The sequence below is a fragment of the Podarcis liolepis genome (genome assembly GCF_965112155.1).
Source record: "Podarcis liolepis genome assembly, chromosome: 13".
NCBI lineage: Eukaryota > Metazoa > Chordata > Lepidosauria > Squamata > Lacertidae > Podarcis > Podarcis liolepis.
Genome location: NC_139573.1, coordinates 16395254 through 16453254, shown reverse-complemented (window position 1 = coordinate 16453254; position 58001 = coordinate 16395254). Strand labels below are relative to the sequence as shown.

At 46.4% G+C, this 58001-nt stretch overlaps 4 protein-coding genes across 7 annotated transcripts; 3 read left to right on the top strand and 1 right to left on the bottom strand.

Annotated features, from left to right (window-relative positions):
* Positions 1–619: 619 nt before the first annotated feature.
* On the top strand, positions 620–6555 carry LOC310691309 (uncharacterized protein). 4 transcript variants are annotated; one of them, XM_083471044.1, is made up of 3 exons: positions 620–890; positions 2117–2234; positions 3569–6555. In XM_083471044.1, exons 2-3 carry the CDS (start codon positions 2153–2155, stop codon positions 4603–4605), a joined length of 1119 nt encoding a protein of 372 aa, XP_083327170.1. In that variant the 5' UTR covers positions 620–890; positions 2117–2152; the 3' UTR covers positions 4606–6555. The 4 variants fall into 4 exon arrangements, with proteins under 4 accessions (XP_083327170.1, XP_083327171.1, XP_083327173.1 ...); XM_083471045.1 differs by having other exon boundaries at positions 771–890; positions 2114–2234; XM_083471047.1 differs by having other exon boundaries at positions 872–1434.
* Positions 6556–8358: 1803 nt separating this feature from the next.
* Positions 8359–16551, top strand: LOC310691308 (uncharacterized protein). Its single transcript, XM_083471043.1, has 2 exons — positions 8359–8727; positions 10448–16551. The coding sequence occupies exons 1-2, from the start codon at positions 8673–8675 to the stop codon at positions 11632–11634; spliced, it is 1242 nt and encodes a 413-aa protein (XP_083327169.1). The 5' UTR covers positions 8359–8672; the 3' UTR covers positions 11635–16551.
* Positions 16552–18424: 1873 nt separating this feature from the next.
* Positions 18425–29519, top strand: KAT8 (lysine acetyltransferase 8). Its single transcript, XM_083473399.1, has 11 exons — positions 18425–18864; positions 20063–20137; positions 20938–21113; positions 21321–21374; positions 21476–21640; positions 22285–22374; positions 23295–23435; positions 24042–24135; positions 24728–24878; positions 25086–25240; positions 28059–29519. Exons 1-11 carry the CDS (start codon positions 18585–18587, stop codon positions 28121–28123), a joined length of 1446 nt encoding a protein of 481 aa, XP_083329525.1. The 5' UTR covers positions 18425–18584; the 3' UTR covers positions 28124–29519.
* Positions 29520–31286: 1767 nt separating this feature from the next.
* On the bottom strand, positions 31287–44805 carry PRSS8 (serine protease 8). The gene is made up of 6 exons (XM_083471574.1): positions 44474–44805; positions 38139–38192; positions 37137–37305; positions 35529–35803; positions 34634–34800; positions 31287–33411 (listed from the first exon to the last, which is right to left on the bottom strand). The coding sequence occupies exons 1-6, from the start codon at positions 44517–44519 to the stop codon at positions 33022–33024; spliced, it is 1101 nt and encodes a 366-aa protein (XP_083327700.1). The 5' UTR covers positions 44520–44805; the 3' UTR covers positions 31287–33021.
* Between the last annotated feature and the right edge of the window lie 13196 nt (positions 44806–58001).

Sequence of the window (58001 nt, the reverse complement as noted above, 5' to 3'; positions counted from 1 at the left end):
CGCCAACCTTCTGATCGGCACGCTCAAGAGGCTCAGTGGTTTAGACCACAGCGCCACCCACGCTGTTTGACAGTGGAACAGACTCCCACAAGAGGTTGCGGGCTCTCCTTCATTGGAGCTTTATAAGCAGACGTTGGATGGCCATCTGTCACAGATGCTTGGGTTGAGATTTGTACATTTTGCACCAGGTGACCCTCAGGGTCCCTTCCAACTCTACAAATTCTATGGCTGCTACTTCCAGGTCCCTATCCAAGAAATGCAGCGAAGTATGTGTTCTTACTCCTAACACAAACTGGGCTCAGGCCCAGTGGCGTAGCGTGGGGGGTGCAGGGGGGGGCCGGCCACACCGGCCACAACATCTGGGGATTAGGGTTAGGGGGCGCAAATCCACGGGTTAGGGGGCGCAAATTACTTGCCTTGCCCCGGGTGCTGACAACCCACGCTACGCCACTGCTCAGGCCCACCCTATACAGTTCTGATCTCCTGGAAAAAACAAGTCGGCTGAATTAGAGACATTGTGGGGGTTAGGGATGCGGATGACTGTCATGGAAGAAGAGCTTAGAAACCCAGGAACCCCTTTGTTGTCTATTCCCTTCCCAGGACGGCGAGGAGGAATCTTTCTGGGCAAACGATGCGGGCTGCAACCTTCTGGAGGTGGAGGCGGCTTTGTCTCGGGGACGCGCGTGTCGCAGCCCTCGAGTGGCCTCTGTCCTTTTAACCACCGCAAATCCGACGCCTCCTCCCGGCACTGCGGCGAGGGAAGGGGAGGGCTGGGCGGCGCCCTCTCGCGCAAGGGGAACGCCTGATGCCAGGATGGGATTTCCTGGGGACGGCCTTCGACGGGGCACAGCGCCTCTTGCGCCCGCAGTCTGGGCTTTCCCGGGAGTCTGGTGAGCGATTGCGAGCCTTCCTTTGGAGGAGGGGGCTGGTCTCTCGGGGGTGGGAAGTGGGGAGGATCGGGTTGCTTTTCCGGGTTGGGTGGGGGGAGTTGCGACGGAGAAACAATAGGAAGGGGGCAGGAATCGCGCTCTGCAGTCGCCTGGAGCGCTGCAAAAAAGGGGGGATGGGGGAGGTTGTTGCTTGATCCTCCCCCCTCCGTGGTCTTCTCAGCCTGCACCGCGATCTCTTTGGGGGCCATTGCACGGAAACGCGCCCCAGGACTTTGTTTTCCTTTCCCACGCACTCCCTCCTTTTCCAACCCTCCCCATCTCAGTAATCCATGCATGCAGCGCTGTGGGGCTGGAAAGAGGGGCGGGCAGGGGTTTCGTGCCACCCCCCTTCTCAAGCTGGGGTGGCAGCCGCTTTAGGAAGGCGAGAAGAGTCGTTGCACTGCGTCTCTAGGAACCGATCCTCCTCCTGCAGGTGGCTGTCCTTGATCCCGTCTCCGGCGATCTGTGGCTTCCCTTCTCCCTCTATAGGGGGTGGGCGTGCATTGTAAGTATCGGTTTCATATTTTGCTCACCCATCGAGCTGGTTTGTTTGGATTCCCCCCCCCCCCCACCACCATCTGGTCTGCTTTTTCCTTTCACAGTGACTCATTCTCTTTGAACTGCCGTCGCTGGCGGAAGCCGCAATTTTACATGGCGGGGTCAACCAGCAGTAGGGAAGTTTTGCAGCTGGCTGCGTTGTGGCTTGCGACCAGGGCAAGTGATTCAGAGGACACGCTTGCCCTAAGCGGGGTGCAGAACAAAACAAATGACTAGCCACGGACATGCGAATAGGCCTTCTGCATTCGTTCCATATTTAAATTGCTGTTACGACCTCCTGCCCTATCAACCTAGTTTATCTCAGAGGGTTCTATATTTTTATTTTATTTACTCTAGCTTTCTGATCGTTTTGGTTGCCTTTTTCCACACCGTTTCCAGCTTTACATGCACGTTGCCAACCACCCTGTGCTAGCCTAGCTTTATTTACTGCGACTAATACCTATGCAATTATCTTAATGACTGGTGTTATGTTTACTGTAACTGTAGAAAGTTCCACAGGCTATATGTTCTGAGGAACTACACATTCATGATTGATTGAGTGTGTAGCAATAATTGTTTTCCCCTACATCGAAACATATTTAGAACAGAGAGTGGACATGAAATCTTGATTCTGCATCTCTCACTAGCAGGTTTTCAGCTCAGCAAAGTGTGTTTTGGTCTTCTGGATGGCCCAGGTTGATGGAAATTATGTTCCAGAATTTCAGAGGTCTGAGGATGGGGAGAGCCCAAGGGGAACAATCTTTTCAGGTGAGAAATTGGGCACAATCACACTGTATTATTTATTGATGAAAAATTATAAAGCTCATTTCCCCACTCATTCACTTCAGATTGACAGATTCACTTCATTTCTCTTAAAATAAGTTAATAGAATCATTGCCACAAGGGAATATTCACTTATTCAGATTTTTGGAACACACTTTGTATTGTAGTCCTATTACAGAAATGTTAGTCTACTATACACCTCAGGCACACACGATCATTCTTTTTGTGTTGTTGTTGTTGTTACTAATTCTCATTTTTTATTATTAGATTTTACACTTGTCCTTCACCCATATATATATATATATATATATATATATATATATATCCCTGGTGTCAAAGGCCAAAGTAAATAAGTGCATGTTCAGCATATGACTGTATATACTGTACCCAAAAGTGAATCCCTCCTTTCATTTGGCTGAATAAATACTTGCACAGGTATGTGTGTCTGTACTTTGTGCTCCAAACCACCTCCCAAAACATATTTTGTGATCTGGATGCTCATACTCTGAAATCAATGAATTATGCAAACTATGCATAAATACTAAGTTTTACATAATTTCTTCTGTTTCTGGGGTGGAAGCTTTGCAAAAAGTTGGAATTTTAGATTGAGAAGTGAAGAAACACTGGGGGAAAATTAAATGAGGAAATGGAGATTCTTCTTATCTCCTTTTCAAAACTATGAGCAGTAGAAACTTAGTTTTTGCTGGTTGTTGCCAAATTCAGTGCTAGACAGCAAATGCAAAGGTTTCAGCTGAAGCCCATAACTTGTTTTTAATATCAGTCTTCAGCCCTGGAACATGTGTGGTATTATTAGACGACCTTTGAGTATATGTATGTTCATGTTCCATTGAATATTATGTTTACTTACATGTTATTCTTACCCCTATCCTCACTACAGTGAGGCGGGTTAAGCTGAGAGAGAGCAATTTGATCAGCCACCCAGTGAGCTTTGCAGCTGAGTGTAAATTTGACCCTTGATCTCCCCGCTCATAGTCCATCCCTCTAATAATTATGCAACAGTTGTATACAACTGGGAATAGGGATATCAGGAGTGGCTTCCGTGGTAGCAGCCCTAGCATCTCCCCTTACCACCCACCCACCTACAGTTCTTAAACAGGGCGTCAATCTTACGCTCAATTTCCTGGTTTCTGCTGATTGGCTGTTTGTCTCATGACAGAACCCTGAACAGAGTGAACAACTGGTCTGACGTAGCCTGGGAATTCCTAATCTCTGGTGGCAACTTGTCCTCAATACGGGCAGGGAGCCAAGCTTTTTAAAGTACATATGGGGCTGAGATGCTTACAATATTCTCCACACAGGTGACGGGATGGTGAACGAAGAAGTGGCATTTCTTCCTAATGCGGCAGCTGCGGAAAATGCCCCCCGAACCCTTCAGAACATCTGCCGGGTAAACCCCCCGCCGCTCCGGCGTCGCCGCAGGAGATCGAACGCGCCGGCCATGGGGGGTTACATCAATGTCCTGGGCATCTTAGAGGCCCCGCCGAGCACGCCCCGGCGTGCGCCCGAGAAGCCGTTCCACTGCACTGATTGCGGGAAGAGCTTCTCTCAGAGCTCCAACCTGATTGAGCACCAGAGGATCCACACGGGGGAGCGCCCCTTCACGTGCAGCGAGTGCGAGAAGAGCTTCAGCCGCAGCAGCACCCTGGTGGAGCACCAGCGCACCCACACCGGCGAGAAGCCTTACACGTGCCTGGAGTGCTGGCGGGGCTTCAGCCGCAGCTCCACCCTGGTGGAGCACCAGCGCACCCACACCGGCGAGACGCCCTTCCCCTGCCGGGAGTGCGGGAAGGCCTTCAGCCGCACCTCCAACCTCATGAAGCACCTGCGCACCCACTCGGGCGAGAAGCCCTACACCTGCGCCCTGTGCGGCAAGTGCTTCTCCCTCAGCTCCAACCTGCTGAAGCACGAGCGCACCCACTCCGGGGAGAAGCCCTTCCCCTGCTCCCTGTGCGGGAAGCGCTTCAAGAAGAAGACCCACCTGGTGTCCCACCACCGGGTGCACACCGGCGAGCGGCCCTACCGCTGCGAGGAGTGCGGCAAGTGCTTCTCCCAGAGCTCCATCTTGATTGAGCACCAGCGCATCCACACCGGCGAGAAGCCCTACAAGTGCGCGGACTGCGGGAAGGGCTTCTGCGTCAGCTCCAACCTCATCAAGCACCAGAGGATCCACACGGGCGAGAAGCCCTACACCTGCTCGGTCTGCGGCAAGGCCTTCCGCTACAAGCCGCAGTTCACCCGTCACCAGAAACAGGTGCACCCTGTGGAGGAGGAGCCAGTGGCCGCTCTCGCCTTGCACCCCTGGGTGGAGACACCCCCTCTGCTGCAAAATATCTGAGAAAGCAGAGAGCAGGGCTGCCCTACGGTTTCTTTATGATAGTAGCCCCTTTCACTCGCTTCCTCTCTCTCCCTCTAGGCCCCTGTAGAGCTGTGTCCCTGGCCTCTTTGACTAGCTTTAGCTCCTTGGAACAAAAGAGCTTCTGATCGGACCGTCTACTTCATTCCTGCATTGCAAGGGCTTCGACTGGATGATGAGGTCCCTCCAAGCTCTATACTTCTATGATTCGACTCTGCACCCATCAGATCTCTTCTCCTTGCTTCCCTGATCGTGACTGGCAGAGCTCATCAAGGCCATTAATGTGCTTCGCCATAGGTTGGGCAAAGGCTGAGCATTCAAATTAAGAGTCTGAGCACGCAGTGGTTGGCGCTCCAGTGCTTTCTCCCAAGTCCGGTGTTCGCTGTCATGGTTCTCCTGCCCAGCATACATAGCCATGTTGCAGGTGTGTGAGCAGTTGCACGCCTCTGGAGAGTAGCACTTGCCTCCAGGTCACTAGGCAAAAAAAGCATTAATCATATGGAAGAGAGCTGGTTCTTTTTCTCCTGGAACTGACAGCAGAAAGTGGTCTGGCAAGCTAATAATCTCTGTGTGCTAACCTGCCAATCTGTCCTACTAGTTGCCTAATCCCTGCTTCTATGCTCTTCTCTGTCACTCACTTCAGCCCTCTGCCTCCTTACTCTTTATTACTCCTGCAGAGTATGTAGAAGTCTGTTTCACAGCCTGGCCCTGCTTCTCGAGACTTCTAGCTCGGCTTGCTGCAAAAGTAAAACTGGCAAAGGGCTTCTATACGCTTTGCCTTCAAGCCAATCAGTTTCAGCTCCCTGTGACAGGACAAAGGAGTGCTACTCCTTTGTGTGCTGAAGCGCACATCATCCCGCCTTTGGAGCGAGGGGGGGAGATCTTTGGACCTCCAGGGCTGTTGCTGAACTACAACTCCCATCAGCCCCAGCAAACGTGGCCAACAGCCAGAGGTGCTGGGTGGGCCAAAGCTTCCACACACCTGCATGAGAGCAAGGGTGTGGAACCTGCTTCCCCCCCCCCCCAGTGTTGCTGGGCCACAGCTTCCATCATCCCCAGTCATTGGTCATGCTGGCTGAGGCTGTTGGAGTTCAACATCTGGAAGGCTGCAAGGTCCTCAACGCTTCTTTAGAGGGAGCAGGGACATTTGAGTTGGGATTTCTTAAGACTTTTCCTGGAGAGGCTCCAAGATGAATGTGACCTCCCTTTTGCTTTCTCCACCGGTCCCCTCTCTGCAGCTTGCACTAGCGTCCAGTGTGGGCACTGTGGGGAGTCGGGTCATTCCCCATCCATGATGCCAAGGACACTACCGGCAACAATGTGCACACAGCCACATTTCAGATAGCACTTCAGGTGTCCCCGTGAGCTAGGAATGGAATTGCATGTTCCCAGTGACAAGCAGATTTTTTTGGGGGGATGCAATATCCCCCTAATAAAAAGCACTTCCCCAAGGAGTGAGGAGTTTGGAGCCCTCACACCAAAGGAGAAACTCAACACACATTTGTTGTGCTGGTGAGCATCCAGACTATCCGGACAGTCCCCAAAGCTTGACTTAAGCTTCTCTCCTTGTCAGTGGCAAGGACATTTTATTAAGAGCATTAAAAAAAAGGATGTATTGCTACCTAAGGTCGTCAAGCAATTCTGAAAGAGTTGTAGTGTGAGTCTGTAGCAGCCCTGGTCTCCTTTGGGAGGAAGGGCAGTCTATAAAGAAAAAAAGAGGGAAAGATAATAAAGTTCTCAAGTACACTCATACCACAATAAATCAATTGGTTTTTAAGGTGCAACAGGCTCTTTGGTTTTATTTTTTGACTGCCTTTGAGACGGTGTTTTTATTCCATGTATCAACTGCCCTTGAGAAAATCAATTGTGAAGAAATTGTGTATACCTAAACCCCCTTCGTTGTAAGTTACCAAAATAAATGTTTTTCACCCAGTTGCTTATCTTGACCATCCTTTTGTCTAACTCTTTTGTGTAGGTGGAAGAGAGGAACATCCAAAACATGTGGAGAATCATACAATCATACAAAGCTGTCATGTGTTCTCCCTTGTAAGACCTACAGTCACTGAGGACTCTTCCATGAAGCAGTGCCATTATTTATATACACCACTTGATCCAAAATAGTTTTCTAAGTGGTATGGAAGTATATTTATTTAAGGCATTTATATAATGCTTAATTTGCATTTCTAAGCAGCACACATAAAAATAAATCACACATGGTAAAACAATTAAAAGTCATCATAAAAGTAAAGCTAATGACTACCTTAAAATATAGAGTCTAACAACCAATTATGCAAGCATTAAAATAAAAACATAGTTTAATGTTTAATATAGTAATGCTGTTAAAATAACACAGCAATTAAAACAGGTGACTCAAGTGTTCAATGGGATTGCTGTGTAAATGGCAGTGCCATCTTGAAAAGCAGGACATTTTTAAAAATTTAACACATTTATATCCCACCTTTCTCCCAAGTCAGGATTCAAGGTGACTTGCAACATGTAAAAACATACAGATCAAAATAAAGAAACTAGTGCAAAACAATAATTAAAATGCATCAGGACGCATTCTGATTATTTGGTTCATTAAATTTGTATACTGCCCTTCATCCAAAGACTGGCTTGACAGGTGATGTTCACGCACCTGCTGGCAAGCTCAAGAGACAAGGCCTTTTGGTGGTGGTTGACAGCTGTGGAACTTACTTTCAAATGACTTGCACCTTGTTCAGGCACTTAAGCAAAACGGAAATACCTTTTTCTTCACCCCTACCTTCAATGAAGGCTTTGAATGGCTTAACCAGAGCAGCTTCCCTTAGCAGCATATTCCTTTCAGAAGTGCCTGCATTACTATTGTTAATGTGCATCACTTTGGGAGGGCACAGCTAAACTTTTTTTTAAAGCTAAACTATGCAGCTTATAAAAATACTTTTAATTAGACAAACAAACCAAATATAGATGGTGCCTCTTGCGTTTCAGCTGGAATTGCACCAGCAAAAAAAAAAAAAAAAGCCCTCTGCTTCACAAGAAGCTGGTACTATTATTATTTATTCATTAAATTTATATATTGCCCTTCAGAGATCACGGTGACACAAATTTTATTTATTTATTTAGTAAACTGCCCCTTCATCCGAATATCATATATCTCTGCTATTTTCTCTGATGGGGGGGGCAGGCTCACAGATAAAATAGGAATAGCTAAAAACGGGGGTGGGCGGGGAAGGAACAATAACCACAAAACAGTTAAATGTTAATAGAATTGAAAGTAGGTAGACTGATAGATTAAAATGTACAGGTAACGTTTTTTGATTATTTTTATTAATTTTCAATTACAGTCCAATAATAGTGTCATTATAACAATGTCAAATTATAATACAGTTGCTAATACCAATCATTCAAATACCAAATTAAATAATTTAGGTGCCCTTCCCCCACCTGCCAGAACTGATGGTTTGGTGATTTTCTTTATTTCTGCGTTCCAAAATTCCTGGTTTCAAGTACATTCCGGTCAAAATAATAATATCCTTTTGCAACAGCTGCAATATTAATAACTTCTGTTCGTTTTGGCACATTAAATGATTTATCGTACAGACAACTATGGGGGGGTGAAAGCCTCTCCAACCCCAACCTAGTGGATTTCCCTTTTTAATACGAAAGAGGAGGGCTTGTTCATTCTGTTAGCTACGTGGATATAGCAAACAGCGTCTTCCTTTGTTTCCTTTGGCCGTCTAAAACAAGGGACCCCTTTCCCGGATCTGCGCCCCCGACAAAAGCAAGTTCGGGCTCCAGGAGGCTCTAGGCCTCGCGCGTTCCCTCCGGTATCCCGGCAACCGCCTCCAGGATCCCCCCTCCCTCCCCTCTGGTCCAGGTTCCCCCTGCATCACGTGGACGCCAGTGAGGATGTGACGTCATCTCTGGGCTCCCTCCTCCTCCGCTGGCGTTACCGACTCGCCAGCCTGCAGGTTGTGGCAACTGCTGCCCGCGGGTGGTGGGTTTTTTTTGCAACGGACCTGGCTTCCGTCTGCAGTGGGGAGTTCGTGAGAAAAGCATCCCCGAAGATGGAAGGGGAGAGCTCGCAAGGTGCGGAAGGGAGGGAGGAATCCCCCGACCAAGGTAAGTAAGGGAGGGCAAATCTCCGTTAGGGAGCAGCGTTGGAAAAAGAAAAGGGGTGCAGTGGGGTGCAGCCAGAACCTCAATGTTAGGTTGCAATTTAAAAAAATAAAATCCCCCGAGTGAAGGGTTCGCGATCGCGTTCTGCCCCACCGAACAAACGAAAAAAGGAGCAAGCAAGCCAATTCCTTTTTTTGTTAAAGGCAGCTAGTGTCAAAATTCTGGAAGCACAGGCTTTCTGGGTTGCACAGCTATAGGTGTTCAGGGCAGAAACATTATGAACGTGCATGAATGCATAGATTTTAGTGGGTATCTTACATACCCAGGTTAATGGAGATGCATGGGATAAAAAGAATATTCAACTTAATCTTTTTTGTGTGAGCGGTTATACTAATAAGTTAGGCAGCTTTAGAGATGCACAGGACTCCCCCCCCCCAAAAAAAGACACCGTTTTCTGCACTTTGAAAACTTGATGCATTATCACAATGTATGGTGTGATAAATAGGATTGAAAATCATTATACCTGTATTTTTTGAGATCAACAAAGCACCCATTCTGGAACTTAGATCAAAAAATTTCCTGGAAATCTGGAATGAGATACGGGTTTGTTTTGGTGTGCAGCCGGAAACCTGATAATTTGAAGTTGGAAAAATGGGTGAGTGGGAGGCCAGTACAGTGGTGCCTCGCAAGACGAAATTAATCCGTTCCGCGAGTCTTAATCCGTTGCGAAGCAACCCTATTAGCGGATTAGCGCTATTAGCGGTTTAGCGGCTATTAAAGGCTTAGCGGCTAAAAGGCTATTAGCGGCTTAGAAAAAGGGGGGGGGGAGCGAAAAAATCGCAAGACTCGCAAGACTTTTTCGTTTTGCGAAGCAAGCCCATAGGGAAATTCGTTTTGCGAAGCGCATCGAAAAACGGAAAACCCTTTCGTCTAGTGGGTTTTTCGTCTTGCGAGGCACCACTGTATGTGTTAAAGCACTTAAATGACAGGGATGGTATGGGGATCTGACAGGGAATTTGTGTGGTTGGAAAATACTGCTTTTAAAACACCCTGGAATGGGAACAATACGTTGGTGGGGAAACCTTGGTTATATTCTGTGGAGCTGGGTATTCTAGAACAATAAAACATTTTTAAGGGGTGTTTTAAAAATAGGATGCTTGGCAACTATCACACCCTTTGTCATTTTCATTCCCATTCCCATTGAGGGATTCAAAGTTCCTATATCCTTACTACCGTTTTGGAGATGCAGTTAACTACTTTGGCAAGACAAGCAGTGTGTTCCCCACTCTTTATCAGAGGGTGCTCTGTCCTGCCTGTCTGTTTCAAGCTTGTGGAGGTTTTCCTTTCCTATCCCCTTGAAACTTTCCCTTGCTTTGCTATGTACTGTATTATTAAAATTTTCTCAAGATTGAGACTGGCATTTAATTTAGTGATTTGATCCAGGTTCATACTTTAGCAACCCAGGCAATCGGGGTGGAGGTAAAGTATGATAAAGAACATAGACATATGGCCCTGAATGTTCTCTCATCCTAGGAAAAGCTCCCTGAGCACTGTAAGCTGGCATGTCAGTGGCTGAATCTCAGCACCCTAAGATAGCTTTCCATAGTAATGTGTCAGTGGCTTCTTTGTTCTCAAAAGGGATATTGCAGTGAATATTCTTCACTACCTAGCTAGTCAGTTCCCTTCACAGGTTCTACTTCTTCTGCTTTGTTCCTCTCAGCAGATGCTGGATTTGAAAGCCAGATGGAGGCAGAAGATCTCAGAATAGAAGTCCCTGAAGGAAGAGGAGAGGTGCAGGCGCTGGAAATGACTTTGAGCACTGAGCAGAGAGGAGAAGCACCAAAGAGCAGCAGAGGTGCTGGAAGACACCTGATGGACCGAGATGGTGAGGACACAACAGAGGACGAGCCACATCCTCCAAACAATTCCCAGAGTCCCAGTGACTGCAACAGTCAGCCAAAGGTAGAGGAACAGAGATGGAGGAGCCAGGTGAGAAAGCGCCGGGCAAAGGAGACTTCCTATGATCCTCCAGGTTTTATCAACCTTTTGGGTATCCTGGAACCTCCTCCTCCCCCTGCCCCCCGCAAGCCGGTGGTGAAGCCCTACCACTGCACCGAGTGCGGGAAGAGCTTCTCGCAGAGCTCTGTGCTCATCGAACACCAGAGAATCCATACCGGGGAGCGCCCCTTTGTGTGCAACGTGTGCGGGAAACGCTTCTCCCAAAGCTCCACCCTGATGGGGCACCAGAGGATCCACACCGGCGAGAAGCCCTTTGCCTGCCCCGAGTGTGGGCGGGGCTTCAGCCGGAGCTCCGCCCTGACGGAACACCAGCGCACCCACACCGGCGAGACGCCCTTCCCCTGCCGGGAGTGCGGGAAGGCCTTCAGCCGCACCTCCAACCTGGTGAAGCACCTGCGCACCCACTCCGGGGAGAAGCCCTACACCTGCACCCTCTGCGGGAAGCGCTTCTCCCTGAGCTCCAACCTGCTGAAGCACGAGCGCACCCACTCCGGGGAGAAGCCCTTCCCCTGCCCGCTCTGCGGGAAGTGCTTCAAGAAGAAGACCCACCTGGTTTCCCACAATCGGGTGCACACCGGCGAGCGGCCCTACCGCTGCGAAGAGTGCGGCAAGTGCTTCTCCCAGAGCTCCTCCCTCATCGAGCACCAGCGCATCCACACCGGGGAGAAACCCTACAAGTGTGCCCAGTGCGGCCGAGGGTTCTACGTCAACTCCAAGCTGGTCAAACACCAGAGGATCCACACGGGCGAGAAACCCTACGCCTGCTCGGCTTGCGGGAAGACCTTCCGGTACAAGCAGCAGTTCCCGCGCCACGTGGCCCACGTCCACCCTGGGGAGGAACAGGTGTCTGTGCTCACCTTGGGCCCCAGTGTTAACGTGCTGCTCTCATAGAGCTGGAGCAGGCCGCTGCCCTTTGGGGCTTCAGGTCCTCTGGCTTCCAATGAAAGGCATCATGCAGTGCCAGATTTGGTAACTCTGTAGCCTGTCTGGTTTAGCCTCTCATTGCTAAGGTGTGAAGCGGTTCCTGGGACCTCCATGGGTCATTCTAGTGGCATAAAGACAGTCAGTGGCTCACAAGACTCGTTCCATCCTCCTGTAGAGGAGCTGTTTCCTGAAATGACGAGGGTTAGCATTCATGGCTTGTCATTGGGAAAGGGGCTGGGGAAATCAAGGCCGCTTTGCTTCAGGGGGGTCCCAGACTAGTGTAAATATGCAGTAGCACCAAGGACAGCGGCAACCTGAGATCTTGTTTCAGAGGGAAATGTTGACCACTGCAGTGATTCCGTTACTGCCCATGCATTGTTTTATGAGGGGTATGGAACTCAAAACGGTTCACTACTGATAACTGTGCCTTTCCGTTCCGTGAGGGTATTCCTGGTATCCTCCAGCAGCTCCCTTGCAGCATTTGTCCTTTCCGTCTTGTTTTGAGGACAGGCAAACGGATTTCGCGAGGGCCTCTTTTTCTCCTTTTCCTTCTTAGTTTGCAGTATTGCCGAATAAGTTAGGCAAGTGTGTATTTGCTAGGCCTTGTTTCATTTCTCAAGGAAAGGCAAAATCATAGTGTGCAGTTCTTTACCATATTATCTAAGAGACAGCCAGTTAATCTTTTGAGGATGTTTTTTCCACCAGTGTTGTGAAGGTCATTCTGAGAATGCATTTCTGTTATCAAATGGAGGAGAACAGCAAACAAGCTCTGAGGTAAAAAATTCTACTGGTTTTAATGGGGATCGGCCCCCCTGTTTGGTATTCAAGGCAATCCCTACAGAGCCAGCATGTGAAATACTGTGGGTATCCATCTTGGTTGAGAGAAAATGCATTTTGACTGTTGTTGGGTCTTTAGGATAACCATGGTAGCCTCAAATGTTGTCCAGTTCTCACTGCAGAGTCCAACTGAATAAGCCATTCTTCTAGATCAACAACACAAACAACGTAACAGGCTGCATGTAACTATATAAGAATAATGGCACATGTAGAAAATAAGCTCAGGGGTTGCATAACTAGTTAGCATGCCAGAAAGCTCAACTGGCCCGGACACGGAAAGGATTGAGAGATTGATAGCTCTTTCTCAATTCTGTGGGTGGTGGTGCATGGCCGTTCTTAGTCGGTGGAGCGATTTGTCTGGTTAATTCCAATAACGAACGAGACTCTGGCATGCTAACTAGTTATTCGACCCCGAGCTTATTTTCTGCATGTCTGATACCTGCATACAAGGAACGCTAGATTCTTAAAAGCATCTTCACATGGAACACTACAAGATTGATATAATAATTCCACACCGTGGATATTGCTAATGTAAGAACGGAATACTGTAGATTGTATTTCCTGGTCTATCTGCTGGACTTTAATTTCTCATAATACGTTTTGTTTATATGATAAGTTGGTCTATAGAACCATATATTTTGATATATGTTGAATCGCATTTGAAAAAGAATTTATATAGTTACATACAGCCTGTTATGTTGTTTGTGTTGTTATCAGTTTTGTATTTACATGACAAAGGGTTTGGTAGTGTTTTGATTCTTCTCGATCAGGCTGGGGGACCTTTTTCCAGTCCCAGGGCCTCGTTCCCTCATGGACAACCTTTGGGCTGCAGCATGGAAGGGAGGGCTTCAACAGATGTGACTACATTCCAGCCAAGCAAAAGTCACCAAGAAATGGTACACGCACAAACTTACTTCTCAGTCCAGGCAAGTAAGAGACATTATAACAGTTAAAGAGCACATTCCAGTCTGACCAACATGGTCTGGGGAGTCTCAAGGGTCAAACAGAGATAACTAGAGGGCCACATTTAGGGTCAAAAAAACAGCAAAGTGTGGTTCCTTTGTCCTCCTGGCAGACACAAAACTGCTAGACAGTTACCTTGGAGGGGGGAAACTGGGTATGATCCTGCCTAAGCCAAACACATCAAGTTCCACCTATTTCAACAGAGAGCAGTTCATTGTTTCTCCCGCTATACTCAGACTTTTAAGTTGTTAACTTTGGCTGGATTGTGAGAATTAGGAACATGGGAAGCAGCCTTATACCGAGTCAGAACATTGGCCCCTCTAGCTCAGTTTTGCCTCCACTGACTGGCAGTAGTTCTCTAGGTCAGTGGTTTTCAACCAGTGTGTCATGGCACCCTGGGATTCCTTGAATGATGGTCAGGGGTGTTGTGGGCAACACTGGCCTCTGTCCCTCTTCCCTCTCTCCCTCTGATGCCCTCTCGCATCTCTGCCTCCGAAAGACTTGTACAGCTATTCGTTGCAGCAGCCCTGGATACAAGCACCCTAGGCGAATGGTGCCTTTGGAGCTGGCCAGAGGGTGCTTCCAAAGCCCCTGTGAGGCAGTGTGAGGAGGCATCTCTCTTTGGGACCAGCGGCTCAGAGACCAGGGGCAGCAGCTGTGGCTGCCTAGATGATTCCCAAGGAGAGGAGAGAGGAAGCTGAGGGAACACACCACAAGGGAGGGTGCTCGAAAAGGGGTGAGAGGCTGCCCGCTCTGAAGACAAGGGGTGACATAACTGGGCTCCTGAGCCCCACAGGGGTGCCACAGAAAGACTGTAGTTGGTCAAGGGAGCCGTGGACCCAAAAAGGTTGAAAGCTTCTGCTCTAGGTTTTCAGAGATGCCCGGGAATGAACCTGGGGCCTCCTTTATGCAAAACAAAGTTCTGCTGAACTAAAGCTCTTCCTCCCTTCTCCAAAAAGACTCATTTGAGCAAGAAGTCATTTAATTGAGGAGTTTGTCCTTTCCAGCAGAGAATTTCCTTGAATCACAAAGATCTTCACAAGGTCAGAATTTCATGAGGACTAGGATGGAAAAGCAAAGCTGTTCTACAGTTGAATGAATAGCAGGCATGCAAACCCTAAGCCACTTACCTGGAGGTCAGTTCCACTGGATTCCAGCAGGCAAAGCAGCTGTGGTGAAATCACCACAGGGTGAGTATTAAATGCTCAGACGTACCTCAGACAGCCAGTGAAAGCAGACTTCACTGTGTTGGGTAAGACATTCGAAAGATGGAGTGAGCTAAGTGAGTAGCAAACAATCATGGCCATCTGCAGGGAGGGCAAGGACAGTAGCCATTCCCCCAGATGAGACGTACTCTCCAAATTCCCAGCTTGCATTTAAAAAAAAAACAGAAGCACTTGAGGAACCCAAGACTTGAGGAACGTCAACACTAGGCATGGTCTTCGGTGGTGAGTTGTGGTTTTGTTTTTGAGAAAGTAGATTGCCCCTGCCTTTCTGTGTTTTTAGCCAATGAATGAGGTCATAGTTGTGATAGACATTTGGGAAAGCAGATCTGGCCAATTAGACATAAAGGAGGCTAGAGTGAAACACCCATTGTTGAGGCCAGCCTTTCTTAAATAGTGTTCAGCAAAACCCTGAGGTTCCAACAAAGCACTCTAAGGAAAATGTTGTAATGATGGGCCTGCATCCCCGCTGCAGCCATGGAGATTAAGTGCAACAGTCTTGGGAACTACTGTTATTTTTATTATGGTTGTTATTTATTAAATTTGTATACCACCCTATACCCGCAGGTCTCAGGGCGGTTCCCTTCCCTTTCTTTCATTCCCTCGCAATTTCCAGGGGTTACATTTCAGTAGCGCCCAGCAGCACAGGCAGGGCTGCAGGGCTTTCCTGCCTTCCTAATGGCATGCAGCAGAGCCAGTCTGCCACTCCTCACTGCCTTGCCTCCTTCTAGGTAACCAGGATTAACCAGAATTGGGAAAATGTCCAGGAAAATCCAGACATAACGACATTGTCATTTTTGCCGATTTCCCTTAAAAACAGCTCAATAACGTCTTTTTTTGCGATTTTGCCCAAAAAGCTCAACAACTGTGCCAAAAAAGCTCAGCTTTTGTGTCTGGATTTTCACTTTTGGAAATATGGCAACCCTAGGTAAGCATCAAACTATCCTTCCAGCACTGACCCTCCAGCGGTATAGCTTGGGGGGGAGGCATGGCTCTGGGCGCAAAATTATGAGAGGACACAAGAAGGCACCCCCAGGACAGCTGAATTCCTCTGCTTCATGTAATTTATTCTGTAGTCAATTTTGAGGGATTGACTCTGCTCATCTCCTTATTTTTCTGTGCAAATCCAAACTGGTTCAGCAGATCTGTGAGTAAATGTTATAGTCAGCAATTGAAGCAATAAAGAAATTGACACAGGAAGCTGCATTACACTGAGTCAGACCATTGGTCCATCTAGCTCAATATTGTCTACAGTGACTGGTAGACATCCTAAGATGTCAGACAGGGATTTCAAGGATTTCAGACAAGGCACATTCCCAGTACTACCTAGAGATGTCCGGGATTGAACCAGGGACCTTCTGCATGCAAAGCAATTGCTCTAGCCACGCCCCTTCCCCCAAATGGCATGATGCTCAGTTGCCCAGATTGTGAAGCTAACAAATCAAAAAGAAGATAGACAAGGCAATTCCTACAAGAGATCTGAGAAAGATTTGCAAATGCAAATGTAGCCAAACTTGACATAACAGCACCTGGTCAATATGGAATCAGATTCCAAACATTTTACTCCAAAATAATCAAAGTATGTTTTTAATAACACCAACTCAAGCCTTATTTTAATTTCTGCTGGCTCTGTTAATAGGGAGCAATAGAGGTACCTACTTTCCCATTTAAGTGTGTTAGGTGAAAATAATAACAACTTAAGTTACTTAGTGTTATCCTCCACAAAAGAGTAAAAAGGCTGTGTGGAATATCTGCCTTGTGCGTTTTAATAGTTTTGTACTGACTGTGTTTCAGACTGTGACTGTTTTCTTTCTAACCCCCCCCCCTTTAATGGCTCATTAAAAACCATAATTTCACACAACCTTAATGTTCTGGCTTTGTCTGCAGCGCAGGGTTTGTTCTATCCACAAATAACACTCTATTTAGTTATGAGGAGTCCAGTGTGGTGCATTCTGGAACAATGTCTTTGAGACATATTGTAGGAGGTCTTCGAGCAGCAATTCCCAACTGTTTACTGCGATTTTAAAAGGTTTTCTGTGAATTCAAAGCACACACGCATGCCTACTGTGGCTCTGCATAAAATATCATTTTGGATTTCTCTCCCAGTCCGCCTTTATTCAGGGCAGGTAATCCAGGTCTTTGTACATATCAGAATTGATTGGGCATTAAATCCCCATTCCATTATTTATTAGATATCTGTATCCCACTTTTTCTAGTTGAGACTGAGGTGGCTAATGCCAACATGATTTTTATTTTACAAAAGCACACTGAGCTATAAAGCATAGAAATGCAAGAGATAGAGCTGTTACACATCTTCAGAGTAAGGTGTGTGTTGCATCTCTGAATGAGATAACGCTCTGGACTTTGCTTGCTCCATTCAGTTTCAGCTGGGAGGAGCAAGGTTGGGTAATTTGCACTGGATGCGACTACCTCATACAAGCATACCCAGTGCAGAGGCTGTTCTCTTACCCATCCTCTGGGACGGCTGCCTGTTGCATCTCTGTGTGAGTCACTGCACTACACTTGCCTCCTTCATAACTCCTGAGCAGGGCCGGATTTAGGTTTGATGAGGCTCTAAGCTACTGAAGGGGTAATGGGGCCCTTTATATGTCCAGCTGTCCTTTGTCAACAACAAATTGTTGCTGTTTTTTGTGTTGAATATATGATATATGGTAATTTATGGACCTAATGGATATCTAAGGCCATTTGCGCATAACAAAATATGTATTTTATCAAAGTAATTTTTGAATTGAAATACAATTAAGAAATAGTATATTAACAGTGAAATACAATTAAGAACAAGTATATTAATAGTGAAATAATTATTAAGCTCTAACTTAAAATGATTTTTTATTCATAACCAACTTAATAATGCAAACACATTGGCATTTGGCAATAGCAAAAGTTCCTTTAGAAACACTATTTACAAAGACTGATAATTTAGTCTCTAGAAACTTGCTATAACATGAAATATATTAAAACTACTAATAATTATAAATAGCAGAATGTAGGCACCCTATCGTATATAGAAATGAGCACGAGTGATATTTTAAGGAGCAGGCTAGCAGACCATTACTTACATCATAGGAGCCTACACAACACAAAACACTTGCTGTATGTAGGTTTTATTTTGTGTTTTATCTTATATTTTGGAAATGTACATCCAGGGGTTTTTTTTCTTTAATTTTTTTTGGGGGGGGCAGCTATAGCTTGTTTAGCTTATGCGTAAATCAGCACTGCTCCTGAGCGTATTGACTTGGAGGCAAGTTCAGTGGGACTTACTCCTAGGTAAGCGTTCATAGGATTGCCGCCTTAGGGAAGCACATGGGGGGGGAGAGTTTTTCTGAGAGCGGCTTGTTTTTACTCCTGAGCGATCTAAAAGAACAATTTTTAAAAACCAGCTGAGATTTACAGCGCCCATTTCAGCCCAAAGTGACCCCCAACTTGGAAGCAGGAGTCTAGTCGGTGCCCGGTTTTATTTCGGGGAAGCAAGGCCACCTTCCCCAGCCTCCCCATCTCCAGGGCGCGCATTGTCGCCTAGAGAGCTCCAGGCGTAAAGCGCCTGGCGCGGTGCATGCTGGGAGAAGGCCGCGGCTTTACCTTAATAGTTCTGGAGCCCCTAACCTGACTTAGAACGGGCGCTCACGCGGGTTCTCCGTCTCCTAGCAACGTCCCGCCGCGCTGAGCGGCCTCTCGCGAGCGCCTTGCGTCACATGACCCAAGGCGTCATATTCGCGCGCCACCTCCGTACGACAGTGACCCCCTCTTTTTTGTTTCTTGTTTTAATCCGAAGAATTCACTTCCGGTTTGGGCCTTGGACGGTTGGCGGGACCGTTAGTCGCGGGGGGAAGGGCGCGTGGGTTGTGATCGCGAGTTCTCGCGGTGGCGGTTGTCATGGCAGCGGCTGCGGGGCCTGGAGGAGGCGAAGCGGCCTCGGCCTCCGCTGCCGACGAAGGCGGCGGCGGCGGCACGGACAGGGGGAGCCCCCCCGGCTCGGACCCACGACGCCTGGGGCCGGGGGGGCGAGAGGAAGAGGAGGCGCCGGGGCAAGGCAGCGCGGGGGGCCCGGCCAACCAGAGCCGCGCGCCCTCGTCGTCGCCGCCGCCCCGCGAAGCCGAGGTCACCGTGGAGATCGGGGAGACTTACCTGTGTCGGCGCGGGGACGGGACGTGGCGTAAGTACGTCTCCAGGACAACAGGAGCGGTTCCCTTATCTCTCCCCCCCCCCAAAAAAAAATCACCTCATGCTTGTCCCCAGGACAGTGGTGGATCCGTCCAGGTGCCGTTGGTCTCCCCGTCAGCCCCATCCAGCATGGCCAGTGGTCAGGGATGATGGGAGTTGTAGTCCAGCAGCATCTGGAGGGGGCCACAAGCTCCTCGCTTATGCTACATCACCGAGGCTTCCATGACCCTGCATTACTCCTTATGACAGCTGTTGTTTATTCAAAGCTTTTCTACTACCGGCATTGTTGTTGTTTAATTTTGATTGTTTTAAACGTTTCCAAGGGGGGAGGGAGCCTAATGAAACCCATGGCAAAGTAATATCGCACAGCAGCAAAATGGAACAAACTAGAATGTGTTGCTATAAAATGCTCAAAACGCTTCACCCAATCAAGCAAAAACATGAGGTCACTACTAAAAGGTTCTGTTCCTGGTGGACAAAGCCGTCACCTCAGAACAAGCAGCAGGATGTCAAAATGATGACCTGTGGCTGTGATCCTGTGCCCACTAACGTAAGAGTATACCTCATTAAATGCTATTGGACATCCCTTTGGGATGTACACAGGTTTAGCCAGTGCATACAGTATTCTAGTTCTTCCTGTGTTGTATCATCCCTTAAAGCAGCCTTTTCAGAGAGTACTGTAGAGATTTATGTGAAGACTTCTCTTTGCATACCTGCACTCCTGCAACATTGTGGCTCCCTAAATCAAAGGTATATAGGTTGGCTCCTCTTCTGGAGTGCCCAATCTGTATTTTCCCTCAGTGTTTTTGCCATGTTTGGATCTGAAAGATTCTTATTGAAATATTTCTTATTGAAATATTTATTTCTTACTGAAATAAAAATGGACTAAGGCACTTTGGCATACTTCCATTTTGTGCCTATTACTTGGAAACTTTTAAAATTCTGTGATATATTGAGCTCTATTGTCCAGTGCAGAATAGTATATTTGGGCTACTCAAATGGGCTCTTGCTTTGATAAAGCATGCACACATGCACCTTTGACCAACTGTTACAGATCCTTTCCGCTTTTGCAGCTTAGTTGGTTGTAAGGAGTTTGGCTGAGGTGTGTCAGAGTGAAACACTGTTATTAGATTCTTTTTTAGTCTTTCCTAATTTGAGATTAACCATATTGAGTGTTGACTTTCTTCCAGATTCTGCAGAAGTGATCCAGTCACGGATCAATGAGCAAGAAGCCAGGGAGGAGTTTTATGTGCACTATGTTGGGTGTAAGTATCTTTTTGAAGTTCTCTATGTCTGCTGATGTGTTGAGGAGGAAGTGTGAGATGCCTTTATGGTCCAGAGGTAGCCCACATGATGTCCCCCAAATGTTGCTGGACTCCCATGCTGGCTGGGGTTGATGGGAGTTGTAGTCCAGCGACATCTGGAGGACACAACACAGGCTACTCCTGGAATAAGAGCAGGTAATTCCTTCCAAACCCATTCCAGAGTCCCTGTTACGTTTTACACATGCAACAAGACTTCTCAAATGTTGAAACTTATACTGAAATTACATATTTTTCCAAGTATCTTACACTGAGCCAAAAAATTACCAGCAGCCTAGATGAATAGACAGATTTTTAAAAATACTTGTTTTGTGGAGGTTTCCTAAAAATAACATTATTATTATTATTATTATTAATTTGCCCAGGGAGGGAGTGAAGTTTCAAATAAGGAGGTTAGCCGTTGCACTCCTGTGTTTTATGCCCTTTCTGCAAGAGAAAAAGACATGAAAATTTTCTTGAATTTACATCCACTGTTGTCCTGAATTCATTGCAACTAGTGTTAAATGCCATATTCTTAGAGGTGATCTCTTCAGTCACCTGAACAAATAAAACACCTGAGAACTATTAGAGTGATACTGCTGTTAGTAGGAGGGAAAATGATCTCCAGTTGTTTAGATCAAGGAAGGATGGAATGGGAGATGTTTTAACCTTCAGCTGAATAACGTTTGAAGAAGCAGCTTCGAACTCTTTTTGTGATTGGTGGAAGATCCAAGGCTGATACATATTTCTTCTCCTAATTGCAGTCAACCGGCGTCTGGATGAGTGGGTGGACAAAAACCGCCTGGCCCTCACCAAGACAGTAAAAGATGCGGTACAGAAGAACACGGACCAGTACATGAATGAACTGTCTGAACAGCCAGAGCGCAAGATCACTCGGAACCAGAAGCGCAAACATGATGAAATCAACCATGTGCAAAAGGTGATGCCAGAGGATACACGGCTGGGGAGATTGAACTGTACTCTACTACAGAGTGTCGGTTCCAAGGCTGGAAAAACCCAGGGTGTCTGGTTGTACCTCTGGAGCTATTCCTAACATCAGTTTGGCACTAGGAGATAGCTTTTTTAGGGAGTCTTGTCCAATTAGGAATTGAACATTTGGCCACCTTGCTGTCTTTTTCCATTGCAGACGTATGCTGAGATGGATCCCACCACAGCAGCTTTGGAGAAGGAGCACGAAGCAGTGAGTATTCACTAGCACTTGACCTGTCTTGTTGCCAAAATTCAGTAGAGAAAAGAGCACAGCTGTGTTTTGTGGCTCCAGCTATATTTTTGTGTCCTCAGATCACCAAGGTGAAATACGTAGACAAAATCCATATTGGGAACTATGAGATTGACGCTTGGTATTTCTCGCCATTCCCAGAGGACTATGGGAAGCAGCCCAAGCTGTGGATCTGCGAGTACTGCCTCAAGTACATGAAATTTGAGAAGACTTACCGCTATCATCTGGTATGCAAAGGGAATGGGTGCTGTTGGGGGTGTGGGGATAGAGGTGTATGACTAGACCTGCCTTCTTAGTTAATGTTTTTATTGATGGACCACCCTGAAGATATCAAGAGCTTCAGAATTAATTTATTTAGAGTATTTCTATGCTTTTCAGGTGGACTTCACAAAGCAGTTTAAATAAAAATAGTAAAATAATAAAGATCCATAACATTTGAATAATAAAAATTTAAAAGACATGGGTGAAGGAAACCGTTTTTTAAAAAGCCCGTTTCTGCTGCTTTTTTCTTCCATCCGTAGAATATGGTTTGTCAGAAGCTGCTGCACTGGTAGTCGAGGAAGGGAGAGACCACAACGGGGAGCTGGATGTTGATAGCTTACCAAGCTGTTGGTTTTCCCCTCCCTTCAGAAGGATATTATTCAATTTCAATAATTCTAATACCTATTTATTCATGTGTTACAACTAGGAAAACTAAATGAGCAGTACCAATCTCAAATAAGAAAAGTAGAGGCTGTTGGCCAGATATCTGTTCCCCAGATAATTGGGGAAATTGTTGAAGCTGTATTGAGCAGCCCAAGCAGTGGAATTGCTCAGAAAAATGCAGATTCCTCTCTCTCTCTCTCTCTCTCTCTATCTCTCTCTCGTTCAGGGACAGTGTCAGTGGCGGCAGCCGCCAGGGAAGGAGATCTACCGCAAAAACAACATTTCAGTGTATGAGGTGGATGGCAAAGATCACAAGGTAGGGGTCCCAGCTTTTGTTTTTGTTTTCTGCTACATCAGAAACCTGTTAGTTGCTATCCAACCTATCTTCCAAATAATTTCAGAGCCATGCCTCTACAAATATGAGCCTAATCTCTCCCAACGGGCTATGAATAGTCATTAACATGTAAGCTCCTTCCAGAACTCCTCTTACTGTATCTTTGTGATTGTGGCAGCTTTTGGTTTCTTGATTTGGGAAGACTTACATGGGCAAGGTTGAAGCACTCGCATATAGAAAAGATTTCCTGAGATTTCCAGTAATGGGGCTTAGTGTCACTATCTATTCAGAAGGGAGTGATCCAATATAGAAACAGCTTTACCCAATCCTACTGGTCATGAGAAATTGAGGGCCATCACTGCCTACGTGATGAATGGGAATTTTAGGTTGCTTACACAGTGCTCAGTGATATCCTAATTACAGGCAAGATAATAGCTGAGAGCAAAGAGCACCAATATTGTGAGAGACCATTCACCGCAAGGCCTGTGAGGTATGCCAGAGAACTTTTAACATGGAAATGGCCCAGAAGATCAACTTTCTCATGTAGAGCCTTGCCTCTGATCCTTAGCTTGGTTGCTAGGCTTGAAAACATCTAAGAGTACAGACTTTTGCAAGTTCAGACATTGCAATATGTCCTCTTGATTTTTTTATTTTTTTATGTGTGTAACTTAATAAATTGGGGAGATTTGATCGCACTCTGTAACTTCGTTGAGGATTTTCTTAGAACAAAGTTGCAGGTTGAAATGAAATAATGTTTTCCGGGAAGATGAGGTATTTAAAGGTTTTGGGGGTATCCTCCATAGGGCACCTCTTTTCCTGGATTGGGAAATGAACATACACTCACCATGTTCTTCTTGCTGCTGTGCTCTATTTATTTACTGGTGTTTGCTTCTCTCCCCCAGATTTACTGCCAGAATTTGTGTCTCTTAGCCAAACTGTTCCTAGACCACAAGACTCTCTACTTTGATGTGGAGCCTTTTGTCTTCTACATTCTCACTGAGGTCGACAGGCAAGGCGCTCATATTGTCGGCTACTTCTCCAAGGTGCTGGCCTGGCATAGGATGAGTGTTGGGAGAGGGTTCTACCTGAACTTTAGAAGGGGCGTGAAAAGGAGGATGAGCAGTCATGATACTGCTGTTCTTAAAACTAGATTCTGAATCCAGTAAAAAATGAAAATTCTCATACGTCTGTTTATTTTGTATTACTTATTTTGCTTCTGCCATGGATGAGAGGAGGGCGATTGTGTGCTGGAAATCATCCTCATCCTCCTTTTGAGTTCTGAGATATCACCAAAGTTATCTGTTTGCTAACAGACTCAAGATAATTCACAGTATAATGCCTTACAGTTGAATAGATGTAATTCCAAAGAGATGATGGGTGGGGTGAAAGAGGAAAATGAGTGAATTTAAATACTATGGCCACTAGGGGCGGAGAGATGCTAAGTGACACTTGCTTCCTGCTAGCCCAATAGAATAGCTTTGCTGTATCACCTCTCTCACTAATGTAACCAGGTGAAATGGCTGCTGGTGAGAACAGATCTTGCTTTCAAAACAGTGAAAGCTGTGGTACTTAGGATGCATGAATCCTATGCCCAGTACAATATTCCCTGCTCCCTCGTTTCACTTCTTTGTTTGATTTTCTGCCACCAGGAGAAGGAGTCACCAGATGGCAACAATGTTGCCTGCATCCTCACCTTGCCCCCATACCAAAGAAGGGGCTATGGGAAGTTCCTCATTGCTTTCAGTAAGTTTGATTCTTTCAGTCATGTGCGATAACCACCAAAAGAAGTAGCTTCACAACCTCTTAATCTCTTCCAGTTGCTGGAAATGAGGATAGTGCCTTCACTTAACCAGAACAGACTAGAAGTAACTTGTGCAACATGCGCCCGTGTATTCCACTTCAGTTAATCTGCTATAATTTGGCTTCCTCTGATTCTGTACTATATCACCAGATGGAATAATGTTTTAAACCGTAATTGCTTTCAGAAAGTTATAACTGCCTTAGAATGTTTTTGTTTTTTGAATAGATAATACTTAATAGTTAATCTGAATTAGAACTTAGAATTTCCACCCTTAAAATTGCACTAACTAAAAGTGGGGAGGAATCTGCTCTTTTTAACATGTTGACACCTCCCACACTCTTGGTTAAGTTAAAGGGTTTTAGGGGTAACTGAGTATGTGCCCTAAGATCTTCTGGAGGGCTCAGTTGAGAGTGAGTCTTTACTGGATCCGAGCTTTACCCAGGAGGAGCAGCTGCAAACATATAGCTCTTGAGATGTCTGGATTCTGAGTTGTGACTGCTTCTTGACATTAATCCTAAAGCTCTTGTTCCTCAGGCTATGAGCTCTCCAAACTGGAAAGCACGGTGGGCTCCCCAGAGAAGCCCCTCTCAGATCTGGGCAAGTTGAGCTACCGTAGCTACTGGTCATGGGTCTTGCTAGAGATCCTCCGGGACTTCCGAGGCACCCTCTCCATCAAAGACCTCAGGTGAGAAAGAATCCATATTGCTAGTAAGATGTAACAGTGCCCCCTAATTCCTCATTGTTGCTGAGTAGCACATATGCTTCTGTGATATTCTATTCTGAGCAGTCCTGAGTGGTTTTCATATTACCTCCCAGTTAAAATTACCAGTCGCTGACCTTGCCTTGTTTTTCACTCCCCTACCCATTGCTTTCCCCCCACTCCCCGGTGCAGTCAGATGACAAGCATCACGCAAAATGACATCATCAGTACACTGCAGTCTCTGAACATGGTCAAGTACTGGAAGGGGCAGCATGTCATCTGCGTCACACCCAAGCTGGTCGAGGAGCATCTCAAAAGTGCCCAGTACAAGAAGCCTCCCATCACAGGTACCATGGGAAGGGCAGTAGTTGTATCCTAGACCTGGCGGTGATTTACAGGAGTCATTTAATCAAAAGCAAAGAATTGGCAGCCTAGTTCAAATCATTATGTGGCATATAAGACCTGCCCAAACCCCACTCTCTTGGATCTTACTGTTGTCTTTTGAGTTGTCAGGTCACAATGGCAGAATTGCCCTCTCAGGGTTTTAGAGTTGCTAGAGCTTTTGAATGACCTTGACAGATTAGAGAACTGGGCCAAAACAAACAAGATGAATTTTAACAGGGAGAAATGTAAAGTATTGCACTTGGGCAAAAAAAATGAGAGGCACAAATACAAGATGGGGGGACACCTGGCTTGAGAGCAGTACATGTGAAAAGGATCTAGGAGTCTTGGTTGACCACAAACTTGACATGAGCCAACAGTGTGACGCGGCAGCTAAAAAAGCCAATGCAATTCTGGGCTGCATCAATAGGAGTATAGCATCTAGATCAAGGGAAGTAATAGTGCCACTGTATTCTGCTCTGGTCAGACCTCACCTGGAGTACTGTGTCCAGTTCTGGGCACCACAGTTCAAGAAGGACACTGACAAACTGGAACGTGTCCAGAGGAGGGCAACCAAAATGGTCAAAGGCCTGGAAACGATGCCTTCTGAGGAATGGCTAAGGGAGCTGGGCATGTTTAGCCTGGAGAAGAGGAGGTTAAGGGGTGATATGATAGCCATGTTCAAATATATAAAAGGATGTCACATAGAGGAGGGAGAAAGGTTGTTTTCTGCTGCTCCAGAGAAGCAGACACGGAGCAATGGATCCAAACTACAAGAAAGAAGATTCCACCTAAACATTAGGAAGAACTTCCTGACAGTAAGAGCTGTTTGACAGTGGAATTTGCTGCCAAGGAGTGTGGTGGAGTCTCCTCCTTTGGAGGTCTTTAAGCAGAGGCTTGACAACCATATGTCAGGAGTGCTCTGATGGTGTTTCCTGCTTGGCAGGGGGTTGGACTCGATGGCCCTTGTGGTCTCTTCTAACTCTATGATTCTATGATTCCTTGTACACAGGCTGCAGTCCTCCAAACATCCTGGTTTTGCTGACTTCCTAACAGTCTTGCACAGTCCCGGCTCTTCTTTTTTGGCTCCTTTCTTCAGTTTCATGTTTTCCCCCTACACATTAAAGTTCTTCTCCTTTAGTACTTTGAGATAATCAGAGATGGGCTTGGTGCATACTTCAATCTCCTGCCATTTTCCTTATGCCTTATTCTTAATCTTGCCAAGTCTCACCTCATTTTAGTCTCCTTGTCTCTGAGTTCCTCATCCTTTTTGGCTTCCCTGTGACTTGGAACCTCCTCCCAGTTTTTGCCCTGCCCTGTATGAGGTTTTATTGCCATTCAAACTGACAACCTCATTTTCTCTCAGAAGTTGGACTGAAAACTGCTTACATAAGGAGCTAAACATTCCATTCTTTGTCACTCCACCACCTCAGCCAGTCTCGTCAGCTGCTTCACTTTAACAAGCACAATACAATACATATGAGAGTAGCTTATATTGCATGTCTGTTTGTAAGATCACCATATAAGTATGCAAATTTTGGGACAAAAATTGACAGCAAGATAATATCACCCCCCCATCTTGTTTCAAGTCTTCAAAATATGTGGATGCTGACTGGCTATTTCAGAAACCATAGAATGGAGATGTTTATGACAAAGAATTAACGTGTTTCTACTTGTCCCTTTCAGTTAATACTGTATTCTTTCCTGTTACAACTGAGCTGGGAAATAGCATGTCTAATTCCAGTCCTTTCTGCTGCTATAACATTTGCAATAAGATGTTCATATTCCTTGGAAGCTGAATCACCAGTGCAACTTAAATGCAGACAGGCTTAACTACTTTGCTTAATCAATTCTGAATGCAAACTTTATAGACTATTTGTCTCCCCTCTCCCCATGTACAGTTCTCTACCTTTAAATCTGTTCCCGGGATAATTGGGTAGTATCCAACTAAATAGATCCACTAGCGCAAGGGCTTCCCTCTCCCCATGCACCTTCCTGATTCTGTACTGGGGATTCACCCTAACCCTCTGGAGCAGACATGGGGAAGAGTGGAGAGAAGAGGGAGGGGAATATCCTTTGTGCAGCCAAAAGCTAGTTGGATACCACCCATATCCTGCTTTTGCTTTGTTCATTCCGTCATGGAGTGTGCCAGGCATTGCTGAGTGCAAACACAGAACCACCTTGTGAGAAGTCAGGAAGTCAGAACCACTTTCAGTGGTTTCAGGTTTTGATCCCTGCTGAAAGAAGCATTGTTTGCCCCGGTGTGGCTGCTGACGTACCAGTCAGTGCCAGTTATGTAAGAGGAGCTGCAGACAGAGTGCCAGTTTCTCCTTCTGAGCCTCTCTCTTTTTTCAAAGGAGCTGCTCGCTGTCAGTTGTTGCAGAGGAGCAGTCTGCAGGGTGGGGAATGAAGGCTGATTATCAGCCACTTTCAAGATAAGATGGAGTATCATTTGCTTCTCTGAAATGCAGTTGTTTCCAGGATGGGTAGAACAGCAAACAGGCTCTCATAGAAGCTAAAATGAATTTGTCTCAGTAATCAGTATTTGCCTTTGTTACAATCCCAAGGCATCATTTCATTCATATTGGCATTCTGCTGCTTGTTTTTCTGAAGAGCATTAAAAAACTCTACTGGAAACAGTAGCGTTTTGAACTGGGATAGCCTTTTTGAGAAGCTTGTGTCAGCATTCTTAGCTGACTAAAAGGCAGCACTGCTGCTTGTCTACCTGTCTCAAGTGCCTGCTGCACACCAATTGACTTTGCTTTTCCCTTCCTTCCCCTCCAGTGGATTCGCTCTGTCTGCGATGGGCACCTCCGAAACACAAGCAAGCCAAGATTTCCAAGAAGTGAAGGAGAAACTGATCTAAGCAACGGAAGCAGCTCGGCTTCAATACACATCCACCCTTCGTTTTAAGAGATTGTCTGAGGCATTCTTGTTGGTATTGCATTGATCAGACATGTCTTGGAACAGATGTTTTCAGGGTGGCAGGGAGAGAAGGGGTGTTAGCAGTGTGACGCCAACTTTACTGTGCTCCACTAGAGTGAAGACTTCCCACTTCCTCCCCCACCCTCACCTCACCTCCTGTCCCTTTCTGATTCTGCATGGCAAACTCCTTCCTTCTGGCGAAACCTGCTGTCTTGCTCTCGTAGGGTAGTAGAATTGGTGGCTTCTGTCTTAACCGGAAGAGGAAGGGGATACACACCTTCTCATCTCTTGTTTGTCACTGGCCCTGGAACCTTCGTTTCTGAGCTGCTCTAGCACAAAACCTTGGACTGCCTCTACTTCCATTGTCAGGCAGGTAGAGCTAAACAGGGGCAGTAAACACGCGTGAGGCAGTATTTGGGAAGCAGTCAGTCAGCAAAATTTCAGGTGGGGGGGATTCGCTTTTAGCTATGACCGTTTGGAAAAAGAAAACTTGATTGTAGTTGCAATTTAGTTTTCCACAGTCAAATTGCAATTTAGATCCATCACAGTCAAGAGTTTTGAGAGTGGCACGCCAAAGGGGGGCGTTGTCAGAAATGTGCACAGAAGCGCTTCATGATCCCCTCAGCAGATGAGAGCACGACTGTGCAGAGTTGGGTTTGAGGCTGAATTTAAAAGCATGGATTTCCAAGAAACACAGCAGCTGAGAAGTCACTGTGCCACACCTGCCCCTGAGAATATCCCTGGCAGCTGTAGCGTAGTAGCTAACAGGGTATCTGTCCTTTTGGGTTGACCTAGTTGATTTTGATGTTCTGCGGAGACCCTACATCAAAAGGGATGGTTCTCAATGCAAATATGATGGGGTGGGGGCTGTTACTTGCCAGGGGGTTGTTGTCTTAGCCCAGGGGAATGTACAACCTCCAAACTGGAGGAAACCGAACAGTGGGATATTGTGGGTTAGTTGGTTCTGACAAGTTGCCCTACCATTGTATGAGCTACCTTTGCCAGAAATAAAATGAGAAGGAATTTTCTCAGAAGAATCGACATTCTCTTGGACAAAGCGCAGTGGAAGTAATGGAACCGAAGAGGGAGGCTGCCGCTGTTCTTCACATCACCTTTCACCAATATGCTTGCACCCCTTCTACACTGGGACTAGTTCAAAAGGAAGTTGGTATCAGTGGGGTGGGGCTGCATTTGATATTATGGGAGAAACTGTCCACATGATGGTTCTGCTACAGATATTAGATTCATAATCCATGTATGCAGTGTGTTTTCTTTTACTTTTCAAAAATATTTTAATTAATAAAACAACAAAACAAAGTATCTTTCTATGCTGCGTGTGTAACGATGGAATTCTGCTGAGCACAGGTTTGGGTGGGGGAAGAAAGTTCTGGGCAAGGTATGGAGGCTTTAGGCCATACTGGAAACATATATTCAGGATCCTGGAAATCTGCCACTGTTTGCTTTATTGCTGTACTACCTGTACTGTGAAGTAAGAGAGCCAAAGCAGGCCCCTGTTGAGTGCAAGTGTGTCGTCTGATATCCTGACTTGTTCATGTATGTTTCTAGAATAAGGTAAAGGGACCCCTGGCCATTAGGCCCAGTCGTGACCGACTCGGGTTGTGGCGCTCATCTCGCTTTATTGGCCGAGGGAGCTTCCGGGTCATGTGGCCAGCATGACTAAGCTGCTTCTGGCTAAACCAGAGCAGCGCACGGAAACGTCGTTCACCTTCCCACCGGAGTGGTACCTATTTATCTACTTGCACTTTGACGTGCTTTCGAACTGCTAGGTTGGCAGGAGCAGGGACCATCAACGGGAGCTCACCCCGTCACGGGGATTCGAACCGCCAACCTTCTGATCGACAAGTCCTAGGCTCTGTGGTTTAACCCACAGCGCCACCCGCATCCCCTATGTTTCTAGAAAAGAAACACACAAAAACACACCATGAAGTGAGTGACTGCTTTAGAAAGTGAAGCAGGAATTCCTCTGACAGCCTTCCTTGATCTGTAACTCAAAGAGGCAATTCACCTTGATGCAGCTTCTGTTGTAGCATGGTATAAGCTGTACCAGGTGAAATTCTGAATTTGGTCTAAGTTCTAAACCTGTAGGGTTCAAGGGAGTGATAATTCAACAGCAGCTGGAATGCTTAAAAATACAGCTTCACTTCTTAAAATGCCACTGAACATTTGCAGAATACCTTCTATATGCCAGATTTCTTTCTAGCCAATTTATTTTGTGAACTTGCTTCTTATTCAGCATTACTCACAGGATTTAAACAGGGTAAATTATATCGGGATTACCATTTAGGCTGCAATCCTAAACCCACTTACTTGGTAAGTGCCATTGAACCCAGTAGCATTTACTTATGAGTAGACATGGTTAGGCATGTGTTTTTTGTAGCATAAGCACATTCTAGTCTATATAAAGTAGTGGCACAATAAATGTGTTGTTAATCGTTAGAATCATGTTTTTGTCTTATCATAATTAGTGTAGTGTTATTGCAAAGGAGTGCAGCCTTATGATTTAATTCCATGTAAGTGAAAGAACCAACAGCTTACTTTATGGTGTCTCTAATTATTTTACAGGAATGGCTTAGTGGTGGCTACTAATGCAATCCTCCGCATTTTTATTGAGCTGTAAGTGTGTTCTGCGCACCTTGCTGTCATGTTTAGTTAGGTGCTAATTATTATTTTTTTACAGTTGCCATTCTTAGGTGTCCGCAGTATCTTTGCCAGGTGGATAAGGTGGAAATCAGGCTTTGGCCTTTCCTGTGAACTTGGCTGCCATGCCACTAGGCCAGCTGTAACAGAATGCATGGCTTATGGAGTGCATTCTGTCTGTCACTTTAGTGACTATCTTGCTGGGACTCTGGTTAGTTCACTTTCAGTTCCAGTAGAAAATGGAGCAACTCCCATAAGCCTGTGAACCTGGTCTTATCATTATGCAGCCACTTCCAAAGGTATTTCCCCCCCACCTCTGTACACAGGTATTTCAAGTGTTGCAAGCAGCCCCTTAACATGCGGAATTTGTCTCTGGATTCAGTCGGCGCTCAGGACAGTGGTGGAAGTTAACACAACTACTACCGTCACTTTAGAATTACTATTTGCTTTATTAAAAACCCTTCATTGTGAGAGCAACATCTGATTCTCATCCTTCCCAAAAAACAAATAGATGCTTACATACTTATTTTAAAAAGATGTGCAAATACAGGTTGTCAGGGAAGACCAATAATATGTCTATGATTCGACAGCAGCAAACTTACATAAAGCAGTCCCATTCCATTTCTGCCTCACATGCAAGTCATGCTGCATCATAAATAAATCTTCAAGCTAAGGCAGGACATTTCATTTAGCAGTAATGTTGCCCTGATTATGTTTCCCGCAACTTTTTATCACGCGCACACACACACACATATATATATATATATACACACACACACACACACATACATACATACATACATAGACATGCACACACTCCACCAATGGAGAGATTCATTGATCACACACAGAAACATGAGTGAGGTTACCATTCAAAGAATCCAAGCCAGTCAAGGGAAGTTGCAGTCCGGTCAGCACACAAAGATGACCAAGTCCTCAGCCAGGGGTCAAAATGTGGCAGCTAATTAAGAAACATGGTTCGGTCCCGTCACTCCATCTTTTCAGTCTGAGCTTCAAGGAGGCATCAGGAAAACATGTCGTCTTAGTTGCCCCCAAACACACATGTCAAGGGCCACAAGAATCCAGGAAGCAAAAAGTAGATTGGGTGCCATGGAACCACCTGGAGCGTCACAGATCCCCTAGAGACAGATGCTGCTTCCACAGACACATCGCTGAGTGTCACTTCTTTAACACTGGTCTTGATCCAATCACGGTGGACTACTGAGGCTTTAACACAAAGGCAGTGTCGGTTGGGCTCCCTAGATGACACTCCACACTACCTCCAGCCAGTAGGCACCATAGAAGGGGGTGTTTGAGGGTATAGTTTATACCCAACTCCATGAGGTATCGGAATCAGTGGGATATCGGACAATGGTTTGAACTGGACCCTAAGAAACAGGTGTAGGGTTCAGCTAACTGATTCGGCTTAGAGGGAGCCAACTCACATTCTAGGATGAGACCAGGCAGCAAAGCCACTGGTGTGCCAGTAGAATCTGTGGAGCTTCTCAGGACTGAAGCTGCAATGGTTAGCAGGAGCAAAGACCCCAAAAAGAACCACGAAGGCACCCTGTTACAGACTGGAAAGGGTGGAGGGAAGCTGAGGGGCGACAACCAGAAGGCAGATCGAGATAAATGGATTTGGGTGAAGAATACATTGGTAACAATGGTGAAATCCAGGATTAGTGAGAACCAAGACCCAGAGAGCAGATCAGGACCCGGCATGATGAGGAGACAAAGACAACTTAATTTGAGTCTGCCCTCAACAAGAGGCAATGAGGTGGTTGCCATTCATGGCTTCTGTAATTGTGCTGAGGCAGGGCAAGTTCTCCAGCAGCAGGCCCAGGGGATTGTCATAAATTAACATGTCAAAGGGAACAAAAGGGAAGGAGGAAACAGCAAGTTGGAATGTAAGGTATATATACTAAGCAGACCTTGAGTGCACATTGGACTGAACCTTCGTGGCTTGGCAGAACCCTCTGCTCCAGAACAAGGCTGCCGTTTTGTAATCGTACCAAGAGCATCACATGCTTCCAGAGAGCAAAGCGAAAAAACCTGAGGCATGGCAGAATGTGAAATAGTGGGACCACCCACTTGAGCACAGAGTAGGAAGGGACTGCTCTCCCCCCGCTACACAATCAGTCATTTGGCCCACTTGAGGGACGATTCATAAGAAATAGTGGAAGGTCTGAAGGAAGAGGACAAGAAGAGGCAGGCTGGACATGCGGGCCCAGGACGCAGCGCTGCCCGATGCAGGGTTTGTCGGCTTGATGGGACGGGACCAGCCTGGCTGAGGCTGGATGTCATCGTAAGGTCCAGGCCGGCTAGTGTCAGGAGTGTCAGAGCACATGCCCTCCTCCGAGATGGGCTGCACGTCGGAGGTCACTTGGCTGAGCTGCACCTCTGGAACATTTGCCTGAATCCAGTCGGCATAGGTTGAGATGCGGCTGTAGATTCCAGGCCTGTTGGGGGCTCCACATTCGTCCCCCCAACTCACCACTCCGGCCAGCAGCCAAGCATTGCCAATACGACAGGAAAGGGGTCCTCCAGAGTCACCCTAGAGGGGGAAATGGTTATTAGATTGGGGATAAATAATAATAATAATTTATATGCCACCCATCTGGCTGCATTGCCCCAGCCACTCTGGCTTCCAACTAATTATTAAACCACTGTAAAACAGAACACATTTAAAACTTCCTTATACAGGGCTGCCTTCAGATGTCTTTTAAAAGTCATATAGTTGTTTATTTCCTTGACATCTGACGGGAGGGCGTTCCACAGTGCAGGTGCAGCTACCGAGAAGGCCCTCTGTTTCCCTGTAACCTCACTTCTCTCAGTGAGGGAAATGCCAGAAGGCTGACTGTGAGCAGCTGGACTTGAGAGTACTCTTCCACAGGCAGCTATTTGGAAGGATCCGAGTGAGTTAAGGGGGTCGGCATCGCCCAAAGTATACCCTCAAGAACTATTCAACGTGGTCCCCACCTACATTGCAACCCTAGCCCATCAGCCAGTCGTAGCCTGCCAGGGCTTCCAGCTAAGCCCACAAGGCAGTTTTTCCAGAACCACCCTGGAATCAGGTGTCAATCAGGTGACATCAGCTGACAGGTGGGAGTTTGGCCCTGCTTAGCTCAGTCGGGTGAGCAAGTTTCCTGTCAGGAACTCATGGGCACAGTTGATCCCTGCAGAAATCAGGATCAAACACTCCCGCCCATCCGCTGAAGGGCAAGGAGTTCAATCCTGCTTTATGACGATCTCCTCCCCTATCCAGCTAGCCAACTTCGATAAAATCTCAGGTGACTGACAGGTGGGTGGGTGATTTTGCTCACCCAGCAAATTTGGCCAGCCAGAGCAGTCAGGGAGGGAGAAAAAAGATCTGTCTCACTGGGCCAAAAAAGGACTCTATACCCTGTTCTACATGGAATAAAGATGGTGCAGTGCAGGACTGGCAAGAATTTTCCCCAGCCTGTCAAATGATCACTTATAGTGAATTGCCTGAGAAGGGCTACAAAGTGCCCCATAACCAAGGGAAAAAAGGGGGCATAGTGCATGTTTATACAAGAAAAGAGGGTTCTAATCTATGAGTTGCTACAGCACTTTCTTTCCAGACATCTATGCAATGTATAAACAGGTGCTGGCTGAAGCTAAACATCAAAAGGCCATCAGCCTTGGCCTTTTGTACAGTGCCGAATCTGGGTCTCACCGCCTCATTCTAAAATGCCACCCCCTTTCCTCAACAAACGGGCACCCCCAGCCTCCCCTCTCCTCCTGCCTGATCTCACCTGGCATGCGTCCTTCATCCCCTCAGCAAAGCCAGCACAGATCATGTCGTCGTGGACGGTGAGGGGATCCTCCGGATCAGGGTTTCGCCTGTACAGGCACTTGCAAGTGTCTAGCCCAATAATGGGCACTTCAAGCTGCTGCAGCGTCTTGGGTGTGGGGAGGCTTGCTAAAGGAAGAAACGAAACTCAGAGTCAGTGCCCAGATGCTGCAGTGGGGACTGGTAGGGCAGGAGGCCAACAGTAGGTTCAGCCAGCACCAATGGCGGGCAAAGGCGACTCAATCTAATTTTGTCCCTATCTTCCTCTCTGCCAAGTTCTACGAGGAGCAACACCGAGTCCAAGGAGGAGGAGGAAGCTGACAGCTGGTGCCACTCCTGGGCTGACTGGAAGCAAGGCTGCAGAGCAAGTGGGGGCAGGCTAAGGGCAGTGGGGCAGCTCCCCATTCACTCTAATGGACCAGCTTCTTTTTGTGTCCCGGGTGGCAAGGTGTTTGCCTTTGCGTTGGGAGTGCAGATGAATAAGTGCCTGGTCATTCTGGAAGCCAGACTCCCTAATCTGCAGCTACGGACTCCTTTCCTACAGCTGAGGCTCTGTCTGTATCAAGATACGGACGATAAACAAAGGCACTCATCCCATATGCAGAGGAAACCACTTCATTGTCTCTTCACATGCCCCAGGCCTAAGCCTCCATGCTGAGATATGAAGGCCTTTTTGGGTGGAGGGGATGGAGGAGAGAGATGGGGACTGAGCCCTGACTGCACAAGGGAAACATTGGCATTACAGAGGATTAGCTGTGCCACCCCCCCTATTCCAGATGTGGTCGCATCATAGTGCCAGAACAAGTTCCGCCAATCTAAGGACCATGACTCCAATAGGAAAACAATTTCTTCCTTACTGGAGACAAGCACGTTCCCCCAGCCGGTGACGGTGCATTTCATGCCGGCGGGGAAGACGACAGAAGAGGCGGGCAGGCAGATGGGCCGGATTGTTCGGCTGTAGTTCACTGCCTTCTTGAGCTTCACCAGGGCAATGTCCCCTTTAGAGCCTTCTTCTTCCACGTAGTCAGGGTGCTTAATCACTTGCTCCACCTGCATAACTTGCAGGTCGTTTGGGGGGTCATTCAGCCGATGGACCCCCAGGATGACATCGTAGTCTTCAATTTCAGCCTTCCTGCAAAAAGGAGAGGAAGCAATATGCTCGTATTAAAATGCATTTCTAAGATGCAAAAGGAGGTCGTTGCTAAGGGTCTAAGAGTACCTGTGCTAGGGGTTCACATATCCAATGGTAGCCAGACTGATGTCTTTAGCACATGGGGAGGGAGAGAAAGCAACAGTCTTCCATTTAATTCTGCCCCAGAAACTAGTATTTAGAGGTGAACTTTTCTTAACGTGGAGATTCCATTTAACCTGCACGGAGGGCAGTCATGGATTGACCTTGTTTATGACATTTGTATTCTGCCCGATAAAGTTATCTGGGAAGCTTATGATAAACAAGAAAACCATTTTGATACAAATAAGCCATGAAACCATAAATTCAAAAAGATAAATATGTGAAAAACAAAATTCATCACACAGCCCAAATTAAGGCAATATATTTTTTAAAAAAATATTGAAAGACCCAGATTGCAAGAGTTATTTAGAAAATATTCTGAAACTAAAAATACCACAAATATAGCACCAAGCAAGCTTTACTAGGAAGCCTGCTCCATTGGACAGGGGGCCACTACTGAAAAGGCCCTCTCCCTGGTACAGATCCATTCTACATGAATGTGTCTCCCCATTTTTCAGACGCGATCTAGGAAGGACTGTCCAAGTTAGAGGTACAGAACCATAAGAAGGGAAAGCAGAGACCTTGAAGTTGTTCATTAACAAGTTAGCACTAGGCAGACACACAAGGATATACTGTACTCTATAGGTAATGATTAAAATCTAACATAGCATAGTTCCTATGAGACTAAGCGGTGAGTTGGGCAGTGGGAAGGATCGGGTCTCCAGTGCAAATCTTGCCTCTGCCATAGGTGATGTTGGAAAAACCATTCTCTCTCAACCCTCACTATCTGAAATATATATATATAATAGCACGAGCCCACCTTTCAGGGTCTTTTCAAATTTCACATACCGGGACATCATCTTCTGGCAGTGCTTTGAACACTGCTCAGAAGCACCATGCAAATGCTAAAGCCAACATTTTTAGCATCCTCATCAGTAAACCAAGCTCTCGAATTATGAGAAGGCTGCAGAATAGTGTCTGCACGCCTCGCCAGCTTTCTATTATTTAAACCAAGCATAGGCAAACTCGGCCCTCCAGATGTTTTGGGACTACAATTCCCATCATTCCTGACCACTGGTCCTGTTGGTTAGGGATGATGGGAGTTGTAGTCCCATAACATCTGCAGGGCCGAGTTTGCCTATGCCTGATTTAAACCTCCTATCCAAAAGGCATTGCCTGCTCTCTTCCCCAACACCCACAACAGCATCTTATTCCACGGATGCCTTGCACTTACGCAGGGAAGCAATGTGCCGCTGTGACTAGCCACTGGGGGGCAATGAGAGACGCTCCGCAGAGGTGACGGCCGCCGCTGCTGCTGGTCAGGGATACCTGCCAGGGCCACTGCCCATGCTCGGCGTTCATGCCACCCATGATTCGCCCCATAGCGGGCACTCCACAGAATCCTGCAGACATAAAGACATTTTGCAGAGTGAAAAGACGTTCCAGAAATCACCCACATCACATGTTCTTTTGTACACAACGATCAGACAACATGATGGGCTTGTGTACCCACGGCGCTGCATCCTATTATGTTTCTCCTTCTGTGTGGGGAAGGGCCATGGCTCACTGGAAGGGCATCTATCTGTCTTGCATGTGGAAGTTCCCAAGTTCAATCCCCGGTGTCTCCAGGTAGGGCCTGGGAAAGCTTTTGCCCAAAATCCCAGGCAGCCATCAGGACTCAGTGTAAACAATACTGAGCTAAACTGACCAAAGGTATGATTTGGTATAAGGCAGCTTCCTATGTTATTCGTTCATATAATTTATATACTGCTTGGCTGTAAGAAGAACCCCGAAAGTGGTTCCTATATGCTTCCGGTGTTCCCACCATTCAATAAGAGGTAGAAAAGGCATTCTGAAAATCTCTCAGAACTGCATTTTTAAATATGGAAGCCTATATTTGGAGACCTTATATGGCTGCAGAGATGGGACTGAATGTGTATGCACAATGCCTACTGAAATCTCAGAGACCACGGAGCTGACTGAAGAAGATTCCTACTGTGTTGAAGGCAGGGTTTTAAGTGTAAAAAAGTTGCTTTCTAGACTCTAGGAAGTGAATTTGGAACCTAAATAATAATTGGTATGAGCAGAGGAGGGAGGGTTAAATTAATATATGAGAAAACAGGGAAGGTAATCAATGTATGTCCATTGTTGACATACTTAATGGTGTGCAGTGTTGTTCTTTTTAAAAAATAAAATAAAAATTCACACCCATTCATGCAAAATTCAATTATCTTACCTGGTTGGGTACTGTTGGCTCCAATGGCTGCAGAGTGGGAGCATGAGAAGAATACTGTGAAATTAAAAAAGAAGTAGAGTTATAAAGACAAGTTGCAACATTTTGATTACAATAAAACAAGCAGCACTTAAATATTTTCACATTTAAAAACAAAACAAAAAACAAATTACTTGAAAACTCATTCCAGCTATGACCTGGTTTGCACTTCAACACTAAGACGATCCTTAGCCTTAATGCAATGAACAAACATGCCGCTTCCTGGAAAAGGATCATAGCTGCTGTGCTCCTTCTCTGCACCTCTTGTTGCTGTGTTGCTCTGAGCCAAACCATGGTTTGGCTTATCATGTCCAAACCCAGGCTCATGGTCTCTCTTGCTCCAGCAAAGGGTGAGCTATAACCAAGGTTTGTTCTAGGGTTTACAGCTTATGGGTTTGGACATGCTGAACTAAAGTTTAATTCAAAGAAGTGCAACAGCGGAACCACCAGAGGAGGAGGAGAGAAGCTGCTGCCATCCCCTCTCCAGGAGCCTGCATGTTGGCTTATTTGCCTTAAGCCATGGTTTAGCTTAGCACTACATATGAACAAACATTTGCCTGATCAAGATCCCACTTTTATGTTTCTGTTTCCGAGTACTGCAACATCTTTAAGTCACCAGGCCTCACTTTGTCTCAAGTAATCAAACACAAGAATCCTGTCCTCTACACTGATCTGTTACAATTCACTAAAACCCTTCCCCATGCTAGAGTTGCTGGAATATTTCTGAGAATTTTGGGAAAATCTAGCGGAGTGCTTGTTCCGATTGTATGATTTCAGGCTCCAGAGTGAATGAGTGAGAGACAGACTGCTCCCTCAAGGAGAAAGAAAAAATCTGCACACAGGACAAGGCTAGGTACAACCCTTCTTTTAACATGCTATTGTTTCAGTGAAACAGTATTCTGACTTGAAACCGGCATGGCAGCCAAAAGTGGTGCAGCCTAAGAAAAGCTCTACCAAAATACCACTTGATTCTGCCAATCGTATAGACTGGCGCTTCAATCCCAGGTCAGATAGTAAGGCAAGTGTGTGCAAATGAGCAGCAGCCAGAAATTACACAGGAATAACCTTCCCTCGCTGCTGCACCTCTGCACCAGGAAGCTGCACCTACAGAATGTTTCCTCTGTTGCAATAGGCACAGCTTGCCACCCGGGGAAAAGAAAAAGAGGTGGCTGCAGAAGTCATAGTTTCTGAGCACATCAGGCCCCATGCATGTTTCATTTTGGAAATTACACACCAGGGGACGTTGTCATGCTGACGAAGAGAGAAAGGTGATTTCTCCCAGGCCTTTCTGACGTTTCCTCCCTAGGCTGTACTTTCTACAACCTATGAGAAGGAAGCCAGGGTGTGCCTCTCTGCTCCTGCTGCCCCAGTTTCTCTTGCCACAGCTGTGGCTTCCCAAGGATTTGTTTCCCGCCCTGCTTGTCGGCCTAGATTGGCTTTCTAAAATCCCGCAGTGTCGATGATTCCTGGGAGATGAGTCTGAGCGGACTTGGGAGAGCAGCCAGCCAGAGAGTCACTGGGGACACGGAGAGGGAGAAGAGGGGAACCTGAATAGGCAAATGAGAATGAAGAAGTTCTTGACAGTTTCCTCCCCGAAACTGTCAAGGATAAGGCTATACATCATATTTAGCCCCTCTACAAGGCTCGAGTTGTCAAGCTTGTGTTTCCACACATTTTTGTTTTTCTAATGTCAGGCACTTTGTGCTTATGAAAAAATATATATTATGGACAGCATTGGCCATTTCATTTCCTGACTTTTTGGTTAACGCAAAATTGGGTGTCTGAGCAAACTCCCACTGCTGATCCTGGAGGCAATATATAGCTATCTTGGCTAGTAGCCATTGACAGTCTTATCCATTTGTCTATTCCCTTCTTGTCTCCATCGAAGTTGGTGACCACCTTATGGCATTCCAAGGAAGGTCTTCCTTTTGGCTTCTAAGGAAGCATTGCAAACTTTCAACCAACTGAATCTCTGCCTTTCACAACAGGTCAGTATGCAGACAGGAATGGGAAATTAGTATTTCTATGCTGTCCAAAACTTCCTCTGCCCGTTTCTGCACCCTGAGCTGCAGTTGAGAGTAAGGATGGGGAACCCAGGCCCTACAGATGTTGTTGGTACTCCCATCAGTCCCAGCCAACATAGCTAATGGTCAGGGATGGGAGTCATGGCCCTCCAGATGTTGGTGGCCTATAGGTTCCCTATCCCTATCTTAAAGACACAAGAGCAGGCCAGGTGGTTTCTTTCTGGTTCTCTGGGTGATCAAACACTGGGCAAGCAGATATCTAAGACGCAATTCAGAGCAGTATGGTTTTGTCACAACTAATCTGAAAAATGAAATGGCTCTTTGAGGAATAAAAGCATCTTAGCCATTAAACCCCAGTGGCCTGTTTGTTGACCTCCTCTTTCATAATTAAAATATGACTTGGTGCCAAAGTTTACATGCTGTTGCCACAGCAAGTCCCTTGAGGTCCTATGAAGTCTGCATCATAGGTTTCCAACTTAGAAGGGGTCAACGCTCTAGGGGCTGCTGGTTCTAAACTGGAAAGGGCATCTTCTGGTCAAGTTGGTAAGAGTTTTGCGCAATTTACTTGTTTTTGTACCACAAAGGGGCTTACGGAATTAAAACAACAATTGAAATAGGAAGCATGCAGAATTAGCAGAAGCACAAATCAATCAGAAGGAGCAGCAGATAAAGCCACATCCAAAGCAACATTAAACAAATACAAGTGTGGTATAAAAGGCAGGCTGAAACAAAGCAAGTCTTCAATAAACCCTAAAAGAAAAAGGTCCAGCAAAAATTCACAGGGAGAGAGTTTTGCAGCACCACTACTGAAAAGGCCCTGTCATGGGAACTCTGATACAAGTAGACAAAGAATGCCTAAGCCACATTTGATGCCCAAAGCATTTTTCTCTCTCCTTAACAGACATTTGCGGTTGGCCTCATCTTGTATCTTCTAGCTACGTAATGTTGAACACGAGAATCAGCAGGTTTTGAACTGGGCTCTCAAGCATGAAAATCCTCCTGCAAGAGGCCCAGTTGTGTTCTGTTGGTACTTTTGAGCCACCAACTCTGACCTCCCGTGACAGTGCTTTTAAGTGAAAACAGATAGCAACCCTCTAGGGGGCGCTACATTCAGCATGCACCTAGTCTCCATTGGCCCTCAAAATATCCTGGGTTTGGCCCAGATTTTGGTGGACTTACTCAGCTGAACTATCAAAACAACAACAACAGAGACCTCCACCCACAAACCGACACCAAGAAAGGCCCCACAAAACAAGCTGATTCCAGGCATCCTGGCCAGTCCTCATACACACACTGCAGCTATTTTGGCTCTGCCATCAAGAGGTTGCGGTGAGATGAGCAAGTAGGACATTTAAAAATAGAGGCAGGCCCAACTGGTTGGGTAACCTACCAATGACGTCCGAGCCTGCCCCACCCTCAGAGACAAAATGTCACAGAAAGAAACCAGCCTGAACTATCCTTGCCCTCTTGCTCTACCCCACCTCCTGGGGCTCAGCCAGGTCAGCCAGGGCACACCTGCAGGACACCAGGCAGTTGAAGGTGCCCTTCTCAATTCATCCCCGGGGCAAATTTGTGCCATTCAGTAGAGTTCCCATCAATATACTTTCCCACATGTCACATTTTGACCTGGAAAGTTCCAGTTTGCCTTATTCTCTTTCTAGAGAACACCTTTCACAGCTACGTGACGGACAGAATTTCAACAGGCGAAGCTTTGCGGGAAATGGAGTTGCAGTAACAAAGAAAGAAGCCCCACAGTAAAAAATTCTGTCTCCCTGTTAGGAACGTGGAGGATGTTTACAGGCAATGCCGTGAGGGATGTGTTAGCAGAGATTTGCTGAAGAACAAAAAAAGCTTTAGGGGAAAACCTGAAGAGAGGGCAATCCCCCCAAACAGCTCAGTGAAGACCAAATGAGCTCATTGGCAACAGACCAAGCATCTGTTGAGGGGGGAACAGGGAACCTAGGGCAAGGGAATGGGGTATCCTAGGAAAAAGACATGACTGACTAGTATCCTGAACAGCAGCATTACAGCAATTTATTGCAGGTTCTACAATAAACTTGAACTAACATGATTCTGTCCTGCATGCTTTGCCAGTTTCACTGTGAATACTGAAGCAAGTTTCTAAGAAGAGAGGTGCCAGGAGGAGGTGATACCACTCTACAATCCCAGGGATAAAGCCTGGCCATAATTCTTTAGTGGTAAGAAAGAAGTACTCTGCACATGCTCAGAGGTGGCCTTATCATGTTCTAGGGAATGGAGCATTGCTGCTGAATTCAAGTGTCAGAATTCCACCTTAATAAGTCTTGGTCAAATAAGAAATTCCAGACGAGAGATCCTGACTCTTGTGACTCTGTTTCCAAATGTAATAAATGAACTCTTGCCAGAGGCTGAGGTCAGCACTGGACCCACACCCCAATGAACAATTTGCACAGATCATATTCTCTCCCTCTCTTACACACACACATATACCCTGAACTCCACTGTTCTCAACTGCTTGGCTTCCAGCCACTTTTCCCAAGGGTGTCAGGTTACAAAGAGTTTCGGGGTTGTCAGATAGATAACGGAAGTTTCACAAGTGGGTTGCGCTGTTTGAAAAAGAGTGTTGACGGAGCAGCAACAAAAAAGGCTTTATGCCCTTTGGCTCCTAGGCCAGATTTGTCCACCAGCTCACTAGACCCCACTGTGTTCCCAAGCCTCTGAGAAAGGACTCAGCCCTAAAGTCTTATTCTTTGACAAAGGAACAACTAACACCAGCTCTCACTTATCTTGGAGAAGACAATAGGGTGTTTCAGATTAGAGTGTATGCCTTCCATTGAGCACCATCTGTAGATAACTTTTCTATATCGAGTTGCAACCTTTTCCTCCCCGGCAGAACTCCTGTGCTTTTAACAGTTGCATGGCAGGAAGAAATTCAGCAGGTGCAGTCCTTTCCAGTATGAAGTCGCAGCACGAATTATGAACAATTCACTTATGCAGTTTCTCCTGTTTTCCATTAAAGTCACAGGAACTCCAACAGAAGAAGGAGAAAAAACCCACCATGGCAAAGTTCCCTCCCTCCTCCTTTACTTGGGACAAGTTCCAAGGAAGATACTTCTCTTCTTCCCCTTCCCTTTCTGTGTTTTCCCAAGACTGAAAGGACCTTTGTCCTCTAGGAATGTGGCACCTATTCTACCCCCAACTATGCATACACTGCTTTCAAGAAGGAAGGAAGGAAAGGCTGGGGTGTGTTTGTTTCAATTCTGCACTTTAAAAAGCCATCAGACCACCAGTCACTGTGCGCGCATGCACACACACACACACACAAACAAACACACCCCTACCTCCCCTCCACACATAAACAGAACCTGCTCCCCAACCACCAACTTAAACGTGCCACGCTGGCTTGTCATATGTTCCATTATTTTCGAGGATTCCTTTTAACAGTTGTCATGGTTTCCCTCCTTACAATTTAACAGTGCAATAAAACTCATCTAGGGGACATAATGGATCATCATGCGTGCTGATAAATTTTGGGGCGTGTTTTTTTTTTTTTAACAATATGGCACAGCTCTGGAGTTCAGTTTTAAGCTCTACATATGTCACGCGGTGATGAATTTATTAAAAATGGTGCGAAGCCACAAGCCCTGACAAGAATGCCGTTGAGCATGTCCAGAATACCTTTTTTTTTATATACAAGAGCTACACTCAGCCTCTTCAGATCCTAGGTACGAGGTGGCCAATGCTAAAACAACAGAGCTTCCAAACCAGTACGGGTCCCCACACCTTCCTTTTGAGATTGGCATATATAGCCACGGGTTACTATTGAGGAAGAATGAATCACTCCACAGATACCATGACAAAACACCATGTTATCCTACCGCCACCCCAATACATAACACAGGATGGCTCAGCTTGGGGGTTGCCTCAATGTCCTCTGACCAAGTCACACAGGCTAGGCTATTGCTCCAAGCAAGCAGGTGGCGGGGAGTCTCAAAAGCCACCCCAGTGAGGACTTGAAACTTGGCCCCCATTGCATAGCACCTGCGCCACGCACACTTCCAGACAGCCCAACAGTTGGAAAAGGCCAGTTTGCAGCTCTTCCCCCTCGTGCTTGCCAAACCAGCCACGGCTCTGAAAATGGGAATGCAAGATGGGAAGCGACCGGCAGGCGAAAGGGCTGGGCGCGGGTGGCGGGAACGCAGCGCCCAACCCGCACCCCGGTGCTGGGAAAGGAGGAGGGAGGGAGGCAGGCTAAATCTCCGGAGAGAGAGGCGCTTCTTTTTGCCCGGTACTCACCAGAGACGAAGAGCAGGAGGCCCAGGCCTCCCGGCAAACTCCCCATTTCCTTTGGTCCCCGGTGCGTCGCTGAGACCCGCAGCTGAAGTCAGTCGCGCGTGTGTGCGCGCAAGGGAGCAAGAGCGCGCCAGGTGAGCTCCTTCAGGTAGTCCTGCCGGCAGGTGGAATGAAGGAGGGAGGCTGCGCTCGGGACTCTGCCTTCCTCGGCTGATGGACAAGTTACCCAACCTGTTGGTGACGGGACGGGCTCCCAGCCAGAGCCAGTCAGCTGCCTCTCCTGTGGCTCCTTTGCATGTTTTTACCTTGCTCACCTTGCCTGCCCAGGCTCGGCTGCTTCGCCCCGCCTCCTCCTCTGAACTTGGTGACTTTTTCCAGGCCGGCCACGCCCTTGCTGTCTTGGGGGTGGGCAGGGGGACTACAGTTCCCATCATTCCTAGCCAGTGGGGCCAGGGACCAGGGATGGTGGGAATTGTGGTTCAAGGAGGACCTTAGGTCTTCAAACAAAAACATCTTGGAGGTCCCAGGCCACAGAGAGGTTAGGGTGGCCTCAACCAGAGCCAGGGCTTTTTCGGCTGTGGCTCCAATCTGGTGGAATGCTCTGTCACAAGAAACTAGGGCCCTGCGGGACTTGACATCTTTCCGCAGGGCCTGCAAGACAGAGCTGTTCCACCAGGCCTTTGACCAAGTCACAGTCTGAACCCCCCCCCCCTTTGGTAATACTCACAGAACTCTGGCCCAATGGTTGTCATTAATCTGATTTGAACTGATTTTATAATGAAATGATTTTAGAATGTTGTATCATTTTACTGTTGTTAGCTGCTCTGATCCTGGCTTTGGCTGGGGAGGACGGGATATAAATAAAATTTTATTATTATTATTATTATTAAGGGCATACGGGCAGCCAAGTACGAGTGTGGAAGGAGATAGTAGAGGCCCACCCAACATTTTAACATAGGAAGGCCCATCTATTCCAGCATTATTTGCTTTGTTCTGTTTAGGGCCCTTAAGGCAACAGCTTGTTGTGGTGTTAATTTAGGGGAGGGGGAGGGGGACCAACCAAGAGGTTAGATATGTAAATAAGAGGAGGGGGGAGGGGAGGCCTTCCAAGTGAAGCTGGTTTTCTCTGCTAGTGTTAAATAAACAGCTGTGAGAGGGGCTACTGGCCCTTCCCTTGGGGCCAGAGGCTGGTCTACTTCCTTGTGGCTTGCAAACTTTTTTAGGCCACTGCCCGCTTGGTTCCATAAACTCAAACTCATCCCCAGTGCACCCGCTAAAAAGCGTTATCCAGAAGAGCATTTTGCACAGCCCACTGACAAAGACAGTCACACAATAACATTCCAAACAGTAACAATTAATTGCATTTATTCAAAGTCCATATAAAGCTATTTAGTTTAGTTAACTCAATGAAACGGGTGAACTTGATTAATACCAGCTTTTCAAGGTCTGAATGTTATTTGCCTCTCCAGCACCCCCCTGCTGCCCACTTGTCGCTTGGCATCTGCCTAGATGACCCTACCACCACCACCCACTTTGGGAACCACTGATCTAACCTTTTACTTGTATTATTTTAATCAAAAGTTAGATGTGTTGCTATATATATATATATATATTTGCTTTCGTAGATTTTCACGGGTACAGGAATGCAGGTTTTGGTGTCTTCGGGTGTCTTCCCGTGTAAGAGTTGGGGTGTCTAGGCGACGTTTCGACGAGGTCTCACTCGTCATCTTCAGGCTGGTGTTTTCGGCTTCTTGTTACTGGAACAGAGCAGGATCTCAGTGTTTGAGTTCCTATAAATACTGTTGAGGGGTGTGGTGTATAGCCTCCAACGTTCTGGGCAGAGAGGAAGTTCGTCAAAAAAGAAGAAAAAACTTCCTCTCTTTTCCAACACATGAAAGAAACACGTCAAAAAAGAAGAAAAAACTTCCTCTCTTTTCCAACACATGAAAGAAACAGGACACGAAATTAATTTTGCAGATTCCAAATTGCTCTTTAACATGGAACATCACCACAAGAGAATAATCATGGAAGCCATCGAGATAGAGAAACACCCTCACAACATGAACAAGCGTGACGACACGTCCCGCCTGCCAGACATCTGGAAATTAGCCCTCCCCACAAAAACCGACACCAGAACCAGAGGCACACAGAACGCCATCACCAATCAACCACACCAGACCCAAACCCAGACCCTCTCCACAGATAAATTACAGACACCATCCAGTAGCCAAACCATAGTGGCACCTCCGGATGCTGCACCCCCCTGCAATCCCTACACAGATCTGGCTGGCACAGGGCACAAAACCACAGCTCGCCCCTATACACGAAGCCAAGCCAGAGCACAACTAAGTGCAGTACAGCCATCTTCTCAGAAAAACTCTTCACAAGCTCAAGAGGTCAAGACACGAAAGCTTTAGCAACTAATCCACACTTAATGACCCACCTAAGTGGTACTCAGAATATCACTCAAGAAATCACTCAAGATATCCCTCAAGTAATTAAGGAACAAAAGAAGAAAAGGCACACTAACCTGGGAACTTCCTCTCTGCCCAGAACGTTGGAGGCTATACACCACACCCCCTCAACAGTATTTATAGGAACTCAAACACTGAGATCCTGCTCTGTTCCAGTAACAAGAAGCCGAAAGCACCAGCCTGAAGATGACGAGTGAGACCTCGTCGAAACGTCGCCTAGACACCCCAACTCTTACACGGGAAGACACCCGAAGACACCAAAACCTGCATATATATATATATATATACACATACACACACACATATGTATACACACACAAACAAAGCTTATAGACTATTAGGCATGAGATACTGGGAGTCCAACCAGTATGTTGGCCGATATGACCGGTATGGCCATTGGTCAGGGATTTGTAGTCGAGTGAGGGCCACAGGCTTTCCCTCCCCCCACCTGCACATTAAATAGTCCAAGGCAGGCTCCAGAACACCTCAGATTTTTTGTCCCATGTTTGTTTGGCTCTCCTGGGTGCTTAACACTGAATAGGGGCCTGTGATGAGAGCCACAATCTGATGTCGAGTGTTTGGTGTCTCATATCATCTGTGAGAGCCGAACTTCTTGATGTTCAATTCTACCCCTTAAACTATTGTTTCTAGAATACTGTGGGGTGGGGGTGGGGAGAAACATATACATGGGCGTAGCCAGGGGGACAGAGGGGGGCAGTTGCCTCCCTAGATCAAGTAAAACAATAGAAATACTTAAATCACTAACTGACCAATCACATCGGTTCTGCCCCCCCCCAACAAAAATCCTGGCTATGCCCGTGGACATATAGTTGTATATGTTTAAGATGCCCAAAGCAAGGCTTTTTGATTCTCACAACATCCCTCTTAGGTCAGCATCAAATGCATTTTTTTTTATTGCAGCGGCAGAAATATACTGTCCTGCCCAAGCTCACATTCGAAATTTATAGCTCATGTGAGATTTGAGGTTAAAATATTTTGGTTGGAGCCCTGTCTTCATTGTCACAGTTCTTTCCACTCATGTTAACGTGATGCTTCTGCACTCCCGTTTTAAAGGTGAATATGGGTGAATGTACATAGTCAAAAGGTGCAGGTGATGTAAGCCTCTGTCATGGTGAATAATACAATAATAGCAGCATGACAAGACACAGCTCGTGCTTCGCTGCATTGTGAGTGCTCTTCCAATGGCCACACTGGTTCCCATGATCACACTGAAATCCCTGTAGTACTGAAAAGCTCCCATTGTGCTGTGTGTGGTGGTATTGTGCACTGCAGCCTTGGACTGTTCCCTGCAGCACTGGCAAATGCAGAGTACTGAAGAATTTCTAATCATATTGCTCATGCCTTTGCAGGGTCTCATCTTCACACTAGTTGCCCACCAGCGCAATGCCTGCAGCTCTTCATAGTCAAATAATGTATTTCACAGTTCTTTTATTCATAGGGAACAAGTCCCACAGGGTTGTTGTGAGGACAAACAATATTAACTTTGCACATTAAAGTGAATTATCACCATCACTTAACACACACATACACACTCTGATCCAATACTGTCTGGGCTGCTGGGCTGTCATGGAATGTTCCCAAATGGTCTAAGTGCTCAGGGGTAAGATATTAGCAGTACAACGTTGGTGAAGAGTGCAGCTTCTGAGAGTGAGGTGAAAGGCTCGTTTTGACTATGAGAAAAAAAGCTTAAGGACCAGGAAGATTTTTGCTATTAATAGAAATACAGGAAAAAGGACAGGATGCCTGGAGCAAGTCAGAGGCTGAGAGGTGCAAGATGAGGGGGAAGAATGGAACGAGAAAAGTGCTTTGAGGCTGAGGGACTATAAATCAGGAAGGCAAAAGGGAATGCAACGAAACAAAACAAAAACAGGCAGGAGAGAGCGGCAGGACTGAACTTAACAGGTTGATTTGAATGAAGAAGACATATTTTGAGCCACTAATCATATCGTATCACTCACCATTTTATCCCTCTTTTGTTGACTTGGCTTGTAACGCCGCACGTTCTCACGGTATGGACGCCACTTTAGTCCCCGTACATTCCAGGAGTTCCCAAGCTTTGTGTTGCTTGTCAAATGACACGCGCAAAAGTCTGACTCAGTGTCTCTCAGGAAGCGAGTGGAAAATTAAAGGTTTCCTGTCCCGCTGCACGTGAACTGGGGCCCATCATCTCGTGGGCGGGCAGGTGCCTTAGGGGACAAGAAAGGAAGCGGCAGGTGCCTTCTCCAGTTCTACCTAGTGGCAGCTGCCCTCAGGGCTGAAATGGTCGTCTGTAGGGCATGTTGGTTTTTGCCAGGTAGGTGTGAAGGAAGTTTTCTGTTTCTCAGTAATGTGATGGAGTGGTTGACTTGATTAGAAAGAGAACACAAATTCAAATTCCTGCCTAGCTATGAAGTTTTGTAAAGCAGGCCTTGGCTCTGCCGTTATCTCTCACGCGAACCCAATCTCACACGGCTATTGTGACAAGCTTTTTGGGGGATATACAAGATTGTGATGTGATATGTATGAAGTCTGCATCAGTCAGGGTCACTACCCTTTTTGGGGTGATGGGCGCATTTGTAAATTGTAGTAACTTGTGGGCAACACACACATATACCACAACCTATTCTCTTGGCTACAGTTTCTTTCACGCCTTATTTTGGAGGAGGGCCCTGTGTGCACATGGGAAGGCCGTTGTGTGTACATGTGGGCCCGTGGGCTCCACGTTGGCAACTCCAAATCAATTTCAGGAGGAACAAGTCCTCCATTGAAAAGTTGATTCAAAGCTTTTTTTTCAGCCCTGCAGGGCTGCTGTAGTTGCAATCACTTCATGAAAGGGAAAAATTCAACAGGTGAAGCTTTTATCCCGTCACTTTCTTACCTGGATAAAAAAGCAAGCTGCACCTGATGAAGGTCTGCCTGTCACACAGCAGCTCAGATACAATGTGGTAGCGGTGGGGAACATGATTACTTTTTTGTAATATACATTTACTGACTCACACTTGCATGCATGAAAGGGTTGACCTGAGCAAAAATTACCAGTGGGTGGGTTTTAGCAGGCTCCCTCCATTCTCTCTCTCTCTGCCATTCCTGGAACAAGCAGCAGCCAAGCAATGGCTCACAGCTGCAAGAAAAAAATGCATGAATGGAGATAGTGTCTGCAGACAGTGTCATTGTGTGGATGGTTCCCCTGCACAGGGCACCAAGCCGAGGGGAGAAGATCCATCACTGAGAAGATTCATTTGGGGTGTCAAATTTTGGCCTCACTCAGAGTGCCATACTACCAAAGATTACAAAATCTCCACCCCCACCCTGCCGCAAACAGCAGGTTTCTTTTGTAGGAAACCAATTTCTTTCTTTTTAAGTCATTTGGAACATTTTTCTTCTTCTTCATTTTACTGCCAACAGATGGAGACTTGTTTGCTGTAACTCGTGAATCTCTGTGAGTAACTTATTTGCAATGCTAAGTGCCTGTCATTTATTCTAGCCTAAGTATTTTTGTGGTGGAAAGTTATTTAAAGGTGGACAAGGGCAAATGTAAAATCTAACCAAGTTTTAATGTGCTTCAGGCATTTGCCATTGTACCAACTCTGCTTTGAGAGAGTAAGCACCTCTCTTCCGAACTTCTGCCAACATATGTGTTCATGGTCACAGAGCTTTAATTTCTTTTCAGCCTGTGTGGTTGTGGAGGCTGCATTGTTAAAGCGCTAACAAGGGGCAGTAATTCAGTAAAGTGCTAAACTAATCACAGCAGGAAGGTTTGGTCTGGTCTCAGGTACATAAAAGGCCGAAGAAGTGATGGGAATAGCAGCACTCAGAGATGTGTTAACAGTGTAGCTGGGCACTTCAATCAGCACCTCCCACCCCACCCTCCCTCTCATGCTGTCCCCCACCCAAAACACCCAAGGAACCAGGAAGCGAGCAAATGGGGAGGGAACAGAAGAGGATGATGAAGAAGGGTGGGGTCTTGTTTCCTCCTAACACACTCATGCTAGTTCAAATAATCCTTATTTACATGATGGCATACAATCTCAGAACCGGAACACAGAAAAGCACATATTTATACAACCTGTTTCATAAAATAGGAATAGTGCCAAAAAATAAACGCACATCGCTGGGGCAAGGGCTGCGCCTTGGAAGTCGCTTGGTAGCGAATGGCTTCAGCAGACAAATAGATTTGCCAGGCTGGGAACCTAGATACTTAACTTTGGACACTGTCAACATAGCAAGAGAGAGAGGCCTGAGGCTTGAGGTTGTACTTGGCTTGAATGGCAGCTGAGGGTGGGGGCTTCTCACGTCCTTAGTGGCAGGCATAGAATCACTGAATTGTAGACTGTCACCAGGTGGTGTCTGAGGCAGCGCAAGGCTGACTGACAGGCATGTATGTATGGTGGGGACACCAGAGAAGGCCTTATTGGTGGCTGCTCCCAAATTGCAGAACTCCCTTCCAAGCCGAGGCTAGGCTGGTCCTTCTTCTGTTTCCCTTTCGCCATCAGGCAGATACCTTTATGTCTAGGCAGGTCATGGGCCGCTAAAACTGGCTGCTTCAGGGTCTGTCAGTGGTGGGTGTTGTAGGTTTTCTTCACTTACAGAATACAGAAGGGCCCGTGCTCAGTCCACAGCGTCTCCAAGTAGGAGAGACCCTTGTCTGAAATCCCGGAGGGCTGCGTAGTCTGTGTAGAACTGAGCCAGATGGGCCAATGTTCTGTCTCTGTATAATACAGCTTCCTATTATGTTCTGTGATTTGGCAACTCTAGCCTGAAATTAAGCCCTAATGACAAAAGTGCCTTGGAGCACATGCAGAGTATCTTTGCTTCACCGTGCCAGCTTACGCAGTCTCTTCTGAAATTAGGGAGAAAGACTTCCCTGTCCAATAAGGTAATGAATAAGGCATAAATAAACATTTGAAAAGTAACAGTGCCAGGATAATTTATAGGTCTGCTGCACTACCCTTGCTCCTGTACCTGGTACATTGACTTATATCTAGTGGGGTTTTTCTAACGTATCTAAGCCGAGAAAATGTCCTTAATTTCTGTGCTTCAGGCTGATGTTCGAGACATGGCAGCGGAGCAAGTTTAAAAGGAAAAAGGAAATGCCATTGCCAATCCTACATTTCACAGGATTACTCTTTGGTGGGGTTACCCTACACCTGATCTACTTCCACAAAGCCTTTCTCAGGCTTGTTCTGCTCTGTGCGTTGCTATTTGCCCACGGCTCCTGCTGCTCACAGAAAGACAAGGAGGACTCCTTTGGAGCAGGCTTGCTAAGCTCAAACATAACGAGTTGCCAAAATCCCTGTGCAGCCGATCTGTTATGTTCAAATGTCAGTGCCACCTGACTTCAGCACCGGCCGTCCAGCCTACCTCCAGGGAACTGGGAACAGTTACGACTGGCTCCTGTAGATGTGGGGATCTTAAAATTACCTTTTTGTGTCATAAATGCAAGTGAGTGTAGGGAATTGAGAGTCCCGAGGTGTGTGTGTGTCTATAAGCCCCCTGCCTTTACAGGTTTGAACCCTTCATTTCAGCTTGAGGGCCACATGTCCTGATGGGCAGCCTCCCAAGGGCCACATGGCGGTCGGAAGAAGGTGGGGCAATGGTATATTACTTTATGCTTAGCCTAGTTTCTATACACATTCAAACAACCAACAGGACATTATCAAGAGTTCAAGGACGCAACGCAGCCAAGGAAAAACAGTGTGAGGCAGGACCGTTGAGAGGCATGGCCTAGGGAGGTGAGGCATAGTTAGGGAGGACTGTGACTTGGAAGAGAGACTTGAGATCCAGGTAAGAGTCATGGGGGGCTGCATCCAACCCGTGGGCCTGATTCTCACCCCACAGGCTCCTCTAAAACTTCACTTCACTATTCTTCTTCCTCCATCCATGCTTGCCTTCTTCCCTGCCTCTGTCTTGCCTCTCTTACTTACAAGGAAGGTCCACCGGTTACAAATGGGCTGCATTACCCTGTGCTTCCTGTCTAGTAGCCAGTCCATATATGGGACTGCAGAGAGGAATGTATTGTTAGGATACGCATCAGTTTCTAAATTTTCCAACCCGCGGCAGTGAGGCAACGTTTTAAGAAGTTGACTTTTCCTTGTTCCCTGTGTGAGAAGTCATATAACTGCAGGCCCCAAATCACTGAGAGATGATAAATTCTCTCTTCAGGAGGGAGCGAGCCTCCCACCCCATGGGTTTCCATTTTTGTATGTGCTTTGTTTGAGGTCTGTATGATAAAGTGGAGGAGACGTTTTTCCAAGGGCAAATAAGGGCACATCACCAATTAGGAAGTAAGAATTGGGTTACACCAACACAATCAGGAAATGCTGGTAAATGCAAGGGCGTTTATTGAGGGGAGGAGTTTCCCTCTTCAATGAACCATACTCAAATTATTTTATTTAAATTTAAACTGGGGAAATTTCTAGCATTTGTGGAATCTGACCTATGGGGCACAGACACTATTTTTCTCCTTTTTGGGGCGAGAAACTAGTCTCCTTCCCTTTCCAGTTTTTCACTTTGCTACCCCTCCCCCCAAAAAAACCCCTCTCATGGGTGTCAAGATTAGATTTTAAAATTGGGGGTCTCCAATGTGCCACCTATAGGCTGGGACTACCAAGCCCCACCCCAGATTGAAGTGTCCTATCCCACTCTCCAGAGCCAGCACATGCAATGGTTAACACAGTGCAAAAACACATTTGTATCATGCATCCATCCAAAGAAGTATGTCACCAACTTGAAAAGTTTGGAAAGCTCTGATCTAGCCGGTGTCCTTTGATGCAATACTACCCAGAACTCATTGAAAGAAGGTGATACATAAATGTAATAAGTCTTGGGATGGATTGTGGTTATATCATGTTTGGGCAAGGATTAACATAAAAGGTGCTTTAGCTCAAACATGCCTGGGAATCTCTCCATTGCAGGTGGCCATGCTGCAAATACTCAATAGGATTTGAAATGCAGTTTCCCAGCTCACGTTATCTGTTTTACACATCCAGGACAGAAGTCTGGCTTTCAGGGCTGAACTTTGCTGGGCCCAAGTTCCCACTGTTGTTTCAGTACTCAAAAGACTCTCCCAAGAGGCCTTTACTCAAAATTACAGGTGGCACACCTCTGGGGTGGAAGGACTCAAATCGATTTCAGCCAAAGTTCACTGTGGCTTAATTTAAGAACAGAGAGTTCTGCTGGATCTAGGCAAAGGCAGTTCAACATCCTGTTCTCAGAGGCCTATGGAAAGCCTGCAAGCAAAACACGAACGCAGGAGCTTTCTACCCCCCGCAACGCAGGAATCCTGCCCACAGCCTTCACTGGGTGGGTTTGACTTTGCCTAATTCTCTTTTAAAACAATCAGTTGGATTTGAGCCCAAGCAGCCTTGGACGGGTGGCGCTGTGGGTTAAAGCACAGAGCCTAGGGCTTGCTGATCATGTGGTCGGCGGTTCGAATCCCTGCGACGGGGTGAGCTCCCGTTGCTCGGTCCCAGCTCCTGCCAAACTAGCAGTTCAAAAGCACGTCAAAGTGCAAGTAGATAAATAGGTACCACTCTGGCGGGAAGGTAAACGGTGTTTCCGTGCGCTGCTCTGGTTTGCCAGAAGCGGCTTAGTCATGCTGGCCACATGACCCGGAAGCTGTACGCCGGCTCCCTTGGCCAGTAAAGCGAGATGACCCGAGTCGTCCACGACTGGACGTAATGGTCAGGGGTCCCTTTACCTTTACCTAGCCTTGGAACGTATGCAATTACCTATAATACATGGGAGAGTACCTTCAAACATGCAGAGCATCACCACCCACCCTTACAAGAGCAACATCTGAGATTAGGATGGCGTTTTCAGGTCTAAGGTTGTTACCTTCAAAGGCAGCTGCATCCCTATAGTTGATCCTTGTGTCTGCCTTCCCATCACCTTTTCCAGACCAAAGCCAGGAACCCACACAAGGGACAAGTGGCAAATCCAGTTCTTCAGCACAAACATACCTCTCTCCTTCAGTGTGCTTATCTCCATTCTTGGTCTTGGCCAAGAATAACATTTTTCCAGGAGCCACTAGAAACTGGTTTTACAAGCCTGGATGCACAAAGACTGCATGCCAGATGGATGAATGTACCTTAAGGGAAAATAACTTTGGGTAATGATTACAAAAGCTGCCAAGTTTCTTCTGACACTTTGCTTAGTAAAGGTTTTATATACATGCCCACAGTGAGCATAAGACAGAAATGAAGAAAACCAGGACTTCTGTGTGTTGGTGGTTTGTAAAAGTTTTCAGCTCAGCAAAATAATTTGTCCCAAAGGGAATTTAGCTATATTATTACATTCAAATTCCCTCTTGCCCAGCAGAAGATTGGCCCTTTTAAGTCATGCTGTGCCCCCCCCCATCCCTCCTGCAACCCCAAGTTGCGTATCACTGGTTCCAACTTTGATCTCTTAAAATGTAGTAGCTAGAATGTTTGGCCAATTCCAAAATTAAGAACATTTGTGTATGACACCTATTGTTCTGCTTTTCTTCAAAAAAGTCTGCAAGCGTAGGCTGAAGATACTTCCGCCGACCCATACTCACAAACTGAGGTTTATGGCCAAGCAGGTATGTGAACTGAGGTATCTGATCTAAAGCCCACAATCTGTTGTTACACCAGTGATCATTGCCACAACAACCTGCTCCTGTTGTTTTGACTCTACTACTTAATCCTCAAAAGATCATCTGCTTTACCAAAACCCCCCTTACTCAGCCCTTAGTCACAAAGGGTGTTGGTGGAATGCAGAGGGTTAACATGACAAGTGACATCACCACTGTTGTTACATAATGTCCAAAGGCAGACCGCACAGCAGATTGGATTCCCCGACAGCCGGAAACAGGCTATTATAGAACATCGTGGCCTCCAGTAATTGAATAGTTAATTTACACGGCATCACTATTAACATCTTTCCATCCTGGAAGACGGAAGCAATTAATTGTACAGATCTGTTCCCAGGCAGATGCAGCTGTCTCTAGGCTAAGGGAAGGTGGCTTTTACAGAAGGCTGGATGCTCTGCCCAAGGCGAACCACCTCCAGGGAGGAATGACCAGGCAACAGCTGCACACAGAGAAAGTCTGATCATAAAACTTATCATGTGCATCCAGATTGAAACAATGGGGAGGGGGTCAGTTTCCCCCAGGAGATCTACTGTTGTATTCGTATGGTCCATGCTGAATCTGATATGCCACTGATGTGCCATGTAGAAAGACAAAACGTTTTAAGCATGGTAACTTGTACAGGGTTTCAGAATTTGGTATTTCTTAGTTCCAGGAGGGATGGTGGAATAGTAAGAGGTGCATGCACACACACACGTGCATTCTCTTAAGTAGAAGCTGGACACTCAATTTGGGACGGCAGGGTAGAACTTGTTCTTCAACAATGGAAGTGCAATAGTTGGGAATGATTTTAATATAACAGGGCCTGGTTGAGGGTAACGAAACTGCAAAGGACCACTGAAGATGGATAAAGGACAGAGTGAAGGCAATTTCTGCAGAAAAGCTGCTCTTGGGCTGTTGTACTACAGTGGTAAAGGTAAAGGTACCCCTGCCCGTACGGGCCAGTCGTGTCCGACTCTAGGGTTGTGCGCCCATCTCACTTAAGAGGCCGGGGGCCAGCGCTGTCCGGAGACACTTCCAGGCCACGAGGCCAGCGTGACGAAGCTGCTCTGGCGAGCCGGCACCAGCGCAGCACACGGAAACACCGTTTACCTTCCCGCTATAAAGCGGTACCTATTTATCTACTTGCACTTAGGGGTGCTTTCGAACTGCTAGGTGGGCAGCAGCTGGGACCGAAAGACGGGAGCTCACCCTGCTGCGGGGATTTGAACCGCCGACCATGCGATCGGCAAGCCCTAGGCGCTGAGGTTTTACCCACAGCGCCACCCGCGCCCCTACTAGTGGTACCTCGGGTTAAGTACTTAATTCATTCCAAAGGTCCGTTCTTAACCTGAAACTGTACTTAACCTGAAGCACCACTTTAGCTAACAGGGCCTCCTGCTGCCGCCGCAGCACGAGTTCTGTTCTCATCCTGAAGCAAAGTTCTTAACCTGAAGCACCATTTCTGGGTTAGCGGAGTCTGTAACCTGAAGCGTATGTAACCCAAGGTACCAATTTATTTCAGTTTACAGGTTGAGACTTGCATGATTGTTCAACCCAACACCAAACCCTGCCTCCAAGGAGCATCCTGGAGAGGAATTTCAGCAAAGCCTCCCTGGCATGAGCATCGTTACTGCTTTTCATATGGAAGATAATTTAGCAACGTGAGCCTTCATAGTCAAGGCTAGATTACAAATTTATCAAAGTCAAGGAATATCGAAAGGACCTGTACAGAGCCCACTCAGATGTTATTAAAACCAAGAATCAAGCAAAATGGAAATACAAAGACTGGCTTGTGACTTTAAAAATTTCGCTTTAGGCGTCAAGCTTCATTGCCTGTTCATTTGAGTCGCAAAGGTCAAAGTACACTATTATGCAATGCAAAGCATTAATGAACTGTACTAGCTGCACACCAGTGTTAAAAGGAATTCAAATTAATTAAGCAAAGACCGGATTTAGTGGAGTGCAGTCATTGCTGCTTCAAGACTACAAAACAGCAGTGTTTAGCACAGAGGATGTAAAAAGGCTTTGGCCTTAATATCCAAGTTTCTGACAGCCAAGTACAATTGTAATTATGACTATGACATTTATATGTATTTTTTTTCTTTAAACAAACCCAACTAGCATTTCCAGGATAGGATAAAAAGAATCCATTTTTAAAAAATATGTAATAAAATTAAACAGTACAAGAGGAAATTGCCTCCCCACCGTGCTTTTGAGACTTTTGTATCCAAATCACTATGAATAGCGTACATTTCAATGGCATTCCATGGAGATTTCATCAACAGCAGTGTATACATTGAGTCAGCTCCATCTGTGTTAACAGTGTAGCTATACTTGTGCTTATTTATGTATGAAATTAGGCTTAAGCCATAGGTATGTGAACCGCATAAAGGCAAGGGAAGGACTCTAAGGATGCCACATTGAAAAATTTTGGCTGCATTCTTAAAAATGAGAAGTATCTTAA

Coding starts and splice junctions, on each gene's coding strand:
- LOC310691309 (XM_083471044.1), top strand. CDS start 2,153: ATGGCCCAGGTTGATGGAAATTATGTTCCAGAATTTCAGAGGTCTGAG. Junction 2,235..3,568: donor AAGGGGAACAATCTTTTCAG/GTGAGAAATTGG, acceptor TTCTCCACACAG/GTGACGGGATGGTGAACGAA.
- LOC310691308 (XM_083471043.1), top strand. CDS start 8,673: ATGGAAGGGGAGAGCTCGCAAGGTGCGGAAGGGAGGGAGGAATCCCCC. Junction 8,728..10,447: donor GGAGGAATCCCCCGACCAAG/GTAAGTAAGGGA, acceptor TCCTCTCAGCAG/ATGCTGGATTTGAAAGCCAG.
- KAT8 (XM_083473399.1), top strand. CDS start 18,585: ATGGCAGCGGCTGCGGGGCCTGGAGGAGGCGAAGCGGCCTCGGCCTCC. Junction 21,375..21,475: donor TGGAGAAGGAGCACGAAGCA/GTGAGTATTCAC, acceptor TTGTGTCCTCAG/ATCACCAAGGTGAAATACGT. Junction 23,436..24,041: donor TTGTCGGCTACTTCTCCAAG/GTGCTGGCCTGG, acceptor TTCTGCCACCAG/GAGAAGGAGTCACCAGATGG.
- PRSS8 (XM_083471574.1), bottom strand. CDS start 44,519: ATGGGGAGTTTGCCGGGAGGCCTGGGCCTCCTGCTCTTCGTCTCTG. Junction 37,306..38,138: donor AGCCAACAGTACCCAACCAG/GTAAGATAATTG, acceptor TTATGTCTGCAG/GATTCTGTGGAGTGCCCGCT. Junction 34,801..35,528: donor GGGGAACGTGCTTGTCTCCA/GTAAGGAAGAAA, acceptor TTCTTCCTTTAG/CAAGCCTCCCCACACCCAAG.